The sequence below is a fragment of the Sminthopsis crassicaudata genome, chromosome X (genome assembly GCF_048593235.1).
Source record: "Sminthopsis crassicaudata isolate SCR6 chromosome X, ASM4859323v1, whole genome shotgun sequence".
NCBI classification, from domain to species: Eukaryota; Metazoa; Chordata; class Mammalia; order Dasyuromorphia; family Dasyuridae; genus Sminthopsis; species Sminthopsis crassicaudata.
Genome location: NC_133623.1, coordinates 14,773,209 through 14,845,297, shown reverse-complemented (window position 1 = coordinate 14,845,297; position 72,089 = coordinate 14,773,209).

Here is a 72,089-nt window from a genome sequence, read left to right as displayed (position 1 = left end):
GCAGGAACAATTTTTAAATTTTTTATTTATTTATTATGGTGAAGTGATTGGGGTTACATGACTTGCCCAAGATCACACAGGTAGTAAGTGTTAAGTGTATGAATTTACATTTGAACTCAGGTCCTCCCTGACTTCAGAGCCAGTGCTCTATCCACTGGACCAACTAGCTGCCTCCACCATTTTGTTTTTTGACTTTGTCTCCATAGTGCCTGAAAAATGCCTAACACATAATAGATGTTCAATAAATGCTCATTGAATTGAATTACAGATAGTTCTCACTTCAAATTCACATTAAGCAAGTTTGACTAATCTGGCAGCAGGAGCAGTGCTGGTCCACCTCTGGGCTCCAGCTCCTGCAGTGGTGGTATAGCCCACTGTCAGAGGTCTTCTGTTCCAGGCATTGAAGTCTATTTAGCTGCTGGGGGCAGAACTGCAGAAGAGTAGGAGCTAGACAGAGCCCCTCTACCTTCCAAAGACAGGTCTGTGGAAAAGGCCCACGCACATGAAGAGAAAACTGGCTGAATAATTTGTTTGAGTTAACCCACTCCCAGCCAATATCCAAAAGGGAGCTTTCTTGAGAGCTTGAGGTGAGCTTTATATATGGTCAGCACCAGTGTCCCAGAGAACCAAACAGATGTCTGTGATTTTAGGCTGTAGCAGCAGAAGCATAGCATGCACAACAATAGAAGGGAGAGCCCCAGTGTACTCTGAATTTGAACCAAACTCTGGGAGTATTGTGCCCGAGTATTTTAAGAACAATTCAGCAACATGTTCAGAGATGGTGAGGGGGTTTGAAACCATGCTGCACGATAAGTGGTTGAAATACATGGGACTCAATATGAGAGAAACATAAATCTACCAAGGACAAAAGTATTTATAGGAGATTAGACTCATCTATGTGGCTCTCCAGAGCAGAAATGGGAAGAACAAGCAAAATAACAGGAATACAGAAGTAGTTCTCCGTAAGAATGCCTTAAAGTTAGAACTCTCCAACAGTAGATAGGGCAATCTAACTAAAATAGTGAGTACTTGAAAACTAAAAGTCTTCAAAGAGGTTTGATGATAATCACCAAGGATATAATAGAAAAGATTCTAGCCTTCAACAGTGAGTCAACTAGATGTGTTCTAAGGTTTTGTTCTAATTCTGTGATTTTATTACTAAAACACAAACTGAGCAAGTATTGCCCATTTTGTTTTCTTCTCTGTTGTGCAATGAAGGCAATGGATGCCAAAAAGAAAACTTAATTTGGGAATTGAATATCTGGCTAAGAATAAGATGTCAGAGAATAAAATTTGGACTTCTGAACCACGGCTAAAAATGTAGGGGATGACAAATGCCTAGCCATACATAGAGTATATGTAAAAAAGCTGGTAAAAATGCATTTGTCACGTGTCTTTCAGATCTAATCAAAAAGCTTTTATCCAAAAATGATCAGTGAGGGAGAAGACCTCCTCTGCATATCACCCAAACTAGACATCACAAAGAATAGGTAAAAAGAAGGGGAAATCTCATCAATTATTTTACCTCAAAGTTCACATGACCCAGAATCCAAAAAGAAGAACCAGTAGTAAAACCCACAGTCACAAAGATTGTACATAAATGCCCAAAGTAGACAACTAACAAGAGGAATGAGAGATCCTAATGCAAGGATGAAAGTTTGACTTCATGAGTATCACTGAGATTTGCTGTGATAAAATGCAACTGGACTATGGATAAATATGGATATAAGTTATTCAAAAGAATTCTGGTAGGTAAAGGGAATAGCATGCATTACTTTTGTCCATTTGGATTATGGGTAGCCACAGAGTTCTGCCTAGATGTAACTCATAGGAGGATACAAACATCCCTAGAGTTTATTCCACATACACTTCTCAAAGGGAGATTCTGATTCCTTCCAGGAGAGGAAGTAGGAAGTTCTACTCTCCAAAGAGAAAAGGTACCAGGTTAGAATTATATCCATCTAATCCTTTAAATACAGTTAGTCTTTGGGAAATAATTTATAGGTGTAAATTGAGCTCCTGATCTAGTACTATACCTTAACAGTGTTGTTGTTTTTTCTTCATTCTAGAATAGGACTATGACATCATCGAGGTTAATATCATGACTTGCAAATGAATTGGATTTTAAGTGATGAAGGGCAGTGCACTGTCACCAGTCTCACTCCCTACTCTAGAACTATCTGGGTCAAATGTCAAGATAATAGATCAAGATGGTTAAAGATGTAGAGAAAGCCCAGAAAGCTTGCCCTTTTGAGCTAAGGTGTTACCCATGTCTCAGTTTGTCTAAGGCAATGCCTATTCAGTGCTCAAGGCTAGGTAAAAATGAGGCAAAGAATGACCACGTGTAGCTAGTCAAAAATTCCTTAACAGAAAATGACCAGCAGGAGGAATACAGAGAGGCTTGGAGAGACTTAAATCAACTGATGCTGAGTGAAATGAGCAGAACCAGAAGATCACTGTACACTTCAACAACAATACTGTATGAGGATGTATTCTGATGGAAGTGGAAATCTTCAACATAAAGAAGATCCAACTCACTTCCAGCTGATTAATGATGGACAGAAACAGCTACACCCAGAGAAGAAACACTGGGAAGTGAATGTAAATTGTTAGCACTAATATCTGTCTGCCCAGGTTACATGTACCTTCGGATTCTAATGTTTATTGTGCAACAAGAAAATGATATTTACACACATATATTGTATCTAGGTTTTACTGTAACACATGTAAAATGTATGGGATTGCCTGTCATCGGGGGGAGGGAATAGAGGGAGGGGGTAATTTGGAAAAATGAATACAAGGGATAATATTATAAAATATATATATAATAAAAAATTTAAAAAAAAAATCCTTAACAGAGAAGGATTCTCCAAGTTACATATCCAAGGCTTGACTCTCCCCACAAAAAACTGGTTCCACAGTGAACAGAAGTAGCAAATAAATCTCAACAGAAACAAGTGAAACCATAAATATGAGAGAATGCATACCAGACAATACAGAGACTGAATGAACCCTCCCAATCGAGTTAAATTATCTTAGCTCAAACAAAAGAGAGAAAAAAGAGAGTCCCACATCTCATCCAAGGGGGAATTCCCTCAAATTTTTTAGTGTAGTAAGCTAGAGACAGGCCATGATCAAGGCTCCAGCTATTTTACACCCCAGTTTCCTCCTAGATTCTTTCTCGCCATTCAGGAACCTGCCACCTAGAACTACATATATTCTCTCTCAAAGTTGGAAGACACAAAACATATCTCTCTTCTCTCAAGCTCTCTCTAGCTCCACTTCTTATGGAGGTAGAAAGCACTGAACAATCAGTTCTCTTAAGAGGATCTTATGCAAATAGACTTGGAACCATAAGTTACATACTCTTGTGAGTAAATCTAAGAACTGGAGGGGGAAACATGATAGGAAATATCTATTCTAAAAGCATATTCTAAAAGGAATCATTAATGGTTCATAAGATCACAGATTAGGAGATTTTTGAAGTGAAAAAGACCTTATCAGCCATCTCATCTAATCTCTTTATTTTATTGATGAGGACAGTGAAGTTCAGAGAAGTTTAGAAATTGCCCTGTAAGTGTCAGAAGTAAGATCTGAGAGTAGGTCTTCCCAACACTCAGTCAACTCCACCCCAATGCTTTGTGTCCATTGCAGTAAAGGATATCCTCTAGTAGAGTGCTCAAAGTCTATATGTTTGTAATAAACTGCCTTGGGAGGAAAGACCCATCACCAGAGGTCATCAACATAGGTGGGCTGGGCACTAGTTGGTTGGTTGAGGATATTCTTTTTAAGACCTAAGTCATATTAAATGACCTTGAAGGAAGGCACTATGAGATTTCCTCCATCTCTAAGATTGTGTAATTCCATGTAAAAACAACTATGATTCAGTTGTGCATCTTAATCACTTTTTATTAATGATAACAGCATCTGAATACGTTTGAAAATTGTAGGCTTATAATGTGTGATAAATTATTTATTCATTTTGAGGAAGGTATATTTGCTTATTCATTAAACTCATACATCTAATGAGATACATCCCTCTGAAATAACTCTGTGATTCCCCCAGGAACCAGCAGTGCCTAGGTTAGGAAACACTCATCTAAAGATAGCTTTGGGGCACTGGTGACTCCCAAGTCCACATCAGAAAAAATGAACAGACAAAAAAGGAGCTCTGACAAGAAATCAACTCTCCTTGAAAACTATAGAGTCCATGGCTAAAGAAAAGAAATAGCAAAAACTTTCTATTGAAAATTATTCTCCTGGATATTATGTGCTCATTAGGGCGCTTTAGAGGCCTAAGCCAGTCTTACCTATAATATCCATTTGCTACACTCCTCTAAGGATTTGTAACATTTAAAGGTTTTTTTAAGAAACAAAAATCCCATTCTGGCAGCTTTCTCTGGCCATCAGTAGACATTAAGGGCTAGCAGAAACTGGAGGAAGTATACCGGAAGTAACCTATGAAGATGGAGTAAAAAGCACAGTAGGGAAGCTGAGTACTCTCTAGCTGAGGGATCCCTAACATGTGTGTGTTTGTGTGCACACTCGTATACATGCATATGTGTGTGCATAATGGACCCTTTTAACAATCTGAAAAAGCATTTGGATCTCTTTTTTTCTCTAAATGCATAAGATACATGGCATTACAAAAGAAATCAATTACAAAGAAATAGAACCATACATTTTTAAAAGCAGGTTCATATACTCCAAGGTAAGAACCTTAAGAACCTTAATCTAGAGAAATGACTTAAGACTGCCAACTTAGTGCGGCTGTCCCACTGTGTATGTTATGTGTGTATATGTGTATGCATGTTCTACCAGGGCAAGGTCACAGAAGAAAGAGGAGTTAGCATGTTGAGAATGTCTTTTTGTTATCAATTTTATTTCTTTTATGATTTTCAACTTAATATTTTTAAGATTTTTTTCCCAAGATCTTTGTTTTCATTTGTTAGGTATCAGGTTGTTTCTTAATCTGACAGTCAATTCATTAGTCCACCCCTTTTCCTCTCTTCAGCAAAACTATGTATACAAAGATATAATTGTTCTCTCAGCACTGCTTTATATACTTTGGTTTATTGTTGCACTATCACTCTCTTCACCACACATTTATTCTGTTCATGATGTGCTGCATGACCCACTCATTATTTTATGTATTGCCAATTGGTATTCATTGTTGCCTGCATTTTTATTTTTCCTTATTGAGTGAACTATTTTATTATTTTTTTTCATTTTCCTTTGAATTTTCCTATTGGTGACACTTTTCATTACATCAGAGTATTTAAAAGATACATGTAATACTTTTGCTTTTCTGCCAAGTAAAATGTAGAATCATGACATACATATCCATCAACTATTTATATTTTCAAATTCCTCTTGCTTATTGTCTTCCTTCATGAGATTATAGATTCCTTGAGGGTAGGAACTACCTCTCTTTTTCTAATCTGTATCCCCAGTGCTTAGCACAGGGCATAGCACTGATACTTAATAAATGTGTATTGTATTGCATTGTACCTACTCTGTGACAAGCACTGTACTAGCTGTTAGGGATATAAGTACAAACATGAGCTCATATTTGAATAAATGAGACAAATACATATAAAAATGCATATAGCAAAAATAGTTAAAAAACAAATGTATACTAAGTTGTTAAGGACTGAGGATCTTGGAAAGGAAGAAGCTGTCAGTTTACTGTCTTTTGGGGGAGGGGAGATAGGAAAGTTTTCATGCAAAAACGGTGCCTGAACTGCATCTGTGAGCAGGAGATAAATAAGTACTATGTTACAAGCGTGGCAGATGGCCAGTGTAAACACAGGGAGATGGGAGATTGTCGTGTGTGAGGAACAGAGAGAAAGACTAGAAAACCAAAGAGCACTTTTCAGAATGTAAAAATCACAAACTTCAATACTGGAAGAAAGTCTACACACTAGTGTATTCAACTGATATGTACCTAGGTATTTCCTCAGTGAAAGGATACATTCATATCTTTGGGCATCTAATTTGTCTTCTTCCAGCAAAAGACATCTGCTTAGAGGAAGACAAGGATACAAGCATGCTAAAAGAATAGTTATAAGAGGGAGAAATGTAACTCTGGGGGGAAAAGCAAAAGAAAATCAGAGCAGGGATCAGTATGTAGCTTAATTGACTATAGTAGAAAGGTCGGAAGTTGGTTAAGATTTTCACCATTTGAAAGTCTGTTTCATCTTTTCATAAACAATCCCTTAATACTTATGTGAAAGTCTGTATGTTTATTAAAAACCAATGGAAATAATGTATGGTAATTAATGCAAATATGCTGCCTTTATGTAAAGAAAAACATCAGCTATAAAAATCTAGCACTCTATTTTTTTCTTTTATGTTTTCTTCTAATTTAATGAAATGTCAGTCTCACCTCAAATAAGATCAAGGAAAACCTTTGAGAATTCTTATCAAATATTTAGAGATTAATTTGGATATTTCTGTGAAATTCAACTTGCATAAATTATTTGTTTAAGATGTTCTAAGTGCTGAGTTTTACCTATTTGTTCCTTTTTTTACTGTGATTTTTAACTTCTGGAATTATAAAAAGGTTATATAAATGTTCTTCTAATAGGGTAATTGTTTGGATATCAAGGTTTAATCACTGTACATACTTTATTTTCCCATATAGCACATTATTCTCAGTGTCTGCCATTCTAGCTGACAAATTAAGGACAGACATCTTTGGAAATATGACAAACACTATACAAGAAGAAGGAAAATAGGAAACATTTCACAAGACTTTATGAAAATACCAAAAGGTCTGTATATAGAATTCTAACAGCTTAGTCCCAAGGTAAAAACAAATCCCAAAGTAGAAACTTTTATTTTTTCCATTCGTTTTCAGATATAGAAACAAAACTCACAATGTGTCTTTTGCCTAGTGAAAGTAGTTGAGACAAAGAATGGTCTACGGAAAGATGTCTGAAAGAGAAGAAAATAAAATAATGAGCTACAGGAAATTGTCTGAAAGAGAAGAAAACATTAGCAATTCGGTAGAGGGCATTTATAATTTATAATATAAGGTATTTATAATATATACTATCTTTGTTATACATTATCATAGCCTTGTACATATCCATGCCAAGCACTGGGGAATAAAATATACCTGTATTTGATTAATGGCATTATTGCATAAACATAAAAGAACAAGAGCTATTTCCCAATGGATATATAATCAAAAGATATAAACAGACTGTTTTCAAAGGAAAAGTTGCAAACTACTAACAACAATGAGAAAAACTGTCACAATTTACTAATTGTCTAAATCAAAATAACTTTGAAGATTCAACTCATACCCAGAAAATTTGTAAAGAAGACAAGATATGAGTATAGGATTATGGAAAAGCAAGTACTCTAGTGTACTGTTGGTAAGAGCAGAGAATTGCTCTAACTTCCCTGAAAAGCAAATTGGAATTCTAATAAAAAGAGAGATTAAATAATAATCTGCTGGTTATATATATAAATATAACTGCTGGTTATAAACCTCAAAGGGGTCAAAGATGAAAACAAATGTGCCATATACACCAAAATATTTATGGTAGCACTTCTTATAGTAATAAAGAACTGGAAGGAAGATAGATACCCATAGATTGGGGAATGGCTAAACAAACTGAATAAAATGAATATTTCTGTACTATAAAAAACAATAAATAGAAAGAAGACAGAGAAGCATGTGAAGATTTATATTATATGATGCAAAGTGAAAAAGGAGAACCAGGAAAACAGTATGTTCCATGATTACAACAATGTGAACTGAAAGAACAGCCAAAAGTAAAGTCTATCAAACATTTAAAGAATAGTTAAATTCAATATGCATAAACTATCTGGAAAAAATAGTGAAAAAACCACATTGTATTATAAACTTCTTCTATGAAATAAATATGATATAGTCTTGATACCTGAATTAGGAAGAGATAAAAAAGACATAAAAAACCTAAAACATCCCTAATTAATATTGATGAGATAATATTGAAAAATATTAATAAAGAACCTTAAGAGACATATGAAAAAGTTTATTGACTGTGTCTAGTTGAGATTTATACCAGCAATGCAGACATGATTCAATGTAAAAAAAACTATAAACATAACACAAACATCATTTAATCAACAGATGCAAAGAAAATGTGACAAAATATACTACTCATTTATTTTTAAAACATCGAAACACAAAGCAATAGACTTTTATTTAATGAAGTAAATAGTATATCTCTAAAAGAATTAGAATTATGTGAAATGGAAACCTCTTAGGGGCCTTTCTAATAAGATCAGAGATAAAGCAAAGATGCCCATTGTCATCACTATTATTTGAAAGGGATTCTAGAAATGCTAGCTATAGCAATTATACCAGATAACAAGACCAAGGCAATAAGCAAAGGTAAAGGAGGAACAAAATTATCACTTTCTACAGATAATATGGTAGTTTACTTAAAATCCCAGAGATTCAGCTAAAAATAAGTGAAATAACTATTAGCTTTAGTAAAGTAGAACAGAAAATAAACCCATATCAGCTTTTCTTTATATCATGAACAGAACCCTAAAGGAAGAGAAATAGAAATTCCATTCAAAATAACTACTAAATAAATAAAATATATGGGGATCCACATACAAAGACACATAACAGGAATTATATGAATGCAACTACAAAACACTCTTTATAGGAATAAAACTTCCCCTCAGGTTTCACTTGCCCAACTTGCCCTTACACTAACAGGCTGGGTCTGCAGGGGAAATCTGCTACTACTCTCAGAATTCTAGCATACTAAGACTAGACTGCTAACCCCATAACACTAGCTCATGAGCCTACATTGGTTTGCTTTCCCTTAACAGTCAGCTAGTGGAATTATAAAAAGGTTATATAAATGTTCTTCTAATAGGAACTAGAAAGATTTCTCTTCCTGAGCTGCTTATTAGCTGTGTGACCCTGGGCAAGTCATTTAATGCCTCAGTTCCTCAGCTGTAAAGAAGGTAATGACAAATTATTCCTGTATCTTGCCAAGAAAACCTGCAAATGGGGTTGGACTCAATTCCCTTTCTCCCCACAAAGCACTCCTTCTTGCCCTAAGAATAACTGATTTCAATTTAGTCAGTTCTGAAGCCCAAAGAGTGCCTAGGAACAAAAGTATAAATGCCAATTGGACTCTAAAGGCAAGTTCACTGACTGGCAACCAGAACTGTATTCAAGAAGCTTTTTACCAAGTCTTGGAAAGGTCTATATTACATTTGAAGACCTTCTCTTTACATCTCAATGCTACTGTCCTTTAGCCCTGCAGACCTTAAGCTTAGCAGAAGTATCACTGAGGTATCTCTCTTACAAAACATGTAATTATTGTTGTTTAGCCCTGCCTGAACCCTGTTGTGGTTTTCTTGGCAAAGATATTGGAGTGGTTTACTATTTCCTTCTCCAGCTCATTATACAAATGAGGAAACAGAGGCATACAGTTAAATGATTTACCCAGGATTACACAGCTAGTAAGTGTCTTAGGCCAAATCAGGAAGATGAGTCTTCCTGACTCTGGCCCTAACTCTCTATTCATTGTGCTAGATAGCTGTCCTGTAAAAGACTCCAAAGATATTAATTACTCATTGTCATGGGCCAGAACTCTTACACTTGAAACAAGGATTCTTACAAGGTGTTAAGTCAGTGGAATTGATAAGACAATGGTTATCTAGTTTAGCATGGTGGTTAATAGTTCCATGACCCAGAAATTAGGGTAAGTACAAAAATAGAAAGTAAGGAAACTGTTAAGGGCTAAAGTAGTGTTTCAGCTGAAATGGGACAAATGTTTAGAAAACAACCTTCTTTTCCACCTCAAGGAAAATGTGTCGAAAGCTTAAACTCATAAAAAACCAAGGTGTGATTGTAACTTGGGAGCAGATCATTGGACTTTTAGAAATATTACAATACACATCTCCTTAGTTCTCAAAGGAAAAAGAATTAGATCCAGATGAGTGGAAATTAGTATGAAAGCAACTAAGTGAATATTACAATGATAATGGCCCTGATTCAATTCCTAAAGAAACACTTTATACATATAACTTAATACAATTGACTTTAGGAAATTATATAAGTTATAGAATAAGGAAAAAGAAGAAAATGCAGGAGGGGGAGGACACTAACAAACTAGGTGAAAAGCATGAAGAATTAGACAAGAATGGAGTTAAGTACAATGCTAATGAAATTAAGGAGTGTGGTGCTTCATAGCAGGAGCCATTAGGGCATTCTCCATCTCATGACCCTCCCCCCTCTATTAATCCTTCATGGGTGGAGGGAGAAGGAGAAGGGGGAGGGGCAGTGACACAATCAGCACCACCTATGAAGCAGCCTATGACAAGATTACAAAAGGCACTAGTTAAAGCTAAAAAAGGAGACAATATATCTGATTTGATAAATGCATGCCCTGTAATTGAAGAAATTGATTCTTCAGGTCAACAAAAGAGAAAATACGCTCCTTTTGATCTGAAAAAAAAAATCAAGGATTTGAAAAAGGGTTGCACTCTTTATGGGGCTACATGGTCTTATGTTAAGATGGATGGCCAGATTATATGATTAATAATAGGAACCAGATGGGGTTTTTTTAAGCAGTTCCTGAGAATAAGCTAATTTAGGATTCATAACACCAAAATAATAAAAACATCTAAATTCATTTCTTGACTCAGTACTATACCAGTAAAATTAGTAAGAGGTTTACTTATAGAACTAGACAAAATCATAAAATTCATCCAGAGGAAAAGGTCAAGAATCACAAGAAAAATAATTTTGAAAAGCAGGAAGGAAGGGAACCTAGCAGAACCTGATTTCCAACTACAAAGTCCCAATCACTGAAAATTTTAGTATGGGTTAAACAAAGAGATGATCAGTAGAGATGACTGGTGAGATAGGACCCAAAAGCAACCAAGGACAAGATTGTTATGAGCAAGGATTGTTTCAATTATTGAATTTGTATCTTCAGTATGTAGTACAGTGCATCAGAATGAAGTGCCTGGGAAATTGTGAGAACTTTGTAAATTCATTGTGACACCAAAATGTGGGATAAGGACTTGCTCTTGGATAAAACCTGCTAGGAAAAGTGGAAAGCAGTCTGACAGAAATTAGGTTTAGACATACAATGCACACCACTATATCACAACAAACTCCAAAAGGAAATGTAAACTCAGAGGGCATATCATAAGCACATTAGAGGAAAATGGAAGGGAACATCTTTCACAATTATCAATATGGTGAGAATTCTTGATAAAGCAAGGGGAAAAAATGATAATAAAATATAAAATGGGCAATTTTGATGGCTAAAAGTGAAGATAATGAGAGAGATGCAAATCAAAACAACTTTGAGGATCTACTTCATGCCACTTAGATTGGCAAGGAAGGAGAATGGGAATTTTTGGAAGGAATATAGGAAAATATGGGAAAAAAATTAAAGGTATCATTGACAAAACTCTGAAGTAGTCTAACCATTTGAAAACCATTTTGAATGAAAACCATTTGAAACCGTAGCAAAAAAAAAAAAAAAAATCACTAAACTGTGCGGTATGCACAAAAGGTATGTCAAAGGGTACCTTTGACCATAGATACAGCTCCCAGCCATATATGCTAAAGAGCTGAAAGACAGAGGGGAAGGACCCGTAGGTACAAAAATATTTATGATACATTTTTGTCATAGCAAAGAACTGGAAATAAAGTGGGTGTCCTTCATTTGAGGAATAGATGAACAAATTTGGTTATCAATCAGCTTATCAATTTTAAAATTAACTTATCCTTTTAAAAATGTGTCCTTACAAATGAATATAATATTCCAGATATGGTCTGGATAGGACTACGTATAGCAAGACTACCATGTGCTTGTCCTGGACCCTTTGTATCTCTTATTGTAGCCTAAAATCCCATTGGCATTTTTGGCTGCCGTGTTATAAGTTAACTCCTATTCAACTTGCATTCCTCTAAAATCCTATGTCTTTTACTTAAATCAACTGTTGCTGAGTGAAATGAGCAGAACCAGAAGATCACTATACACTTCAACAACAATACTGTATGAGGATGTATTCTGATGGAAGTGGAAATCTTCAACATAAAGAAGAGCCAACTCACTTCCAGTTGATCAGTGATGGACAGAGGTAGCTACACCCAGAGAAGGAACACTGGGAAGCGAATGTAAATTGTTAGCACTACTGTCTATCTACCCAGGTTACTTATACCTTCGGAAGCTAATAATTAATGTGCAACAAGAAAAAGGTATTTACACACATATATTGTATCTAGGTTATATTGTAACACATGTAAAATGTATGGGATTACCTGCCATCGTGGGGAGGGAGTGGAGGGAGGGAGGGGATAATTTGGAAAAATGAATTTAAAATAAATAAATAAATAAATAAATAAAATAAAAGTGCTATACTTCAAAAATAAAATAAAATAAAATAAAATAAAATCCTATGTCTTTTGCAGACCAATTGCTATCCAGGCACATCTCCCCAATCTTGTACTTGTGAGTCAATTTAAAAAAAAAAAGACAAGTCTAAGTCTTTACATTTACCCCTATTGAATTTCATCTTATTGGATTCCTCTAGGGTTCCCATGGGAACAGAGGAGAGCTGGGTTAACTATCACATAGCACTTCTGACTGCCATTCAACAGACCAATCCGGCATTATACCAGGCAGATTGAGAACCTGAGGGAGAAGACTGTTATAGCTGCCATACTAAGCACTCATAAACAATTTGGATAAAAAATAAAATTCCCTTAATAGAGTAGAGCATGAGCTCCCCCAAAACAAGAGAATCAGAGGTTTCTTAACTAGATACAGTTTTCAAAACATTTTTCTAAGAGTCACTTATATAATTTTAATCCCTCTAAAAAGAATTCTTTTCCCAGGGAAGGGGTCACCATAGTTTTAAGCTGCTCAGTCACAACAAAAGAAAGTTGCTTCTTAAAATATCTGTTTTATTCCAGCAGCATAGATGTAGCCTCAGGTAAAATCATCAAATATGTAGTGCTAAGAAGTCACTTTTGGTAGGGAAACCATATGCCCGTGATCCTCCTAAGACCATTTCAGCTTAGTTGCCCTTGAGGGTCTTTTCTTAAATGCATTTTGATTCCCTTAATGCTACCTGGAATGCTTTTCCTCAGATACAAAAAGCAAAAACAAAACAAAACAAAAAAACTGAGGCAAAAATTCTTACTTCCCTACTTGCTATAATGGTCTTGCTTACCTTATTAAAATGTCTTAAGGAGAGCTCTGGCAGATTTCTGCTTGGGTATCAATGTTTGGGGAAAGAGAGGATAGTGGGAGGAGATGAAAGCAAACTAATGGAACAAACTGGCCAATTTAGACTATTTCCCAAAGCAGCATTTTATCTGACTGGGTACCACTTAACAAGTCATTAACAAGAAAATGTACTTCAATCTTTAACAAAATAACAGTACTGTGTCCTCCAGGGACTAAAAACCTTTGTGTTTTCGGCACACTGTCTGGGATCTGAAAGGTTCAAATTCGGACAAAATAAGAGAAGCAAGGGACTTCTGCAAACCTGGGTTTGGTTTTAATCAGTAACGTTCCTAGGAGAGCCTCAATAATGAACTTCCAAGAGCTACAAAGCAGACATAGTTGCTTTTTTTTTTTTAAACAAAATTTAAGTTGCCTTCATCCTTTTTTTTCCCCCTTCATCCTTTTCTCCTTCATCCTATTTGCCATGACCCCCAATTTTCCTATTTTGATTTGATTTCGAATGGAAAAATGGAAACACATAGGCAAGAATGATGAGGTCGAGGTAGCAAAGACTTTTTCAGAATAAACAAGTGACAAATTCACAGGGGCCATTCTCTTTGCCAAAAGGAAGGTTTACTTAGGAGAAGAGATTGCAGATAAAATAGGTAAAACAGGCACATCAGGACTGGCAGATATGAAAGAGTTGGAAGAGCTTATAGTTACCAAAGAAAAAGACAAGTTCCCCTGGGGAGCTCACAATTAATGAGGAGAAAGGAAGTACTCCATGAGGTGGGAGAAAGCCATTGACTGGCAGGTTAGACTGACATGAGTTAGCTGGAGTAAGGAGAAAGACATGATTAAAGGGAAGGCACTATGAGAGAGACAAGGAAAGTACTTCATGGTGGGCTTATTCCAGAAAAGAACTTAGCAAAGACCTTCATCATAAGCAGATCTTTTATGGGGGAAAGAAGGCCTTGGGAGTTGCAAAGACCCAAACTGAAATGGGACACAGACCAGGTTCCAGACCTGCCTAAAGTTATGCTCATCAAAATAGTCCAGGAAAGCTTAACTTCTTAACTTATGATAATAAGACAGTCTAGGAAAGGTAAGTTCCAATCATGGTTGCGTCAAAGGTTGCTGTAACTGTCTTTAAAGATGCTAACTAGATTGGAGACAGGATGGATGAATTAACAGACTAACGTCATATTTTTATATATGACAAGATTTGGCAGTTCACATCAAGAATAAGATTGTGTATAAATGGAACATATAAATGGAAAATGAAAATACTAACCAATCAGGGTACTTACAAGCATCACATCACAAAGAAGTTTATTTTATTGCAGAGACACAAGCAGTATATTTTTTCTTTTTAATTTGGTACTTGAACATAAAATGCCTCACTTGAGCTTCACAGGTTGGTATTAAAAAAAACCCTACAGAGCTTCAGTGATATACCCAAAGTGAATCAACTGAGAAATGGTCGAATTGGGACTCCTAATAAGGAGTCTGATAATAAGTCTTCTGATTGCAAAATGTCCAGCACTCTAATACATTGTGGAACCATGGCTTCAAATGGAAAGTCATCAGAGTCAAAATGGTAGAGTGAAAGTCACCATCTTTGCCAAGTTTACCTAATACATTTCCTCTACAACTTAAAAAATGGACCTGATTGAATTCTTATCGAGAAAGACAAGAAAAAGTCACAGTGAGTGATTTTTTTCAGCCCATAGCAACTTAGGAAGATAGAGAGGCCAGTGAACATTAGAGCCGGGGTTGGTTAGGAGTGCATCACAGTGACAGAGGAAGCAACAGCAATGATGGTGGACATTCCAGAGCTCAGGTATGGTAAGAGAGCTGGAAATGAACACCAGGGCTGGAAACATCAGGGCAGAAAGAGATTCCAGGGGACCCATGGACCAGAACTAGCAACAAGAACAGGTTCCAGCTGGCAGCATTATCGTCATTACCCAGTTCTAAGTCCCACTTAAGGATAGAGAAGAGCAATTTCAGTCATGAGTGAGCAAGCATATACAGCTGCATATAGAGCAAGGAACAAGTTCCAAAAACTCAGACCAAAATCATCCAAAAATCTAAGCCCAAAAGCATGGGGGACTCAATTTTAACCTTTGGCCTCACAACTGGGCCTGCAGTGGAATAAATAACCAGACAGAAAACCAAGACAAAAGGAGAATCAATTAGTTCAATACTTCTGAACCCACAGAGCGCTCCATCAGGCTGAAAGTAACTGACTCCAGCAGCCATGTACTGAAATTGAACCATGTAAAATCCAATGGATCTAAATCAGGGTCAGGAACTTGCACAGCTCCTATCTGGAGGACAGTGAACTAATGTCTCCCTGGATCACATCACTTTTGAGATACCAAAAACATTCAGACCCTTGATCTAAGTTTTGAAAACAACAGAAGGACATAAAAAGACAGAAGTTCAGGATAGACATCTTCCTCAGAAGTGAACAATATAAAAACCAAAGTCAAAAAGTATTCTGGAAAAATGAGCAAGCAAAAAAGGGCTTGAAACAGCTATTATGGTAAGAAGGAAGTTCAGAATACAAACCCAAAAGAAGACAATAGTTTGAAGTAAAGTTTCAAAGAAAAATGCAAATTGGACACAAGTCCAAAAAGCAGGAGTTAAAAGAAGGTTAAAAAAAGAACAAAAAAAATTTAATCAAATATGAGTTATAGAAGAAAAAATGATAGTTATACAAAAAAGTTATGAAAAAAGAATCGACAGCTTTATTTTAAAAAACTACAAAACATTACTGAAGAAAATAATTTCTCAAAATTAGAATTAGTCAAAAGATAAAAACAAGAAAAAATTACTGAAGAAAATAATTTCTTAAGATTTAGAATTGGCTGAATGGAAGTTAATGACTACATAAGAAATAAATAAAACATAGTCAAAAGTCAAAGAACAATTAATGTGAAATATTTCATAAGAAAAACAAATTACCTGAAAAATGGATCAAGGAGATATAATTTTTAAATCATTGAAATACCTGAAAAAGCATGAACAAAAAGGAGTCTAGATATCCCATTTCAAGAAATTATAAACTTCCAAAATCTGTTAGAAACAGAGAGCAAAGCAGAAATCAGAAAATCTATTTGTCAGTTACTAAAAGAATTCTCAAAATGAAATTCCAAGAAATATTGCAGCCCAAATCAAAAACACCCAGGTGAAGGAGAAAATATTGCAAAGCAGCAAGATAGAGAAATCAGCATCACACAAGATTAGGTCTTTAGAGAAACCAAGGGCTTAGAATACACTATTTCAGAAAGTTAAGAACAATATCAACCTATCCAATAAAATAATACTACAAAATGTGTGTGTGTTGGGGATGAGGGGATGGATATTTAATAAAACAGAAGACTTTCAATCATTCTTGATGAAAAAAAAACAGAATTAGAAATTTTGACATTCAAACACAGGTATCAAGAGAAGTATTAAAAATTAAACATGAGGGGGAAATTATAAGTGATTAAATAAGAATAAACTGCTTATATTCTTATATGAGAAGAGGATATATCTAACCCCTTGGAACTTTACCATCCCTGAAGGGAATCTAATTTTACAGAGGGTCTAGGTATGATTCAATTATGATGGGCAGCTCTCCAAAGAAGAATGGAAGGGGGAAGAGGAACACAATGGGAAATGTGGGGGGTAAAGGAGAGGGAAAATTGCCTCACATAAATGGAATATGCAAGAAGGAATTTATACTATGAAGAAGATAGTAGGGAAGAAGACATTTGAACTTCAGTCTCATCTGAACTAGCTCAAGGAGGGAAGAATAAAGCTACATATGGTTGGTTAAAGAAATTTATCTAATACAATAAGGAAGTAGGGAAGAAATGGGTTAAGAAAAAGGGGAGGAGGAGGAACCATGATGGTGGAGTAAAGTCAGGAAGCTGCTTGAGCTCTACCAGTTTCCCTCAAAAACCACATGAAACCAAGCCTATGAACAGAATGAAATCACTTCCCCACTCCAGATGAAACTGAAAAAACTTCAAGAACGGTCAGTCTTATTGGGGTGAAAAAGGTGTTCAGAAAGACTCTGGGAAAGCTAGTGAGAGGGACTTAATCATAATAAATCAGCCACTAAGCTTCTCAGTCCTGGCTCAATAGAGGAGCAAATCAGTAGGGCAGCTTCCAGTTCCAAATCAGAAGGCAAGCTCTGAGAAATTAGGCTTTTCCTGAACAGAGCAGACAAAGCTATCCCCTTTAACAACAAGGAGCTCATATACTCAAAGCCAAGGCTCAGAGCCGTGCACAAGAAGACTGGAACAGCACCCTCTTTATCCCAGGAGCAGAGTTCCACCTTAAAAGAAAAAAGAGGAAATACCAAAAGAAAAGGAAAGAAAATGAGCAAGAAACAGAAAAGAACCTTGACTATAGAAAGCTACTATGATGACAGGTCAGACCAAAACACAAACTCAGATAAAGACAAAATATCCACAGAAGAAATCTCCAAGAGTGGATATGAAGTGATCTCAAGCCCAAAGAGGGTTCTTGGAAATGCTGATAAAAGACTTCAAAAGGCAAATAAGAGAGGTAGAAGAAAAAATGAGAAGAAATGAGAGGTAGAATAAACCCAATGGAAAAAAAAAAAGATAACAAAAGATTACTGAAGAAAATCACACAATAAAAACAAGAACAGTGCGAATTTTTGATCCAGAAGAGACAATTTAAAAATCATTGGCCTACCTGAAGGCCATGACCAAAAAAAGAACCTGCATAGCATTCTACAAGATGTCATTAAGGAAAACTGCCCTGGTATTCTAGAAACAGAGGGGGGAATATTCATTGAAAGAATCTATAGATCTCCTCTGGAAAAAAAGATCCCATAAGGAAAACCCCAAGGAACATTGTTTTGAAACTCCAAAACTCTCATCTCAAGGAAAAAAAAATACTGTAAGCTACCAGATAAAAATAATTCAAATATCAAGGAGCAACAGTAGGGATTACTCAAGATCTGGCAGCACAATAATTGGAAGCTACTTTGCCTAACTCTATGGTTTGACAATCTAATCAAAATGGATGAATATTTACAAAAATATGAATTGCTAAAGTTAACAGAAAAGGAAATAGAATACTTAAATAGTTCCATTTTAGAAAAAGAAATGGAACAAGTCATTCATTAATGAATTCCCTAATAAAAAATCTCCACTGCCAGATGGATTCACAATTGAATTCCACCAAACGCTTAAATAAAAATTTAAACAATTGGAAAAATATCAATTGTTCATGGCTAGGCCAAGCTAAAATAATAAAAATGACAAATCCACTTAAATTGATCTACTTATTCAGTGCCATGCCAATCAAACTACCAAAACATCATTTTATGGAACTAGGAAAAATAATAACAAAATTCATCTGGAAGAACAAAAGATCAATAATATCAAGGGAATTAATGAAAAAATATATATAGTGAATAATGGCTTAGCAATACCAAACTTAAAACTACATTATGAAGCAGCAGTAATCAAAACCATTTGGTATTGACTAAGAAACAGAGTGGTGGATCATTGGAATAAATTAGATACACATGAGACAATAATCAAGGCATATAGCACTCTAATATCTGATTTCAGCTTCTGGAATAAGAATTCACTATTTGACAAAAAAAATTATAAAATAATATTTCAGGAACCCATCAGAGACCTACATCTCACACCCCATACCAAAATACAATCAAAATGGATCCATGATTTGGGCATAAAGGAGGATACCATAAACAAATTAAGAAAACAAGGGAAAATTTATCTATCAGATCTTTGGAGAAGAGAGGAATTTATGAGCAAAGAAGAACTAGAGAACATTATGAAAGGCAAAATTGACAACTTTGATTATACCAAATAAAAAGTTTTTGCAAAACAAAACCAATAGAAACAATATCAAAAGGGAAGTTCTAATCTGGGAAAAATCTTTACAGCCTTTATCTCTGATAAAGGTTTAATTTCCAAAATATAGAAAGAACAGTGTCATATTTATAAGTATACAAATCATTCCCCAATTGTTAAATGATCAAAAGATATGAACAATTTTCAAATGACAAAATTAAAGCCATCTATGAAAAGCATATATGAAAAAAATGATCTAAATCACTATGAATTAGAGAAATGCAAATTAAAACAATTCTGAGGTATCGCCCACCCTTTCAGATGGCTAAGATGACAGCAAAAGATAATGATAAATGTTGGAGGGAATGTGGGAAAAGTGGGACATTAATGCATTGTTGGTGGAGCTGTGAAATGGCCCAACCATTCTGGAGAGCAATCTGAAACTCTACCCAAAGGGCTATAAAAATATATACCCTTTGATCCAGCACTGCCATTACTGGATCTGTATTTCAAGGAAATCATAAAGGAGTGAAAAGAACTCACATGTGCAAAAATGTTTGTAACAGCTCTCTTTGTGCTAGCAAAGAACTGGAAAAGGAATGGATGCCCATCAATTGGATATGGAGAATGGCTGAACAAGTTGTGGTACATAAAAGTAATGGAATTATTGTTCTTTTTAAAATGATGAACAAGTTGATTATAGAAAAGCCTGGAAAGATTTACATGAACTGATTCTGAGTGAAACAAGCTGAACTAGGAATGCCTGTACACAATAACAGCAAGAATGTATGATGATCAACTATGAAAGGCTTGGTTCTTTTCAGCACTTCAGTGACACAAAGCATTCTTCTTTAAGATCCCCCTTAAAGATACATCAGTAAGCAGATTAAGACATTGACTAAAATGTCCTAAGAAAATGAATTCATTCCTTCAAAACATAATTGAATGGATCTGTGAATTCATGTCACTCCATTTATACATTCTGACTTCTAGCTATAGACTTTAATAAATCCCTTGTAGAGTATCTACTCAAGGTATTACTGGTCTTATCATAAATCTTCTGACATCACGTAGTTGCCAACAGAATATACCCACTAATTAGACCTTTCTCTTGCTACATGACTAACTCCCCTTTTTTCTGTTTAAGCATTTCTCTGATACTATCCTTTACACTACTTTTCCTATTCAACTCTTGGTCTACTGTTATGATTATGATGAAATCATATAAGCAAGAAGCTCTCAGGGTCAAAGGGCACTCTGGGAGATTGAGAAGCCAGGATTCAGTTGGGCAGAACTGAGGAAGACAGAGAAATGGTGGCAGGCTGTCCTATAGAGAACACTGAAACCAAGATCCAGAATGCCTCCAGAAAACTAGCCAAGCCCCAAGTGAAGGAAAGAGAAAATAAAGGATTTAGACTTTAACTCCTAGCTGCATTTGAGATGATTATTACACTGAATTGAAACTAAGTCTGCCTCCAGAAGCTCCCCAAGAAACCTGCTCCCAGAGAACATTATATTTTAGAGAAGAACATTACAGTCTACTGAACCAAATGTCCCATTATAATTAAAAAACAATAAGACTAGTGAGACCTTGGATTCCTTGCATCTGTTAGCCAAATGTGTGACTCTAAAGATACAATTGATTACAGAATATAATTTATAAAAATCTGATGATTCCCTTTTCATATCCCAATCAGGAATGTCCTTGAAACATATGTACAGACTATTCCCAGAAGTACTTTGTAGAAATGGAATGGTAGTTATTTATACTTTCTTGGCCACCTTTTTTAGGTAATGAGAAATGTCTGGGACTTTTCCTGAAATCCAAACATTTAGTATCCTTTCTCATATGTCCAGAGCAGGAGTTCTTGGCCTTTGCTATGTAGTGGACCCCTTTAGCAATCTGGTAAAACCTATGAACTCCTCGGACTAATGTTTTAAATACATAAAATAAAATTTGTAGGATTACAAAGGAAACCACTAATAATAATAATAATAATAGTAATAATAATAAATAATAATAACCAGATGCATTTATATAGCACTTTAAAATTTACAAAATGTTTTACAAATATGATCTAACGTATCATTTTTATTATATTGAAACACAACTATGAAATACGTTTTTTAAAAGGAGTCCATAGATCCCCTTAAAGAAACCTTAATTTAGAAAATTGATATATCAGTGCCCTCCACTACTATATATCCTCCAGGACATATTTCCTTTGTGTTTATTCTCTCTAGTTCACCTGCTTTTGTTTAGTGGCTTTTATTCTTTAATGTCATATAGCAAATCAAGAAAAATATTAGTTCCCAAATGTAGTAGTTCTTCTGCTACAGAGAGATGAAATGAGGTTATTGCAAAAATCTTTATAGATATTTTCCATGTTTCATTTGTGTGCTATTCTCCTTCCAGTTTTACCCTAAAATGTCCTCAAGATTGATATGGCTTAGTTGGGTCTCTCACCAAGCTTTCTATAAACTAATTTTACCTCTATTTCTTCACTCTGTTTTATGATATAATTCTGGTCATAACTTCCCACCATTTTCCATCATAGTTTTTACAAACAATTTATATTCTAGAAAAATGTTGTAATTAGCTGCACATCTCTCCCTTTGGCAGAGAGATCAAACGTTTGTAGGTTGATTTGATTTCTATACTTTCTGTTCTCCCTATTTTGGCATTGATCAGATTTACTTAGGAAATCATCATAGTCTGTGCCAATGTCCATTTTTATGCCTTTTTCTCATTTTTTCAGTATCAATAGTTTATTTAAATCCCGAAGGTTGGAATTGTCTCAATGATATAATTTATCTTCTAATTTTTCCTTTCCCAAACTGATTGTATCAACAAGATTAAACATATAGATATATCTCTACATGAAGTAAAATATACATGGAGTTCACTATCATAATGATATAAAAGCAACAGAAGTGAATTTGTTAGTTCATTTTAGGAAATACCTTTTTGATGACTTCATCTGGCATAGATATTAAGTGCATGAGGTTCTACTTGTTGTTTACTATAGCATTTTTAGTGCCATTACAAGGATACCCTTTTCTAGGCTAAACAAAGAGTTAGATACTCCACAAGTATTTATTTAATGTCCAAATACTGTTATGGACCAGAACTCTGCACTTGAAACAAAGGATTCTTACAAGGTACTAAGTCAGTGGAATTGATATAGACAATGGTTGTTTAGCAGGGTGCTTAACAGTTCTCTAGTTCAGTACATGTACTTAGTACTTAATATAGTTCCACAAGATTCACACCTATGATAAGAGATATAAAAGCTGGGACAAACTCAGACAGAATTAGAACTGGAAGACAGAGACCCTGGTGGCGGTCCTCCTGCCTCCCCCTCAGAAACCAAGATACATTCATGAGGATCTCAAGAAGCTGGCAGAGGCAAAGAACACAAAGGACTGGTGGCAGGAGCTCAAGCTCTTAGAACCAAGGAGAGAGGTAGGCCTCTAAGAAAACTAGCCAAGCCCCAAGAGAAGGAGACAAGACCGAAGGAGACAATAAAGGATTTGGACTTTAACCCCTGGCTACTCATGTGGTGATTAGTGAAGGAAGGCTGCTCCCAGAGACCCCAAGAAAACCTCAACAGAGAACATTATGTTTTAAAGAGAATATTACAAAAGACCATCTAACAATTAACTGACTGGCTTGAGCAAAACCTGTAATTGAGGAAATTAGGACTGGGAGGAACTTCAAGTTTAGCTATCTTTAGGGGGCAGCTAGGTGGTGCAGTGGGTAGAGCACCAGCCTTGAATTCAGGAGGACCAGAGTTCAAATCTGGTCTCAGACACTTAACACTTCCTAGCTGTGTGACCCTGGGCAAGTCAAATAATTTGAATAGTAAAGATAGCTAAACTTTTTTTTTTTCCCCTGAGGCTGGGGTTAAGTGACTTGCCTTCTAGTGTTATGGAGATAAAGACTTGTTGTTGTACCACTGGGGTCCAGAAAGTTCCCAGTCCCCAAAAACCATTCAGCTCTTTCAGCATATCATTTTCAAAGTTGCTTCCATCTACATTTCAATCTGTCCCTTGTTGAGAACAATGATCAGATTCTATTAGCATTTTCATATCCATATGGGATTTCATTCACTGTGATTTCTGCATTTCTGTCAAGCACTTGGAGTATTTTCTATTTTCAGTGCCACAGAGATGCTATTACTGCATGCATTTTCCTTTAATGATACTTACAACCTTAAATTATTTCCACATTAGCAGACACCACGTTGTAATGATTACATTAACATTCTCAGCATTTGATAAGCTTAACTATAGTTGCAAAGTACAACAAGGTATATGATATGGAAGATGGAAGCAAGCTACAGTGATCATGTACTTTTGCTCTAGAGTTTCAATTTCTTGCTTTAATATTTGTTGTTGTTCGGTCATTTCAGTCATGTCTGATTCTTCATGATCCCATCTGGAGTCTTCTTGACAAGTATATTAGAGTAGTTTCCTTCTCTAGCTCATTTTACAGATGAAGAAACCGAAGCAAACGAGGTGAAGTGCCTTTTCCAGTGTCACACATCTAGTAAGTCTGAGGTCACATTTGAACTCAGGAAGATGAATCTTCCTGACTCCAGGTCTGACACTTTATCCACTGCACCAGCTAGCTGACCAATATGCCATAGTTAAAAGCAGAAGAGGAAGTTGCTTAAAAACATTAAACTGTTAAGCCATACCAAATATATACAAAGTATTTATTAAGTATAAACGTATCAGATGAACACAATCACAGGTTTACTCTCCATTTTCAAAATTCATGCTTTAATGTCTAAAGAATTTGTCATTTTAAGAGTGTTAGTACTGCTTCTATCAATATAGACCACAAGGCTTTTAGAATTTAGTGGTCAATCCTTGACAGTTGCTTATCATCATACAGATAAGCTAATGTTGACAACAAGCCTTTCTAAACTTAGCTAGACTATTCCCTAGAAACACAGCTAATTACTGAGCTTTCATGAGAAGTCTTCTTAGCTTGATAAGACCTATGTTAGGGAAGGTCTTTGAGAACCTACAAGGCCACCTTCATGTTATGAGTAGACATGAAAGTAGAACTTTAGTAGAAACTGCTACCATATAAGTTCCTAAAATTAAATGCCACATTTGTAGTATACCTGAGGTGATGGGAAGCTCAATGATTCTAATTTATCTTTGTCTCTCTCACTAAGTCAAGCCCAGAGCCCTGTTATAATCAATATCATAGGTTGGTAAATTTCATTTTGCAGAATAAAAATGGAAATAACATTAGGGACTTCCTGGAATATGTCTAAGTGGCCATGACTAAAGTTTTCTCTTCTTAATCACCTTAAAAGAACAATGAATATGCTAAAGTAAAAAGACATCAAGAACAAAAAGAAAGAGGAGAAAAATTCCAACCAGGAAAAACACTCATATGATCAGCAGAAATACTGACAGAACTAATAACAACGACAGAAAAGGTCCTAACACAGTGAATGAATGAAAGAAAACCCTTTCTTCTATGGGAAAAAAGTGAGGAGAAATATGCACAAAAAAGACATAATACCTATTCAAAGCTACATAATCAACAAGATGGCAGTACAGTTGTTTTCAACATAAGTTGCCCACACTAACAATCTCAAAACAAGAAGAAATGCTACAAATATATGGTAACTAAAAGTATAGCATTATAAGATGAAAATGCTCCCATATCATGTGAGATCTTCTTAAATTACACTTAAATCACAGACCCAGTGATTTGGGTCTGAATGTACCCACATCCTATATTAAAGAGAAAACATTTTGCTACCTAGTAACAAGAAGGAAAGAAGAAAGTCATTTTGAGTGTGAATGGGGGCTGATGAAGGAGTTAAGTGGTAGAGAAAAGTCAGGTGGAAAGTAAAGAAGACAGCTACAAGGGAAGATGTTTTCTCACCTGAGAGAAAGAAGTCTATAAACTTAGTTTAAGATACGTGTCTGCAGGGAATCTGAGACATGACAGGGACACATCTTACATCATTCCGCTTGGAGGTGAGGAGACAATTATAATGCAGCAGTCTGTACAACAGTACATCAGGCAATAGAGGAATGAGGGGCTAAACAATGAAAAGTCAATTCTGGCAAATACTATAAGGAATAGGTGGGAGAGGCCAAAATAACAAAAAAGAAAAAAGGTAATTGAAATATGACTATCAAGCAGATAATCCAGCAGTGAAACTGTTTATGAAAAAAGAATAAATGAACAAGTATTCCTTCTGTACAATATCTACTATAGGGAATAAGTAGTATTCTTAGAAGGAAAGAAAACCAAAAACTCCAAAGAAAACAAAAGGTAGAAAATAAATTCTTTGAAAACCCTCAAGATAATGAAACAAAGCAAAAAAGACCAGAATTATTAAAAAATGAAACACAGCTTTTAAGAGAAGACACTACAATGGAACTAGAAAACATGATAAAAAATTCATTTGGGATGAACAAAAGGTCAAGTATTTCAGGGGAAATACTTTTTTAAAACATAGAAACAGTATGCCTAACATAAACACAAAAACTACTTGGTACGGGTTTAAAAAATGGAACAGATTAGATAAGCAAGACCTAAAACCAAAAGAACATAGCAGCCTAGTGCTCAATAAACTTCAAAATACAAAATTACAGAAGGAAGAAGTTTCCTTATTTGACATACTGTTTACAAAATTGGAAAGCATTTTGGCAGAAAAAAAGATTGATACTAGCATTTTGTCCCATGATCCACAACAAATTCCAAACTAATACAAAACCTAAATGTAAAAATTCATAGCAAAAATGAGTATGGCAAATTATGCCTTTCACAACTATGCTTAGAAGGAAAATTTATAAGCCAATAAAAGATACTAGAGTTTATGAAATATAGAATGTTTTGATTCTATTAAACTAAAAAGCTTTTGTAGCAATAAATATTGATGCAGACAGAATGTAAAGATATAGTTCAAGGGAAAAGTAATCATTATACCAAATACCTCTAATAAAAATCTGACATCTAGGTTTGTAGGGAATACATCCAACTATACAACACTAAGAATCATTCCCCAATATAAAAGTAGTCAGAAGATTTAAACAAGCCATTTTCTTTTTAAAAAAATGGATTCCAAGATGGGATTTGCTTGAAAAAAAATTCCACATGTATACATATTCACATCCATTTTTTAAATTATTGGAATTTTTTGTTTTTTAAATATACATTTCCATATCCTTCACATATAAATATAGTCCTTCCTCTAACTCAGAAAGCCATTTTTATTACAATTTTTTTTTTCAAAAAAGGAAAAAGCAGTTCAACAAAATTCTGTTCCACACCCATAGTACTTTACTTCTGCAGAGAGGGAAAAAGTCACATTTGGGCACTATAATTACACAGCTTTCATTTTCTTTTACATTGTTGTAGCCACTGTGTAAATTGTTTTCCAGGTTCTCTTTTACTTCATTTCAATTCATATAAATATGTTCATGCTTCTACATAATCTTTGTAATCTTCATATTCACCATTTCTTATGACAGAATAATACTCAACTACACTCTTGCGGCACATTTTATCCAGCCATTATCCAACAGATGAGTGTTTATAATATTTCCAGTTCTTTGCTACATAAAAAGTGTCACTATCACTATTATGTTCTGGAGTCCCTTTCTTTCTATTTTTGCTGACCTTCTTGGGTTATGAGACTAAAAGAAGAATGTCAAAGTCTAAAGCTGTGCATATTTTAGTTACTCTTTTAGCATAATTCCAAGTGCTTGTGACATTGTACAGTCTTACTTTATATCTGTTTTTTAAACTGGATATTTCTATGTTTCTTAATTGTATATTATCTTGATTTTTTATTAATGTAGGTAATTTTACCATACTGAGAAAAAATTTACACACATATAATTGAATATTTTTATCATGAATGAATATTGACTTTATCAAAGACTTTTGCTATGTTCATTGATATACGTGAATCACTAGGTGATATTCTTGGCTTTTTAGATTTTGGGTTTCTATTTTTATTAGTTTTATTGTCTTTCTAATATTAAACCAGGCTTACAATCCTTGTCTAAATCTTGCCTCTTAATAATTAATATTTTTCTTAATGTACTGTTTGTTCTATTTACTGCTCAATACTTTATTTAGTAATTTAGTAATCTATAGTCATCATCATTATTGGTCTATAAATGTCTTTCTGTGTTACCCTTAACTGATTTTTAAAAATAAATATTTTATGAAAAATGTATTTAATTATGTCTCATTTATTTTATTTGTAAATAATTCATGCAATATAGAGATTATTTATCTTTGGACACATTGAAGAAAAATCATTTGTAACTCTGTCTGGGCCAGATATCTTATTTTGAGAGAAGTCAGAGTAATTTTTGATGACTTTTAATTTATATATTTCTGTGAGAATGGCCAATTTAAAGTATTCAATTCAAGGTAAGTTAGTTAGAATAACTGATATTTTCAAAGAAAGGCACCTATTTTACAATATTAAATTCTATAATCTGTTAAAATATAGCTATACATAATATTCCTCTAAAATATTTTATTTTTATTTTCTGTAATCATCCTTTTTCAATTATAATTTTGTGATTTTGTATTTTCTATCTCTTTTTTTGGCTAGAATTCTGTCAATCTTATTGGTTGTTTCCTGATTCTATTTATCAGTTGCACTATTATTTTGTTTCAGTCTTCTTATTTTCATTATTACCTTTATAGTAGCTTTAAAAATTCCTTTGGATTATCGATTTCTTCATCTTATAATGTGTTTAATTTGTTCATTTTCTTCCTTTTTCCACTTAATCTAGGTACTGTATGATATAAATTTGCCTCTAACAGAAGTTTTGGCTTCATCCTACATATTTTGATATGTAATATGATTGCTATCATCTTTTAAATAATGTCATTTTTTGATTTTTCCTATAATTTAATAAATGTCAAGTAATTTTCAATTTTCTAATATTGAATAATATTTACCCATCTATTAATTAATACTAATACGATTTCATGGTGATCTAAAATATATAAGATTTCTGCCTATTTGTATTCATGTAAGGCTTCTCTATCATCTACTACATGGTCAGTCTATACAAAGAATTCCTTTGTTCTTAAAGAGAATACATATCCTCTGTTTCTCCCATTTAGTACTCCATCAACATCTTTTAATTTCAAGTTATTAAGTAAAAAAAATGATCTCTTCAAAGTATTTATTAGACTTTTTATTTGTCACACTTAGATAATAAAGAGCAATTCCCTACTATTGTTTTTGTCTGTTTTTCTTGTATCAAGATTAATATTCCTCTTATGAACTGAACTATTTGAGCATTAGTGTAAGATGACAATTTATACTTGTTCATTTTTCTTTTCATTATTATAAAATGCCCTTTTTTTATTACCTTTAATTTTTTTCTAATTTAATTCCATTTCATCAGATATCATTACTGCTACTCTTACTTTTGGGGAACTTGGAGTTACATAGTCTATTTCATACAAATCTTTGAATATTACTCTAATTATATCTTTTTGCATGAAGTATAGTATGTGTAAGCAAAATATTGATGGGTTCTTGATTTTTCCATTCCTTAACTCTTTTACTTTTAACGAAAGGATTCAAGCCATTCCTACTAATTATTACAAGCAATAAATTGCTTGGATAGATATTGCCTGGACAGAGTAAAGTAATATATACATATATATATATATATATATATATATAAATGTTTTAAATAAATAAAATAACATTTTTATGCTTTAGACTATTCTTTTACATCCTTCAAGTATAACTTCTTTTTATTATAGATAGCAGAATTGTGCTTTTTCCTCCAGTTTCTCCTTTTTCTCATCTATGTTCAATGTCAAGATTAGAATATATGAGTGCATTTCTATATTCTTAATCATTTTGTGATAGTTATAATCTAAATTGACCCCAACTTCTAGTTTTTCTATTACAATAAGAAAATATTAATATCATATATTAATAGATATGATACATATCATAGTTTATAGTCTTTTATTTGAAGTCAAAAAGACCTAAGCTGGACTCTTACTTACATTTACTAGCTGTAAGAATATTAATGTGTCGCTTAACCTCTTTAGTTATCAATTTCCAAGTCTATATAATAGGGATAAAAATAGCTCCTAATTCACCAGATTGTTATAAGAATCAAATGAAATAACATATGTACATTTTGAAAATATTAAAGTAATATATAAATAATATTCTACAGGTAGCTAGGTGATACAGTGTATAGAGTGCAGGACCTTGTATTAGGAAAACTCTTCTTCCTGAGTTCAAATCCAGGCTCAGAACTTACTATCTATGTGACTCTGGCCAAGTCACTTAAACTTGGTTTCCTCAGTTCCAAACTACTCCAGTATCTATGACAAGAAAACCTTAAATAGACTCATGAAGTATTGGACATGACTAAACAACAACAAATATATTTGTTAAGAAATGTTAAGAAAAGGAAAGTGAAGTTTATATAGGGCTACTTGATAATCTAATATATGGTCAATTTTTATAAAGAATTAGACTCAGGATCAAAATGATAGGTTCAAATCCTATTTCTGACAGACAAAACCTGACTCTGTGAACCTTGGCAAGTCACTAACTTCTCAGTCTACAAGGCCATTCTCTAAGACTATAAGGTGCAATGAAATCACAGGTCCAGACCCATCTGCACAAATATATAGATGTGTGCATGCACACACACACACACACACACACACACACACACACACACACACACACACACACATATGTGACTTCAAAATATCCAAGAAACAAGAAAAAAGAACTCACACAAAAAAGCAGAATAATGTCAAACTTTTCAAAAACAACAAAGGGAAAACATCAAAGATGAACAAAAATATATACACATCTCCAAGAAACTGTCTGACCCAAAAAACGGAGGAAAAATATGACTGTAGTGTTTAAAATAGAATTTAATGCAAAGAAAAACAAGATAGAAGAATTTATCAGCAATCATTCGTAACTAAAGAGATCTACAATCAAGAAAAGAGGTAATACAAACTAAGTGATTAACAGAAATCATGGCATATTTAATTTCTCTAAGTCTTTATGTTTAAACTTAAAGGTGTAAATATACATACATCTATACATACATGAGTATTGATCTATTAAACTTGATCTGCCCTCTGGTGGTCAGGGTGAATACTGCAGCCCTTTAGGTAGCTCCTGCCAAACAGGAGTTAAAAGTAACTGGTGACCACCCTGTTTCTGGTGATTTACATATTATACCATTTGTAGGGAAAATGACATCTTCCCCTTTGTTGTTAGTTAATTGGCAAATTGCCATTCTATCTTCCTGTAGACTTGTGACCCTAGAGCAAATGTGGGCTATTTACATACCACAACAATACAAATTTCACATTCAATAATTATCTACTCAAGTGTATGTGGGCATACACACAGTGACCAATGTCACATGAAAATTTCAAAGAAACATGGGAAGAGTTGTATAGTATAATAAAGAGAAATTAGGATTAAACAGGGTAGGATTAAACAGGGTAGAGTCAAGATGGCAGAATAAAGACAGGGATTCACTTGAAAACTCTTAAATTCCCTTCAAATGACATTAAAATAACATTTTAAAATAAATTCTGATGGAGCAGAATCAACAAAATGGTAAAGAAGTTTTCAAGCCAAGACAAGTTGATGGGTTGAGTAGAACACAGTCCTGTGTAAGCAGTACTAACATAGACCTTGATCAGCAAACCAACAACAGGTCTTCAGGGAAATGACTGAATCTGAAGCTATGATAGCAGCTTCCAAAGTTGTTAGTCCATAGATGGTAAAGGAGTTAAACAACTTGTCAGAAAGAGATTCCAAGAGGTAATTTGCTAGAACTGGGAGCAGAACTCTGTTGCATTGACCATATATGATTCTAGGTCATGGTTCCAGTATTGGAGGAGCACTACCAGAAGTGGGGACTGTAGTCAAGGCTCTTGAGGGAAAAGAGTACTTGAGGTAACACACAAATCATAACACAGGCCAGAAGAGAAGTGACTACACTTCTCCTTAGATCAAACCACTTTGGAAGCACCAAAATCATAGACTTCCGGTACTAGCTCTGAGGATAGAAGAATGGAAAATCTGAAGCTTGACACAATGACACCTCCAGCCCAGGAACAGAACCCAAGTTTAACACAAAGTTAAAAGTCAAGAAATATATTAGAAAATGAGCAAACAATAAAAAAGAACATAACCATAGAAAGTTACTATAATGATAGGAAAGATCAAAACATAAACTCAGAAGGAAAAAATACAATCAAAGAATACATGAAAAGCTTCAAAGAAAAATGTCCATTGGTCTCAGTCCCAGAAGAACACAAAAGGATTCTTATAAAATCAAATAAGCAAAAAAGAGAAGAAAAATAGGAAAGGAAATGAGAGCAGTTCATGAAAATCATGAGAAAAGCAAGAGTCAACAGCTTGGTTAAAGAGCTACACTAAAAAAATACTTAAGACAATAACACTTTAAAAAACAGAATAGGTCAAATGGTAAAAGAACCACAGACGTCGACTGAAGAGAATTCATTGAAAAAGTAGAATAATTCTTTCAATTTCAGCTCCTTCCCTGAAATTGATTGTCTTCTATTCAAGAAAGAATAGATTAGAGAATCAGATTCAAGTGAGATTAAGGACTTGAGAGTAGGACATTCTCCAGAAATTATTTCTTAATATCTGTAACATAGGCATACATGCATATATATGTATGTGTATGTATAATAATTATAAGATTAGTACTATATGCTGCCATAATAAGTATCTATATTTTAAATGTGTTTCTGTGCTCAAAAGATTATTTGGTTTTGTTTTCTTATCCCTTCTTTCATTCTTTTGTTTTATTGAGTAGTTTTAATTCACTGACATTTAGTGTCATAATTGGCAGACTGGTATTTTTTTTTTCAATTCAATCATTAGTATTGATTTCTCTCCCATTCTTATATTAGTACTTGGTTCTTGCAATTAGTTTTATTCAGAGTAATTTGATTCCCAACTCCTCTCATAGATTCCCACCCTTTTACCTTACCCTAATTAAGATTCCTTGTATTTACTTTGTTATTCTTAATTATTTTGTCTTTTACCTCATCCTTGTTCCTTTAGCCCTCTAGGCTATTTTGAAATTTAATTCTAAATGATGGCCTTTTTGCTTACATACAGAGGGAGAAAGGGAAGAAATAAGCATGTACATATTTCCTACTACATACTAGTATGTGCTAAGCACTTTACAAATACTCACATGTGGCTCCAAGATGTCACAGCATGCACAGTGGCCACATCCCCAGTAAAATCACTTAGCAGATGTTAGGATTCTTACAAGGTACTTATGTACTTAGTTCACACTTTTAAAGGAGTTCATACCTTTAAAGGAGTTCACTCATTGGTTCACACATTATACTTCATACCTTTAGAGAGCATATAAAAGGACAAGCCACTCTCTGAAAGAACATTCAGAGCCAGGATTCAGTGGGGAGATTCGCAAGTCCAGGAGATTCACAAGTCTTAAGGAAAAGCCAGCTCATGGACTTCCAGGAGATTTAGAACTAGGATTGACTTCCGGGAGATTCACAAGGCAGAAACCCATAATCCCACACTCTTGGAGGTGGAGTCTGATTCATTCCATTTTTTCCAACTTTGTGCTGGCTGTAGGTTGAAGGAAAAATCTTTGGATTTGGAGACATTTGGAGGGAGCTCTTGGAACCAAAGAGAGAGGATAGGCCTCTAAGAAAGCTAACCGGGCTATTTTGAAAGAGACAATAAAGGATCTGGACTTTAATTTCTGGCTGCATTTTGGGATTATTGAACTGAACTGAAAGGAAGGCTGCCTCCAGAAGCTGTCCAAGAAATCTGCTCCAAGAGAATGATTATAATTTAAAGAAAAAGAACATCACAATCAGATGGGTTAACCTAGGTTGAGAGTTAACCTATAGGTCTCACACTCATCACTGACTTAGGGGGATGTCTTTCTCAAACATGTGAAGACTTTACCAGATATAAGGGATGGATGAGAACAATTTGTTCCAAAAGCTATAAAGGAGGCTAAAACAGGCACAGCAAAACACTTAAGCATGATCAAACATCTAAGATGCCAAATCATTCACTTCAACCTAGGCCATAAACAACTGTCTTTACTTTTGACTTGCCACTAGATTTCAATGATTCTGGAAGAGAGAGTGAAGCTAATGAATTTGTGCAAGTCTGCTTCACTTAATACAACTGACACGCAAGTCAAGACATCACTTTGTAATATCCTTGGCTCTTTTCACAAATGAGGAATGAACAAAACAACATAAGGAGGTACAAAAACTCACTGAAGAAAAGAGTCCCTTAAAAATTATAGTTGGCTAAGAAGAAGCTAATGACTTGATGAACTATCAAGAAAGAACAAAACAAATCTCAAGTTTGAGAAATCCAAAGAGCTAATTTTTTGAGACAAGAATTCAGAATTTGACAAAAACTGGTGAGAAAACTGGAAAACAGTATGGCAGAAACTAGGTAAAGACTAACATTTTATAAAGTCAAAATGGGTACATGATTTGATGTGATTTAGGATGTTGCTATAAGCAAATTATTGAAGCATTGAACAGTTTATCTGTCAGATTTACAAATAAGGGAATAAATTGGGAACAAACAAGAGAAATAGAGTGTTATGTGATATAAAATAAATTATTTTAATTACATTAAATGAAAAATGGCTTTATACAAACAAAACTAATGTAGCCAAGATTAAAATGAAAACAGAAAACTCTGGGAAATATTTTATAGCAAATTCCTCAGACAAAGGCCTCTCAAATATTGAGAAAATGAAGTCAAATTTATAAGAATACAAGTCATTCATACTTTCAGGTGAAGTATTTGCACATTAAAACAACTCTGAGAAACCACCTCATACCTAACAAAATGGCTAATACAACAAAAAAAGAAAATGACAAATGTTGGAGAGAATATGGAAAAATAAGAATATTTAGACACTGTTGGTAGAATTGTGAACTGATGTAATCATTCTGAAAAGCAATTTGGAACTATGCTGGAACAATATATCCTTTGTCTAAAGGGTGTACAACTGCATATATAGTATTTGACCTAGCAATACCACAATTAGGTCTTATTTTCCAAGAGATCTAAAAAAAGGAAAAGGACCTGTATGTACAAAAATATTCATAGCAGCTCTTTTTGTGGTAGCAAAGAATTGGAAATGGAGGAGATGTATATCAATTGAGGAATGGCTAAACAACTTGTGGTATATGATTGTGATGGGATAACTATTGTGCTAGAAGAAATGATGAGCAGGATGCTTTCAGATAAACCTTGAAGGACTTATATAAACAGATGCAAAGTGTAGTGAGAAGAACTGGAAGAACACTGTGTGTGTATATATATATATATATATATACACACATATACAGCTATTCTCAGTAATACAAAGATCCAAGACAATTCCAAAGGACTAATGATGAAAAATGGTATCCATCTCCTGTGAAAGAACTGATGAAGTCTGAATGAAGGAATGAAGATTGAAACATACCTTTTTTTCACTTTCTTGATTTTTTCATGGTTTTCCTTTTGATCTGTTTTCTTTCAAAACATGACTAATATAGAAATATGTTCCATATGAATGAACACATAAAACTTATATCAAATTGCTTGCTTTCTCAATGAAAGAGGAAGGAGGGAAAGAAGAGAAAATGATTACAATGTCTTTGTACAATTTGAAAAAATAAAATATTACAGAGTTTAAAAAAATCCTCAACATAATATATGTATTGCCATAATATATAAACTATGATAATGTTAAAAGGCAAAAAAAATTGGGTAAAAGTATAATTATTGGTTCTATGTTTATTAAAAATCAATGTGCTTATCTGTTCCTTCTACTGGCAATCAGTTAATAAGAAAAGTAGAAATTGACATGTATATAACACTGACAATCACTTTATTAGGCAGCTTATTTTTGCTATAAAGACTATACTTTTTGGGTTGTGGGATTTGCTGATCTGCTGTGACAATATCAAATATATATATATACATATGTATGATTGTGTATATACACATATACACATGTATATGCATAAATATATACACACATATAGACATACTTTATTTTGACACAACAAATATTATATACATCTTCACATATATCATATATGTAATTGTGTATGTGTATAAATGTTACAGACTGAACACAATAAAATTTACAGACTGCAACCTAAAGACAAAATTAGATAATATTGGGAAAACAAGAAAAAATAGCACAAAGAGCACTAGCAAAGAAACTAAGGTAAATTATTGCTAGTTTTAGTAAATTAGCCATATATAACATAAATCCACAAGAACTATGCTGAACCCTAGAGATAAAAAAACAAACAAAAAAGACAATGTTTGTCCTCAGGGAGCTTCCATTCTAAGGAGATAAGGCAACCTATAAAAGGCAGTTGAAAAGGATGTGGTCCAGCCTTATCCCCCGCAAAACAGACCAATTGTTTCTCTTGTCAGTTTGTTTTCTTTGATTCCTACTCTGACAAAATGAACAAAAAATTCAAAAGGGCTCTAACCATTGACAGCTTCTGTGTGGAGAGGGAGCAGACTTCAAATGCTGAGGAGACTAGGAACAGAACGTCCCCAGATGTATCCCCTGGGAGGGATATAAGCTGCTCCTCAATACAAAAGAACCTCATAGAGGAAATCAAAAGGGCTCTCACAAGAGAGCTGGAAGAGAGATGGGAAAAAGAAAGGGAAGCTTGGCAAGAGAGCCTGGAGAAGTCATCCCATGCATTCAAAGACAGAATGGATAAAGAAATCAAATCATTGAGAAACAAGATTAGTGAGCTGGAAAAGGTAAACAACTCCAAGGAAAACAGGATTAGTGAGCTGGAAAAGGTAAACAACTCCAAGGAAAACAGGATTAGAGAGCTGGAAAAAGAAATCAGCTCTCTAAAAAATAAAATGGATACAATGGAAAAAAATTCCATAGAAGATAAAAACTCAATTGGACAATTACAAAGAGATATAAAAAAAGTGAGTGAAGAAAATACATCATTGAAAATTAGACTGGAACAAGTAGAAATGAATGACTCAAGGAGAAACCAAGAGGGAGTCAAGCAAAACCAGAGAAATGAAACAATTGAAAAGACTGTCAAGTACCTTACCAGAAAGACAACAGACCTGGAAAACAGATCCAGGAGAGACAATTTGAGAATAATCGGACTCCCTGAAAAATGGGAGGAAAAAAAGAGCTTGGACACCATTTTCGAGGAAATTATCAAAGAGAACTGCCCAGACGTTTTGGAAACAGAGGGTAAAATAGACATTGAGAAAATTCATCGATCACCTACTGAAAGGGACCCTAAAATCAAAACGCCAAGAAATATAGTGGCCAAGTTCAAGAACCATCAGACAAAGGAAAAGATATTGGAAGCTGCTAGAAAAAAACAATTCAGATATGGAGGATCCACAATAAGGATAACACAGGATCTAGCAGCATCCACATTAAAAGAACGCAGGGCCTGGAACATGATATTCCGAAAGGCTAAGGAACTTGGTATGCAGCCAAGAATAACTTACCCAGCAAGAATGAGCATCGTTTTCCAGGGAAGAAGATGGACATTTAACGAAATAAATGAATTCCATCTATTTTTGATGAAAAAACCAGACCTACATAAGAGGTTTGATCTTCAAATACAGAACTCAAGAGACTTCTAAAAAAGGTAAAAAGAAATCTTGAGAACTATACTTCTGTCAAAAAAATATGTAAAGAACATATGTACAATTTGTCTTAGAAAATAGAGGTGGAAAGGAGATTATATCATAAAAAAGTATAAAGTGGTGGTACTACATCTCATGAAGAGGCAAAGGTAACCTATTATATCTGAGAGAAAGAAAGGAGGGAGATGAACATAGCGTGTATCAATAGACATATTCGATTTATGGTGAAACTTCTTCCACTTCATTGAAAAGTGAAAGGGAAGGAGTAAGCTAGGGGGAAGGGAATACAGTAATTTCGAGGAAAAGGGGTAAAATAAGGGGAGGATCTTTAAGGTGGGGGAGGGATCCTAAAAAGGGAGGGCTGTGAAAAGCAAGTGGTGTTTACCAGTTTAATACTGGATAGGAGGGTAAAAGGGAAGGAAAGGGGAAAAGCATAAGCAGGGGTTAATAGGATGGCAAGCAATATAGAATTAGTCCTTCTAACCATAAATGTGAATGGGGCAAACTGCTTCATAAAGAGGAAGCAGTTAGCAGACTGGATTAAAAGTCAGAATCCTACTATATGTTGTTTACAGGAAACACACCTGAAACAGGATGAGACATTCAAACTAAAAGTAAAAGGGTGGAGCAGAATCTATTATGCTTCAGGCAAAACCAAAAAAGCAGGAGTAGCCATCCTCATCTCAGATCAAGCAAAAACAAAAATTGATCTAATTAAAAGAGATAAGGAAGGGCATTATATCCTGCTAAAGGGAAGCATCAATAGTGAAGCGGTATCAATTTTAAACATGTATGCACCAAGTGGTGCAGCATCTAAATTCTTAAAAGAGAAATTAAGAGAGCTGCAAGAGGAAATAGATAGCAAAACTATAATAGCGGGAGATCTCAACCTTGCACTCTCAGAATTAGATAAATCAAACCACAAAATAAATAAGAAAGAAGTCAAAGAGGTAAATAGAATACTAGAAAAGTTTGATATGATAGATCTTTGGCGAAAGCTAAATGGAGACAGAAAGGAATATACTTTCTTCTCAGCAGTTCATGGAACCTATACAAAAATTGATCATATACTAGGGCATAAAAACCTCAAAATCAAATGCAGTAAGGCAGAAATAGTAAATGCACCCTTTTCAGACCATAATGCAATCAAAATAACATTTAATAAAAAGCCAGGGGAAAATAGACCAAAAAATAATTGGAAACTAAATAATCTTATACTAAAGAATGATTGGGTAAAACAACAAATCATAGACATAATTAATAACTTCACCCAAGAAAATGACAATAATGAGACATCATACCAAAATGTGTGGGATACAGCCAAAGCAGTAATTAGGGGAAGTTTTATATCTCTACAGGCCTACCTGCATAAAATAGAGAAAGAGAGGGCCAACGAATTGGGTTTACAACTAAAATTGCTAGAAAAGGAACAAATTAAAAACCCCCAGACAAACACAAAACTTGAAATTCAAAAAATAAAAGGTGAGATTAATAAAATTGAAAGTAAAAAAACTATTGAATTAATTAATAAAACTAAGAGTTGGTTTTATGAAAAAACCAACAAAATAGACAAACCCTTAGTAAACCTGATTAAAAAAAGGAAAGAGAAAAAGCAAATTGATAGTCTTGAAAATGAAAAGGGTGAACTCACCACTAATGAAGAGGAAATTAGAACAATAGTTAGGAGCTACTTTGCTCAACTTTATGCCGATAAATTCGATAACTTAAATGAAATGGAAGAATACCTTCAAAAATATAGCTTGCCCAGATTAACAGAAGAAGAAGTAAGTAGTCTAAATAGTCCCATCTCAGAAAAAGAAATAGACCAAGCTATTAACCAACTTCCTAAGAAAAAGTCCCCAGGACCAGATGGATTTACAGGTGAATTCTACCAAACATTTAAAGAACAACTAACTCCAATGCTATGTAAACTATTTGAAAAAATAGGGATTGAAGGAGTCCTACCAAATTCCTTCTATGACACAGACATGGTACTGATACCTAAACCAGGCAGATCGAAAACTGAGAAAGAAAACTATAGACCAATTTCCTTAATGAATATTGATGCTAAAATCTTAAATAAGATATTAGCAAATAGACTTCAGAAAATCATCCCTAGGATAATACACTATGACCAAGTGGGATTTATACCAGGAATGCAGGGATGGTTTAATATTAGGAAAACTATTAGTATAATTGACCATATTAATAATCAAATTAATAAAAACCATATGATCATCTCAATAGATGCAGAAAAGGCATTTGATAAAATCCAACATCCATTCCTACTAAAAACGCTTGAGAGTATAGGAATAAATGGACTATTCCTTAAAATAATAAGGAGCATATATTTAAAACCTTCAGTAAACATCATATGTAATGGTGATAAACTAGAACCTTTCCCTGTAAGATCAGGAGTGAAACAAGGTTGCCCACTATCACCATTACTATTCAATATAGTACTAGAAACTCTAGCCTTGGCAATAAGAGCCGAGAAAGAGATCCAAGGAATTAGAGTAGGAAATGAAGAAATCAAATTGTCACTTTTCGCAGATGACATGATGGTATACTTAGAGAACCCCAAAGACTCTGCTAAAAAGCTATTAGAAATAATTCAGAATTTTAGTAAAGTCGCAGGATACAAAATAAATCCACATAAATCCTCAGGATTTTTATACATTACCAACACAATCCAACAGCAAGAGATACAAAGAGAAATTCCATTCAAAATAACAGTCGACAGTATCAAATATTTGGGAATATATCTACCAAAGGAGAGTCAGGAATTATATGAGCAAAATTACAAAACGCTTGCCACAAAAATAAAGTCAGATTTAAATCATTGGAAAGACATTCAATGTTCTTGGATAGGCCGAGCGAATATAATAAAGATGACAATACTCCCCAAACTAATCTATTTATTTAGTGCTATACCAATCAGACTCCCAAGAAACTATCTTAATGACCTAGAAAAAATAACAACAAAATTCATATGGAAGAATAAAAGGTCAAGAATTGCAAGGGAACTAATGAAAAAAAAGTCAGAGGAAGGTGGTCTAAGTGTACCTGATTTAAAGCTATATTATAAAGCAACAGTCACCAAAACCATTTGGTATTGGCTAAGAAATAGACTAGTTGATCAGTGGCATAGGTTAGGTTCACAGGACAAGATAGTGAATAAAAATAGCAATCTAATCTTTGACAAACCCAAAGATCCCAAATTTTGGGATAAGAATTCATTATTTGACAAAAACTGCTGGGAAAACTGGAAATTAGTATGGCAGAAACTAGGCATGGACCCACATTTAACACCACATACTAAGATTAGATCAAAATGGGTCCAAGATTTAGGCATAAAGAACGAAATCATAAATAAATTGGAGGAACATGGGATGGTTTACCTCTCAGACTTGTGGAGGAGGAAGGAGTTTGTGTCCAAGGGAGAACTAGAGACCATTATTGATCACAAAATAGAACATTTTGATTACACCAAATTAAAAAGTTTCTGCACAAACAAAACTAATGCAAACAAGATTAGAAGGGAAGTAACAAATTGGGAAAAAATTTTTACAGTTAAAGGTTCTGATAAAGGCCTCATCTCCAAAATATTCAGAGAATTGACTTTAATTTATAAGAAATCAAGCCATTCTCCAATTGATAAATGGTCAAAGGATATGAACAGACAATTTTCAGATGATGAAATTAAAACTATTTCCACTCATATGAAAGAGTGTTCCAAATCACTATTGATCAGAGAAATGCAAATTAAGACAACTCTGAGGTATCATTACACACCTGTCAGATTGGCTAAGATGACAGGAACAAATAACGATGAATGTTGGAGGGGCTGTGGGAAAACTGGGACACTGATGCATTGTTGGTGGAGTTGTGAAAGAATCCAACCATTCTGGAGAGCAATCTGGAATTATGCCCAAAAAGTTATCAAAATGTGCATACCCTTTGACCCAGCCATACTACTACTGGGCTTATACCCCAAGGAACTACTAGAGAAGGGAAAGGGTCCTGTATGTGCCAAAATGTTTGTGGCAGCCCTTTTCATAGTGGCTAGAAGCTGGAAGATGAATGGATGTCCATCAATTGGAGAATGGTTGGGTAAACTATGGTATATGAATGTTATGGAATATTATTGTTCTATAAGAAATGACCAACAGGAGAAATACAGAGAGGCTTGGAGAGACTTACATCAACTGATGCTGAGTGAAACGAGCAGAACCAGAAGATCATTATACACTTCAACAATGATACTGTACGAGGATGTATGCTGATGGAAGTGGATTTCTTCAACATAGAGAAGAACTAATCCAATTCCAATTGATTAATGATGGACAGAACCAGCTACATCCAGAAAAGGAACACTGGGAAATGAATGTAAACTGTTATTTTTACCTTCTGAATCCAATTCTTCCTGTGCAACAAAAAAATTCGGTTCTACACACATATATTGTATCTAAATTATACTGTAATATATTTAACATATATAAGACTGCTTGCCATCTGGGGGAGGGGGTTGGGGGAGGAAGGGAAAAAATCTGAATAGAAGTAAGTGCAAGGGATAATGTGGTAAAAAATTACCCATGCATATGTACTGTTAAAAAATGTTATAATTATAAAATAAAATAAAAAATTTTAAAAAAAAAAAAAAAAAAAAAAAAAAAAAAAAAAAAAAAAAAAAAAAAAAAAAAAAGAAAAGGATGTGGGAGGGTAAAGAGAAGGTACCCACATAGAAGCATCTTAGTGCAGTCAGAGGGATAGAAGTAAGGCCAAAAAAGGAAAGAACAATGGGCCTTTCCTTAAAATGCAGGATGTGAGAGGAAGTCACCAGTGGGGCCAGGAGACATCAGAGCTGGAAGGAAGTACCAGGATAAGAAGGTAGCCGGGGTATGGCAGCTAAGTCAGGCATTTTATAAACAAAGATGCTAACAATAATGACTGCTATTATTATTATAGGTTATATTTACAATGCTTAAGGTTTACAAAAGACTATAGAAAAGTTATCTCACAATCATCACAAGAATTTTTGTAGGTGCTATTACTGTCTCCAGTTTATTGAAGAGTAAACTCTAGCTAAGAAGTTCAATGACTTAGGCCTTCTAGACTCCACTGTACCACTTAACTTGGAATAACAAAGAAGCAGGAACAAATGACCACAAACTATATAAAATATTCGGGAGTTGAACTACTAACTATAAACAGACACAATTAAGAAACAGTTTTTATAGGAAAAGAGAAAGACTTAAATAGCTAGATGGATAACCAATGTTTTTGATTGGATGGCACAAATATAATAAAAACGAAGCTAATACCTAAATGCATTTTTAGATATAGGTCTATAGCAAATTGAATAAGCACACTGCTGCTTTACAGTTCTGGACAAAATAAGAACCAAAATTATTTAGAGTAGCAAAAGGTCCCAAAGCAGCTGGCATTCTAACATGTAAATGAATAAGTACATAGTTGCTAGACAAAGTAAGTGAATGGAGTCTCAAAGGGGAAGACATTAGAAGCTGAAGGGGCTAGGTGCTTACCCTAGCAGGGGGTAACGTTTGAGAAGAGCTTCTAAGGAAGTCTGGGAAACAAAGAAGAGGAGGGAAAGGGCCAGAGTATTTGAGGCATGGGGGACAGGCAGCAAGGCAAAGGCATGAAATGGTTGTGTTGGGAAACCACAAGGAGGTTAATGTAGTTGAATTGCAGAGTGAGAAGATAGCAGTAAAATGTGAGAAACTGGAAATGTTGGAAAGGAGTAAGTTAGAAAGGATCTGAAATGCTACAAAAGGCCTTTACATCTGGTCCTGGAAGTGACAGGGAGTCACTGGTGTTCATTTTGCAGGCGTGGGGTGTGAGGGTGAAAAGGTAAGAGCTAAGCTTTAGAAAAAGTCACAGTGGCAGCTGAGTGGAGGAAGGACTAGAATGAGACAAGACTTAAGGCAGGGAGAGCAATTAAAATGTTATTATAGTGGTCCAAGCAAGAGATGATAACAGCCCAGGGTTGTGGCTATTTAAGTAAACAGAAGGAGAACTATACATGATATATTGGGAAGGTAGAAATGACAAGATTTGGCATTCAACTGAATATACGGGGGTGAATAAGATTGAAGAATTGAGAATGGCTGAATTTTCAAGCAGGAGAAGTTTAGAAGATAGTGGTAGCTTCCACAATAATGGAATACACTGAGGGAAAGATAGTGAGTTCTGTTTTTGACATATTGAGCTTAAGTTACCTACAGGATATTCAGTTCAAAATGTCTAAGAGGCAGTTAAAGATATATGATGGTAATTCACCAGAGATTAGAAGGATATAGGTATAGAAAGAAATGTGAAAAACTGGGAATCATCTGCATAAAGATGACAATTGAATATAAACTGCTAACTGAGTCTTCAAGTTATATTATAAAAATAACCAACAAAGCCATTTAGTACTGGCTACAAAAGAGGAAAAAAGACATCAGTAAGGCAGGGTAGATACAGAAGAATCAGAAACAATTGAATTCAGTACTCCAGTCTTTGATAAGTACAAGAACATAAAGTACCAGGGGACAGACTCACATAATCACTCTTCAAGAAAAACTGCTGGGAAAACTAGCAGGCCAGCAAAAAAAAAAAAAAATAGTTACACATTAGCATCCCGCATGATACACCAGAATTGACATATTCCAAATGATTCTGAACGTGTAAAGATCACATAATACAAAAGTGAAGTGATGATGGAAAGAGGTAACTTTCAAAGCCACAAGGGAGGAAGACTTATTAAATAAGCAAAGACAAAAAAGAACATCAATGAAAAATAATGGTCATTAAGACTACATAAAACTTTTACATACATAAAAAGTTCATATACAAAATCAATGCAGTCGGAATAAAAAAGGGAAAGTTATTGTATGGGAAACCATAATGGCATAATATTTCTATAGCAGTGGTTCTCAAACTACGGCCTGTAGGCCACATGTGGCCCACTGAGGACGTTTATGTGGCCTGCCGGGTTAAGGCAAATGGGCTGAGGGGCAGAGACAGAGTGTGAGTTTTTGTTTTTACTATAGTCCAGCCCTCCCACAGTCTGAGGGACAGTGACCTGGCCCCCTATTTAAAAAGTTTGAGGACCACTGTAGGATTACTGAACCAAAAGAAAAGACAAATGGGAGGAGAAACCCAAAGCAAAGAGGAGACTAATATAGTCTATATAATATATATATATATATGTATATATATATATATATATATATATATATATATATATATATATATATATATATATATATATATATAATATAGTCTATATAATATAGACTAATTTAAACTTTACCAAGATAACAACTTCAATACAGCAGCGGCTCCGTAATGGGATTTCCTTTAGCTGTACAAGTTGTTTAGGGGCTGTACAAGTAGGAGTGTAGGAGGTAGATGGGTGGGAGTATTCCAAGTCTGAGGTTTCATAAGATAAGTATGGCAAGAGGACAAGAAGACTAGAGATCTGAGAACAAAGGACAGCATAGACTTGAAACTGGCCTGATTTTGGAGAGGGAAGAACATGATGTCAGAGCAGGGGGAAATATCCATAGAAAGTACTAAAGAGTAGAAGAAACAGAGGTTTCAGTTTGAGCAAAGTACTAATAGGAAGTTATGATCAGATAGAGAAATGTCAAAATTTCTAATTAGGGAGGTAGAACACTCGTGAATTTTGTGACTATTTCTAGATGTGGCTGAGGTGGAATGAAGGAGTAGGTCATGGTACTTAATGAGTTCAAGGAAATAAGAGGTCAGAAATCTACACAGACATCAAAGCTCCCTATTAAAAAGGCAGAAGTTGAGAATTGAGAGGATGATAGTGAGCCAGGTATTGAATTCCTTGAGAAAGGAGAAAGAATGACTTAGAAGGTCTGTACCCGACAGCTATCATAATTTGGTAAAACAGGTAAAGGGAGAATTTGGAAGTGGCATCAGAGAACAAGGAGTAGTCTGATTCCCTTTCCAAAACGAGTGTGATATGGGGTTGAAGGGAGGAGTGTGAGAGAAGGTACAGCCTGTGTTGGAGAAGACATCTGGGGATGCAGTGTCAGCAGAAGGGAAACGGTTTTCACAGAGTATCAATAGATGGAAAAAGTGTGAAAGAAAGAGTTCTAGGGTGAAGGCTAGGGAAATTTCTACCAAGATATCAATAGCAATATCTCAACAAATCTGTGATCTCATCAATCTACATATTTCTCTCCAAAGATACAGATCTCAATCCATATATGCCTGCCAATCCCTTGGAACTCTCATCTATTATGTTCTCCAGATTTACCACATGCAATCCATCTAAAATGCTGGGGCCCTTCCTTACTTCTACAACATTATAAAAATTCCAGTGGAGCATCTGAGTTATCTACTGTCTCTTGTTCTCAGTTTATGACATGTACATTTTCTTTTTCAATTATACATTCTTTGACATCATCCTTTACAGCACATCTCATAATGCCTTGTTTATAGTGTGTTGCAGTCTACTGATGTCTGCCATGTGCCTGTCCGATGTCCCATGGGTGATCCTCAGCATCTCTTTTAAATGAATTGAATGCAATAGACTTGTGTAAAGAGAAAACGAATGAAAATTATTATGCAAAATTCCTAACCCTGGGTCTTTATTGTATTCTTCACTCTACCACTAAGAAAGTTACGAAGTGTCTTTCTCATATGCTTACCTAGTTATAAGCACAGGCAAATGTGTTACCATAACAGAGGTATCAAAGGAATTAATACACAAAGACAACATTAACTGTAACAACATTACTAATTCTGAATTCGTAATTACTCAAATCTGTTATTAATTATCCTCAATGAGCCAAAGGTTTGAAATAAGTTACGTAACTCAGATCTATTACTGACACTATTATATAATTTGGGGCTATTCTTAGCTGTGACATTTTTAATTAACTTCATACCTATCAGTCTCCATTTCTCTTTTTACTATGCACTCTACTTTAAAAGAATACAATATTTCTTTACTGATTGTAGATTATAGAACTCAGAATTTCACTCATCTTAAGATCCATTCCAGGTCTTATAGAGTGCTTCCAGAGACGAGTCTTCCTTAATGCAAATTAACAAAGTTTTATTCTACTTCTAATTTTTCTACAGAGCTTTTTTTTTCACCTAGAAAAGGCCATGGGCCATCCATACTCGATACCATTTCTTACATTCTGCCAAAATTCCATATTTTAAAAATGTTTTCTATTTCATTAACTAAAATTGCCTAGAACAAAAAACTTGAATGCACTCGCTGTATTTCTAAACCTCCACGAAACCATGAATAATAATGAGAAATCCTTTTTCTTTACCCATATTTTAAAATCAGTACTTCATCAACTTGAATGATTTCTTCTTAAATATAGTAAATGATTAGGCCTAGAGTCCATTAGGATGTTCATATCTCCCTTATTAACCTAGAAGATCATTTTCATGATAAACTCCTTTCTCTTTACCTCATCAGCCTTCTTGTACTTCCAGGAAAATTGTCCACTTAACAGCCTTCCAAGTAATTTGACCTCTTTACCCCTTTAACTAAACAGAGGTTCTTTTCATAATCTCTATCCTTCAAGGGCTTCATAAAAATATTGTTGTCAGGTCTTCTTGGGATTAGCTGCAATCTCTTGGCTGTTGCATCTCTCACTTATAAGTGGATGTGAAAATGCCCTGGAGTTAACTATTTCTCTTTGGTTCATTGTGGTTTATATACCTTAGGGAAGCTGATTGAATTAATGTTTCTTTTTAGAACAAGAAATCTATTCACAACAAAATAAGAATCACTAAAAGTAGACACATCCATGCTGCAGCAGCAGATCCCACAGACCTTAGACAGTTGTGAGAATCTACAAAATTTAATGGTGGAAAGTAACTCACTTTCTTAAATGTTGCCTAATATTTGACTAAGGCCTATTACATGTCAAATATATGCTAAACAGCAGCAAAAAAAAATTGGAATTGCTTATTTGGGTTGTTCAATAGCAAAGGACAGACGAGATACTGAGTGGGACGATGGAACTATGAGTTTCCATTAATGAAGGAACTAATTACTACATGTTTCAGTCCCTACTTTACTGCTGGTTTTACATTTAAAAAGGAAGGGGTTATTTTAAGCCATGCTAATGACTCCTTTCTGAAAACTCTAGGATGTGAAATTAAGACAGAAAGTATGCAAATCTGCCTTTTAAATGTTTAAGCATTGTTCTATTTTTTCTGTTTTTTTTTTTTTTGTGAAACAGCCACAAGATTTGTTTTTGTTTTTGTTTTTTTTTTGTAAAGAAGCACCCTCTTTCTTTTTCCATAGCTATAACTTGTTCATTTTAAAGCAATAAAGATTTATAATATTCTGACTTTGAATGCTTTCACCTATGGATCTGACTTGCAAATGTGTTTATGGAACAAATATGGAAAAATAGGAGAGATTTTTAATTTCGTTATAATTTTTCTTTCCATTTTGTGGCAACTGAAGTGAGTGGTCACCACTAAAAGTCCATTCTGATGCCATATTGTATCTTGAAGGTAATCATTGGCTCTCCAAAGGTGTTCCAGGACTGTGTCAAGTTTGGCAAGTTCTAACAAGTGGGATCACCAGGTGAGGAGTTCTTAATAACTTATGAAGACCACTAAGCCACAAAAGAGTGGCAATCTGTATGAATGAGGAATATACTTGTATCAAAGAATTAATAAATGCTTAAAGTAAGAAGCAAAATGAGCAGAAGAAAATTAAGCTTATCAATGGCTGATTTTACAATTATCCCACAGTGACAGATGAATAGTTTGGCTAAAAGCACAAGCATTTCTAATAGAGTTCAAAGAAATCTTCCACACTAGTACTGCTTGAAAAGCATAAGTTTATGGAAGGAGGTAAGTATTCACTCTCATTTCTGCTGTATCCTGGATTAAAAGGAATGCCCATACAAATGACAGGACAGTGGGTTGAACTGGATCTACAAAAATAATCCCTTGTTCTCCATTGATCTCTGTCTCTTGGCAGAAATCTGACTGCTCTTATGCTGATGCTATGGAACAGCTTCACTGTAGGTCAGACTCTTTCAGTGGACCTTCCCTGACACAGGTTTCCCCTCTGCAGAAGTCAAAAAATATGGCAGCATGCTCTTTCTTATATTCTGGCAAGTCTCTGGTACATGGTAGGCACTTAATAAATGTTTATTGCTTGAATTACCCTTAAAAATGTAGATATAAAAAATCATTGTAGCTAAGATCACTCCTCAAGAGAAGTATCACTTATATGTGATGAAGTTAAAGTCAGTTTAGGATAGTGAAGTATTAAAGTTAAAGTGAAGTATTAAAATGTATGAGAACCAGAGACAGAAAAGTTCCTAGGACAAAATCCTCATTCTCTTTTCTTCATGATGCTCTGATCAAGATTTCAAGTACCTTTAATGTCAAGCAAAACATTGATCTCTATCCTCTTTTTCTTCTCAATGTACACATTTATATTATATACAAATTAATATTTTTGTGTAATAGTCTTATTGCAGGAAGAAAAATACCTTCACTTTATTGTTCTTTACAGAAGATTCCTTTAATTGTCTTTCCAAACATTATCATTCTTCCTTCGTTCAAGAAACATGTTAAGTGTCTACTATGTACAAGACAGTATATATGCTGTGATCTGGAGGGGGAAGAAATAAGTAACACAGAGTTACTTCCTTTTTCTGTTTTCCTTTTTGCTGTTAAACTGGACATCTAGATAACTTAATTCTGCCATGTTTAATTAACACATCAGAGATATACTTCCTCCTAAAGGAACAAAACCAAAACAAAGCAAAGAAAATATGACAAGGAAATGAACAATGAAAAAACTATTAACTTATTCCGAGCAAAGCAAACTGGACACTCACCAGTGATTAAATTAGTATTCACCTGTGATTCTGAGGCAATTATAAATGTGATTATATTATTGTAATAGCAGTTTCTTTGGGTAATGAATTTGTAATTAGACCTTAGGTTATAGTTGAAATGGAGGTGATGATAGTGTTATCTAGGAGTGAAGTATTCACCCATGAGAAATAAATGAACCAGGAGCTCACCCTCTATAAAGAGGGGCAAGAAGAAAGAGTGAGAAATAGAAATTTTAATGAATAAGTAAAATCTTCAATAAACCTCCAGTGGCATTTTAATCATCTCATTTTGTTTTAAATGTCCAAAAGAGCTAAAATACAAAAGGTTTAAGAATAGAAATGAAAATTCTTGTGTTCAAAGTACTGACATGGAGAGACTGACATAAACTTCAGTTGATAAGCATAAAATGAATTTCCAGTTTTTTCCTCACCTGGGATTCAAATTTAAAATATAATGGTGGTGTTTCAGTAGGAATTATGTGGAAAGCATTATTACTCAGACTATTATCATTATTCTCTCAAGAAGTGGGACCATTTCTTTAGGAAATAAGGGAGTACTGCATTAAAAAGAAGTTTGCATCAAAAATCATCCTCTAAAGGGGGTCACCCCATATGACTGGGGCAAATCTGCTCCTAAGGTGATCCCTCAAAATGCATGGTTTTGTCCTTCCAAAATCAGGATTCCTAGCTTCAGAAGAAAAGATTGCAAAATGTCAAACCAATCTACTACAAGGTAAGTACATGATTGACTATCAAAATTTCTACGATACATGCTATATTTTCTAGTTTTGTTATGACCACTTAAATTAGAGCTTTTTTATATATTGCAAAGGATCTGTGATTTTATTAGAGTAAGGAAACTTCTAACATAGGAACATAGTCCAGCAATAGAGATCACCATCTGCCCATGACCTAGGAGAACTTTTAGCTTCCTGAGACCTAGAGGACTCAAATGATTTTCTCTGGGTCTGAGAACTAGTGTCAGAAGCAGGATTGCAATCTTCTTGATTCCCAGATCAGCAATCTACCTATTATGCTTTGCTGCCTCTTATTTTATTTGGTGGAAATAAAATGAAGAATATAGATTTCACTGGACATGAGAGATTTCATCATATGAATGATGAAAATTTTTGTTTTCTATTACATGTCACTGCAATAGAAACTGCATATGACAACTGCTCAGCATGAGACAAAGTACTAGATTAATAAAAGAGTTATATGATAGATTGGCTGTTTTCTACCCAAATCAACTTTTTTCCATGGGTAACTGACTCCAACCAGGATAGCAAGTAGACCTAGAAAAAATCTTTGAGTTATTATACAGTAACCCAATATATTTCATCCTTAACATTATCTAAAAGGGACAGATACAAGTAATTTGTAGTATTTTCCTATCTTGCCACTGGACCTTTTCTATTGTTATCTGCAATAAAAAAGGGATCTACTTGCCAAGGTGGCAGGTACATGCTTATGAGGAACTTATCTTACACCTCTATCTGATCACAAATATGGAAACTGAGGGCTTGCCTAAAATTGCTGGGAAATATTGCGTATAGTTTTCAGAAAAGAGAGGGGCTATAGAAGTTGGAAGGTAAAATAAGGATGAAATTCAAAACAGATATAATGAATTTGGTGACTAACCCACTTCTTGAATGTTACCTCCCTTACTTATTTAACTTTGCTAAAATATATGATTTGCTTTCATGAGATAGTTGACCTTATCATTTATGAGTTCTACTTCCACAAGTAGATAATTGAGACCTGCTTTATTAACTGTGAATAAAGTTCATATCTTCAGCATACTGATTATATGATCAAATTATTCTTCTCTATCTTTCACACATTCGCTTGATTTAAAATGCCTTACTTGTTAGTTGATCATCTGTACTAGGAAGACTTTTTAAATTTTTGAGATGAGATGTGAAAGAATTTGAGACAACAGTTTGTAAAATGGGTTCAGCTTGTACCATATTGGAAATAATTCTCAAAGCAGCATATATAATATATGATGCAACATCTATATGTATAGAGAAAGAACAATATTACATATTCACTAAAGGGTTTTTAATGTCTGTATAAAGAGATATTTTGCTTTTACATTGTTCATTGTCATTTATCATGATTGATACCCTAGCATTATTTATTAATGGTATTCAAGATAGATAGCATATAGTAGCAAAAGAAAGATGAAGTTGAAAGCATCTGGCTAATATTTCTTTCTCAAAGGTAGAGGGAGATGAGTAATAAAGGTTGAAATCAGTCTGACAACATATTAAAAAGCTGTATCTTTCTACAAGAAATAATTTCACTTGAGTATTCATTTTTAAACATAATCTTAAATGTGAGAAAATAAGAACAAAATGTACATTTTAAATCAAGTTAAAATCAAAGGTTTCAAAAAGCAAAATCCCAAATAGTAAAGGAATACACAGCAATATCTTATTTTTGAGTATGCATCTCAGTGAAAATATCTAGTTCTAAAAATGGTTCTGAGTACAATTTAAAAGTAATCTGGAAATGAAAAATGCTTAAGCTAAAATAATTATATATTACAGATCAGTGAAAAATGCAAAACCATGTATTAGCTTTTAAACATGGGACATAAATGAACTCTGTTTAGATACTTCAATTAGAACCCTAGACAGTTGCTATATCTCACCTAAATAATGTACCAGGTCATCATTACTACTTCCACTATTATTATTAAGTATGTAATACAACAAATGGAAATGATTGGTGCAAAATGAAAACTCATTTAACCTTTGAGTGAAGCATTCCTTTAATTACATGGACAGGAAGAATGTCTGGTAAAGGTTGAAATTTAATTGGGAAAATGGAGGTGGAAGGGAGAGAGTCTACAAAACTTGCTATCATGAAAATATACTGAAGTTATGAGGCATCCTTTTATTGAGGCTGGTGAGCTCTCTTCAAGGTTATTGCCTACAACTACTATCAGGACTGCCCAGGCATTGGAAGATTACCCTAACTACCACCTATGACTTGTGATTTACCTTCAACTTAAGTTATTAGTGTGCTCTTTCTCATTTTTTGCCAACCTAAATTCTCCAGAATTATTCATGCTCAGACACAGCCAAGCTCACTCCTGTTTTCTGGTCTGGGTGCTTTCTCCACTTTGAGATTTAAAGTAGAAGTTGGAATGTAGGTGTTTATCCGAGATTCTTTATTCCTTCTCAGAATTGTTCTTAGTACTTTCTCTCTGGAGGCCTCAGCTCTTCTCTTTGTTGTCACAGCAGAAGCAAAGCCCCTTCTTAGCCTCGCTTCTGGTGCAGCTGCTCTGGGCTGAGCACTACAGCCTGTTCCCAAAAATGATCATTGAGCAGCATCAGACATGCCCCGATAGCCCCCAATTATCGGAATCAACTATTACCTGTCAGTTACCCCATATTCAGGTTACGGCTTCTCCTTTGCCACCTAATGGAGTCTTGGCAGGCCTGCACTGGAAGAAGTGCATTTTTTGTTTCCCTAACAAGTCTCTGAAGGGATATTTTGAGCACCGAGCAAAGCAACAAAGCACTGACTATCCCAAACAGTAGTTACTCACAGAGTCATTTTGATACCAATATTAAAGAGAAAAATAATTCCCTTTACAAAATTTCACAACTTGCTTCACAAAATAAAACTGGAAGTCTGCATGAGAACTCAAAATAAAAAATTCTATAGGGAACAAACAGATTGGAGATTTAAACAGATATAGTATACTGGAAAGAAAAGACAGATGAGAGGAGGGGAGAGGGAACAAAAGAACAGAGGAAGGAGGGAGAAAGATAAGGAGGGAGACAGAGAGACAGAGACAGAGAGAGAGAGACGAGAGAGAAACAGAGAAAGAGAGAGAGAGAGAATGTCTATACACTGTAATTTCCAGGAAGCTTTTGGAAAAGTTCCTTATGAAAGGTTAATGCTCAAGATGTGAGGTTCATCACTTAAGTAAAAATTTGGCTACCTAATAGCTGTGTTAAAAATGACATCCTTCCCCCCAAAAAAATTTATAATACATTGTTGTCATTGCAAATGCTTGACATCTGGAGTACATCTAAATGGGAACATATGACCAACATGAAGACATTTAGGGGCAATTTGCTTCATATGGTTCTTCCGACATTCATATTAAGTTCATGGAACTAGCTTTATAAGTAAGTAGATTAATCAAGCAACCACTTATGGAATACATTTATTTTTAAAAGTTTCACTGATACTATCTTTACATCCCTCATTTCTCAATAATTTACATTCTTTTAAAACAAACAAAAACATTTCAACCAAAGCAGCCAGTACTGGCCAGTTTTTTTATCTACTAATGGCACGAGCTACTTTCCACCTACTTAGGCCCCCCCACGTCCTTTAATGAGACTTGAGAAGTGGGTTTCACTCACTTCTTCTTGTCTTCTGGAGACAAGATTGGTCATTGCCTTTAATCTGAATGTTAATGTCCTTTAGGATTATTTTAATTAACAATATTGCAGTCCTTGTGTCTTCCCCTAAGTTCTTCCCTGATGTCTCATTGTGACAGAGAGGTGATCCATGGTCTTAAAGGCTAGCTCACAGAAAACCAACAATGGCAGATTTCATGATACTCTCTGAGATGAGAAATAGCCTAATCTTTGGAAAACTAATCTTTTAGTAATGAATTTTTTGGCCAAAGTAATCCTTAATATAAAGGTGCAAAACGGCCGTCAGTTGTATGTGGCCACCTTCTGTTTCTGCAATGATAACAATGGTACAGAAGAAATTTTCCGATTGTACTAAAATCAGTTTTTAGACCATCTCTAAACTTTAACTTAGCCTATCCATTTTAAGTGTGTAAACCTAGTCCAAAAACCAATAAGGTAATTGGAGAAAGATTGGGGTAGGGAAGGGAAAAGAATAGACATTTATATAGTACCTACTGTGTGCCAAACACCATGTGAAGCACTTTACAAATATTAAATCATTTGATGCTCATAATAACTCTGGGAAATAGGCGCTATTATTATTATTCCCATCTTACAGTCCAAGGTCCTAAAGCTGGTATGGATATCTAGCTGTTTCTAATTCTGGCAATAAGTAGACATTATGAAGATATAGAGCTTCATTCTTAGCATTCTTTCCATGAACAAAAACAGGGAAAAAGAATGAAATGAATGGATGGGTCACAAGTTATTCTTGAAGAAGCAAATAAAGGAGTTAGCAGAGTTTATTTCACTGTATTCCCTAAGGCAATAAGAATGCCATTTTATAAGACATGGTGATTTTTATTTCATCTTTGATGTTTGGTAAATTTACTGTGAAGGTAAAAATAGGTGGGTGAAGGTAAAATCTATTAGAAAATATTAGTAAGGTTAAAGAATTAGAGAAGCCAAAGATATGTAGACCATACCTGTATATAAAATGAAAACTTTCTTTGAGAAAAGAATTAGAAGATTTCAGACATGACAAGCACTAAATATCATCACAAAAATTAAAGTTATTTTACATATAAGAACAGAATCATTATTTATGATAGGAGTCATTGTTGAATCAGTTGTCTATGCAGTCAAACCATCAACTTACCAAGAGCAAAGACCAAAATTAATACTTAAATGACAGAATAAAATAAAAAAGATACCATAAGCAATTTTTAAAAATTAATTTATTTGTACCAGTCATTTTTTTATCTTGATTTCCAAATTGTCTTCCTCCCTCCAACCCCTCATCATCCTTTGAGAAGGCAAACAATATGATATTAACTATACATGTGGAGAAATGCAGAAGTTATTTCTACATTAGTCAGGTTACAAAAAAGCACGAACAATAAAGTAAAAAGCAATGTGCTTCAAACTGCACTCAGAATTCATCAGTTTTTTTTCTCTGGAAATGTATAGCATTTTTTTGAGTCACAAGACCATTGAAATTGTCTGTGTTTATTGTATTGATTAGAGTAGCTAATTCTTTCACAGTTGGTCATTGCTGTGACATTGCTGTTACTGTGTATAATGTTCTGCTGGTTGTGCTCACTTCACTTTGTCATATTTTTTCTGAAACCATAACCTCTTGTGATTTCTCATAGTACAACAGTATTCCATCACAATTATATACTACTACATATTCAGCCATTCCCCAATTGATGCTAATCTCCTCAATTTACAATTCTTTGCCACCATAAAAAGAGGTATTATTAAATATATATATATATATATATATATATATATATATATATATGTGTGAATGTATGTATATATGAATGTATGTATTTACTTTTCCTTATTTTCATCTCTTTGGGACACAGATCTAGGAGTAGTATTATCATACCCAATTTAAACAACCCAATCCTAGCCTAAGGACAAATAGGTAGCACAGTGGATAAATCTCAAGGACTGAAATCAGAAAGACTCATCCTTCATGAGTTCAAATCTGCCTCAGACACCTCCTAGCTGGGTGATCGTAGGCAAGTCACAACCCTATCTGTCTCAGTTCCTCATTTGTAAAAATGAGTTGGAGAAGGAAATGGCATATCTCTCCAGTATCTTTGCCAAGAAAACCCCAAATGGGGTCACAAAGAGTCAGACATGAGAGAACACACAATTCTGAACCATTTAACCAAGTTATCAATGATGAAATATGAGATATGGACAGAAGAAAAGAAATAAGTACAAGCTATAATTTCATGCTGTCATTTAATTGATTTAAAGCAATTACCATAACAAGGAGACCAAAAGAATCTAAAAACTGCCTCAGCTGTCAAATATTTGATTTATATGCCAAATGGAGAGAGACTGGGGCCAAGGAAAACAGCAATTTATAATATAAGCTCATTTGTAACATTTTACCAAGAAGGATAGTGAAAGATTGCAAAGCACTACTGCCTCATAAAAACAAAGAGAAATAATAAAGATTAAAACCAGGTTAAAGAAAGTTTGACACAAAACTCAACTAAGCAATGCATTTAAGGACAAAAGAAGAAAGTGGATAATAAATGGGGAGGATGGAAAAGTCCTGCAAAAAATTTCAATAATAAATTTTTCATCATCAAGAATAATAGAGTTGTTACAGTCCCTGATATAGAGAGGAGGTAAAGATCGTACTAATGAAAACAATGTCAGGAAAATTAACAAATTAACTATGTCAAAAGAGAGGTGATCCATGCTAAAGGCAACCTAATAGCCAGGCATAAATACAACTATGTCCTGAGTAATGCCATAATGAATTCTCTGCAGTGATCGCATTATTAGATTTTGTACTGCATATTTCTATTGGGCTGGAACCAATGACCATGTTTTAGATAATTATCACTTCAAAAAGTACAAATTTGAATACATGTAACTACTTTGGAGTATTCATTCATTATTCACAGTAAACAGAACCTAACTGTATTCCAGTTCATATCTGAAGATAGCTAAAATATAAGAAGAATCCAAAGGCATGGAAAAAATATCTCAGATAATGAAAACAAAAAAACCCATAAATATGACCACACCAACAACTACCTCCCTATATGTATAGCTCTCTATCTGTATAAAAATTTTGTGAGATAATCTATATCTGTATCTATCTATCTATCTATCTATCTATCTATCTATCTATCTGCATACTGCGGACATTCAGAATGAATGTTCTGGTAGGGATCAAATAGGCAGATTGTCATAAGCATTATTCTCTAATAGCTAACATCTTTACCATTATATAGTTAATTGAAAAATGTAGAGTACAAAGATTGCACTGCACTGATTACTTAGTAGATTATTTTTAAATGATTCAATAGAGCAAAGCACCACCTTAAAAGCAATCTTTCAATACAGTGACCCCTATCCCTACAATTAAATCATTCAAGATTCCTTGAAAGATGACAACATGGATAACTGTTCAATAATCTTCTAATACTCTGCTTCTTATTCTGTGGGTTATGACCACACATGGAGTCTCATAACTGAATTGGGGGGGTCACAAATTATGATTTATTATCAGTAAGTGTTTGACTTGTATACCTAATTTATATAATAAATATATTATATATTTCTGGAGTGATATAAATATTTCTCAAGCAAAAAGGGGATACAAATGGAAAAAAGTTTAAGAAGCCCTGCTCTAATATTAACATCAAGAGAGTGGGAAAATGGAGATAGGTTTGCAAAAAATGTTCACCATCTTCATGGAAAATATCCACTGTTTTGTTTCCAATTTCTCTTCCTCCCTCCAAGTTGAAGAGGTTCTGCAGATGTTCCTGTCTGCCCACGATATTGTATTATTGGTATCATCCCTGCAAATATTTCACAACTTCTTAAAAGACATCTGTAGCCACTCAAAAGAGTTGACTTGATCATCCACATAGGAAGCATCAAGTAGAAGAAAAATGTTCACTATTCCATTCATGACATGTTGAGAAATAAATTGATTACATGGTGATAGTGAGAAATTGCTCATAGACGGTCAAGCTTCAATGATATGATATCCTCAAATAACAAAAGAAAGCAAGGAAGCCCCTAATTGGTTGGAATGATTACCTTAAGTGAATTTATAGTCGGTCATACATGAGAGTTGAAGACGGTCAGACATTATTAGATTTTGATCTGCATCATGAGAGGGAATAGACATTTTTTTTTGGGGGGGGGAATAGACATCTTGATAAAATCACAGATCCAATTGAGTCATTGTATGTCCTGTTCTCATGTTTCAGTTTTATTGAACCTGTATCAGTTCATCTAAGTCTTTTCATATTTTTCTAGTCTAATAATATACATAATTCCTCACTGTACAATAATTCAATTTAATTTAGTTCGACAAACATTTATTAAGTGTCTATGTCCACTGCATTCACATACCTATGCAGACTAATTTGATAAGTCCCCAAATGTTTCAACTACCCATTCATCATTGCCTCCTGCTGCTGTAGTTGCTGTTGTTGTTGTTCAGTCATTCAATCCTTTGTGAACATATGGATCATAGCACATCAGGCCCTTCTATTCTCCACTATTTCCAGAACTCTGTCCAAGCTCATGATCATTGTCTAAATTGCCACTATTAAAGAGTCATTCATTTTACTTAAGGTTTCAGTCTCTGTTGATATGCAAAACGTCCCTGCCAAAGTCACAAGCACAAGAGTAGGTATTCAACTACTACAGAGGAGTTAAAAAACAGAAAAGAATTTTAAAGGCAAGGATTTATTCTTAAATACACAAACTTAACTAAATTGCTGGGAAGATTGGATATACATGTAAGCCAAGTTAATCTTCTCTCTGTATGTCTAATATCTAAAAAAGCAAAGTTTTCACCAATATGAGTGCATTGGAAACTTATGGAAAGGTTTCAATCAGGGCACATTTGAGCATAAAATATATAAAAATACATTTGCATAAAATAGAAAAATAATGTCAATTACCAGATGGCTCACATCACAAAATCTTTATAGAGTTTATAAATGCATCTTAATATAGTTAATACAGTCAATGAACAATGTTGCTATTCACTTTGGGAAAAATAGGGAAACCTGTATTTTTATAAAAAAGCATGTACAAAACAATTTCCCCCATATGCTGCTTATTTAATCATTAAACAGTCTAACAACACTGAGTGCCTAAGTAACTAACTGAAGTAAACTGAGTTAAGCAAGAATCAGTTTAGATTGTTCCACAGTTCCTGAAGCTTTTATAGTCACATGCTTTGTCTTAACTATTTAGAAAGTGGACCCAACTTCCATATGCTGATGTCTATACAATGCCAAGACTACTGGGGGTGGGGTGGGAAAGGAGGTTCCAAAACCTGGCCAAAAATGAAAATTTGATGTCATTTTCTGGCCTTCGTGATGATGCCCCATTGCTATTTCATGTTTAAGAAAATCATAATCACTAATCACATTCTTGACATTAGGATTTAAGAGATAGAAGGCTGAACTAGAAGTCAGATAGACCTGGAATTGCTTCCCATCTTAGACACTTATTAGCTGAGAGACCTGAGTGGTCCAGAGGTTAAGGCACTTAATCCCTTCAAGCCTTGGCTTCCAATAAGTAACAGGAGGATAGCAAATAACATCTACTTCATACAGTTGTCACCTGGAATAAATGTCAATGTATGCATGTTGAGACCTTTTCAAACATTAAAGAACCATATAAATATGAGTCCATATGCACAAATGTGGAAGTCCTTATGAAGATCACAGACAGAGATGAAGGAGACTTCTTTTGGTCTAATTCCTTTCTTTTACAAAAGAAGTTCTGGAAGGAGGAGAAGCTTGTTCAAGATCACAAAGGTAGTGACAGAGCTGAGAGTTGAACCCAGGACCTGTGAGTCCCCATTCCAGTCCCATTTCACTGCATCATGCTGCCTTGGAGATACGCTCAGGGCTGCCCAAGGGAACAGCCACATTAGGATAAAGTCTGGATTTCAAAGTGTCTCAATCCAACCTATGCCAGTTGCAGACAACAGTGCTGACTAGCAGAGCATGCATGCTTCTTAGAATGGTGCTGAACTGATAGAAGGCACTCAACAAGTACTTCTAAATTGAAGGATTGACTACCAAAGGACATATGTACACTGACTGGATCAAAAGTCAACTTCAAAGAAAGCACATAATATCAGATGTAAGCTTTAGTCATTATATACCATGTGGAAGCCTAATTGGAGATCTTACCATATGGAGGCTTTTACACACCAGATATAATCTGTCTTACACCTTTGGTTTATTTCAGTAGGTATTTTATACCAGAGTCTAATTGGCATAGTGGCCCATTATAATTTGTCAGTGGATATCATTTTTAAGACTTGGAAACGAAGAGGTTAAATGATGTACCCAAGGTCACCCAGAAAGTTAGGATGAGTCCTTGTAACAGAAGCCAGTACCCATAATGCCAGTGGGTCTGAACTCTTACTGCCTTGAGATTTATTCAGAGATGCAGCAGTCTGTCGAAAATGTTTATGTTCCAAAATAATATTGCAGCACTTTACCTCCACAGTTAGTTTGAGTGTTGATATTTCATTAAAAACGACCACAGGCAACTTGTAAACCTCTGAAAATATAAATCCCTAGTGTATGGAGATGCAACAACAACAAAAAAAAGACTCTTTCAAGGAGAACCTTTAATCGTACCTTCTCCCAATATGGTTTTGAATAGTTCTTTCATTTTAAGTTATAACCAACCCACCCACCAAAACCTAAGACATTTCCCTTTAGCTCTTAGATTTTTCAACAAAGAATTTTCTTAAAACACACACACACACATTTTGTAATCCTGTAAAAACACTCCTCATGTTTTTTTTAAACAGATATAATAATGCAAATAGATAATAATTCTTGTATCAGGACATTCGACTATTATTACAATTTAAGTCTTCTAACCATCAAGAAAGTACGTTTTAATGAAAAGACAATCTCCTCTGTCTCTAACTGCAGTACAAAAATTAGTAAGCACAGAACAGCTGTGCTCATACAAGAGCCTTTAATGGACTGCTGGGTCAACAATTCACAAATTTAAATGCCCCGAACAAAGAGCTCAGACTAGTCCTTTCTGTACATGTTTTAAACATTAGGGAATGTCTAATATGACCTGCATTACAAACTATAATAGTCCAGTGTGTCAATAGCCTCCAGGATGAAATACAATACCTGCTGAAATAAACCAAAGGCAAAAGACAGTGAGAGTCTGTTATATCAGTAATCTGCATACTATGGAGTCTCCAATTAGGTTTTGACAAAGTCCATAAGGGCTAAAGATTAAGGCAACATGCTATAGCGATTCAGCCCTTATGAAGTCAGCAATAGAAAGGAAAAAAGAACAAACCTAATGTTTAAGATATCATTTTGCTTTAAAGAATGTTTTAAAAACTTTTTCCAGATGAGAATAGTTTAACACTAGAAAAACTTTTTAAAAGGTTATGAAAGTTAAGTAAGTAAATGTTTGACGGTTTAATTAGTGATAGCAAATACCCCAAAGTTTGAAAGGTCAGTGACATTTCAATTATGGACATTTCTATTCATTTTAGTCAAATAGAGTAATTCTCTATTTCATTATATTTTCTCAGCTTCCAAATGAGAGACATTCTCAATTAATTTTCTCAACCAAAGAAACCTTTGGATTTTAAAATAATTCATTCAACAAATTTATCCTTTTGTACCTTTACCTTACTGACTACTGACTTTGTGGAGGTTAGGGACTTGGGCTCTGCGGGGGAATAAAAACTAATATAAAACACAATGTCATGTCAAAGAGTTTGTTCTTCTTTCTGGAACTATGGAATTTCAGCTAAATTCTCAAGTTGGAAAACATCAGCATATCTGCTTCTCATAGAGATCGTACAGTATAATTCAACACTAAAGTTCTTTTTAGAGTTCATAACATCCAAGCGACAATAATTAACATCCGAACCAGGAGTCTTCACACATTCACTTTTTATAACCCCAGTAATACCAAACTGGAACATCTAGATGGCAGAGTGGGTGGAGTGCTGGCCCTGAAGTCAAAAAGACTCTTCTTAGTGAATTCAAATCTAGCATCAGATACTCACTACCTGTGTGACCCTGGGAAAGTCACTTAATCCTATTTACCTCAGTTTCCTCATCTATAAAACAAGCTAGAGAAAGAAATGGGAAACCACTCCAATATCTCTGCTAAGAAAATCTCAGATAGGGTCACAGAGAGTTGGGCATGACTGAGAAAAAAACTCAACTCTTAACAACAAGAAGCCCAAATCATTGAAAGTGGCCTAGTTTCCCATAAGCCTTCCCAAAACACCAAAATCCTATTATGGTCCATACTAAACTGTTAGATTCTTACTAAGTGCTAATGAGATAATGAGATATTAGGTTCTTACTAAATGCTAAGTCACTACTTAACAATTCTCTAGTTCTGGCCTTTACTGGGAGGAGCTTGCATGCTTAGGAGGAGCAAGTTCACTGGTTGAAGTAATTTTTCCCAAAAACCCTTGCATTATCCCACACCCATTCTCTGGGAGGATAAAAAGAGGGCAGCACTCCAGAGATAATCTCTGTTCTAGGTCAGAGTTAGAGCGGCTCTCTGGAGGAGAGAGAGTCTCTTGTCTGGGCCAGACTTGAGGCGGCTCTCTGGAGGAAGAAGTCTCTCCTCTAGACCAGAGAGCAATCGGCAGTTTCTGGAGACAACAGCACGTTACACTAAACCATCTTAAGAAAACTCCATATCTGATGAGATTCCAATCATCACTCTCTAGATTTCTAGTGTCGTCTGTATGAGTAGACTCATACAAACACAAACACAGTATTTTATGGATGGAAAGTCCAGCTTGTCATCAAAGGCCTAGAATATATCACATTAACTTCCTACCAAAGTGATCAATTATCACAGGATAACAGACTTAAAGTGAGAAATGACATCAGAGATTATTCCAATCTACTCATTTTACATGAAACCTATAGCTTAGGGTGTCACAAGACCCTGGAATCTCACAGACTGATGCTAATAGTTTTACTTAAGTCTTTCTTTGGTATGCTGCTCCCTCCCCAGAGTTTCCTTCTAGGGAGACATCTCCAAAAATAAAGCTTAGCTATAAATTGTGTCTTCTGTCTCCTCATATGTAAATAACAGGGTATACAAGGCATATACAATCCCTTGATACACAAAATGGGCATTAAACATAAGACAGCCTTTATTTCACTCAACACAGGAAATGCAGAAGACACAAAGGACTCATTGAATTTCATGAACAAATACAGAAATAATGAGCCCTCAAATACTCCATTAAAGTTAAGGGCACTTTGGAATGTAAAGAGCAACCTTTCCTTAATTACACTGGTTCTATACTATCCGAGCAATTCCAAGCAATAGCATGGAAGAGATGCCAAGGTCCTGATTAACATCCTGATTAACTCCTTGCCATAACATAATTCCAGTCCTCCAGTTATAAGAAGGCTATGTTGGCCCTCTTAGTCCTTCTCCAAGAAGAGTAAGGTTGGAAAAAACAATCCTCTTTTTACAGCAGGCTGGAACTCTAATTCTCTATCTTGGAAACTCTTAAACTTGATGTTACCCCCCACCCAAGGCAATCTCCAAGGTTGAGAAGGTCTAAAATCAGGATGTCAAGAACATTTCTTGCCAGAACATTTCTGCCACTGCTATGTGCTTCAGTAACAGTTCTATCAGTGTTCCACCTACTGAAGTACCTTGGGCACAAAGTCCATTCTCAGGAACTATAATGAGAGTAATGACAGCCCCTTTTTTGACAGGATTATTGTAAGGATGAAGTGAGATGTTTGAAAAGTGCACAAATCTAACATTATATAAATACTTACTCACTTCTTCATCTCACCACCAAGCTGCTGAGACATGAATACGCAAGACCTTTCAAGTTTCCCCATCTCCTCTCTTCTCTGATTAGAGGCCTGGAATATGGGACTTCCAGCTCACTCCACTTTCCCTGCACTGGGCAGTCCTTGTTACTTCCCTCATCCCATTAGCCTGTGAGCTCTTTGGGGGCAGGGACTGTTTTTTAATTATCTCTATCCCAGTGTTTACCACAATGCCTGACAGATAGGAGGGTTTTTTATTTAAATTTTAATTTTTTTATTGTAGTAAGTTTATTTATTTTAATACACATTGTGACATTGGAACTTCTTAATAAATGTTTATTCAAGTCAATTCAACTGAATTATTCCTGCCTGCATGCCTCCTTCCCTCTCTCCCTTTCTTCCTTTCTTCTTTTCTTTCTTCCTTCTTATCAAAGACCACACAAGTATAATGTACCAGAACCAGGATCAGAACCCAAGTCCTCTGAATCTAACAGGATACAATGCTATATTTAATATGGTAGGTCTTTTAAGGCCCATCTGACACTAGTTTTCTTTATACCACCAATATTGTATAAGTTTAAAGACATTCGGTACTATTTAAGCAATATTTCTAATGGAAATTTTATAATGGCAAAAAGCACAGCAGACAAAGCTTTGGAGAGAGGTCACTTAAGCAAATCTAATTTTCTGTTCTAATTGCAGTTTCCAGGGAATCTTGAGAAGGCATACATTGCCTTTGGTTCCTACAAGATATTGAGTATGCCATATTAACTGGCAAGCCTCCACAACACTTTCAAGTAGAGGAACCAATAATCCCTAAAAGGAAGATTTTTGTGTTTTGAAAGGCATGGAGGGAGAGGCTCACTTCCTGTAATCAAGAGCAACTGTCCCCTTCCATAATTAATAAGGATGGTTTCAAACATGCAAACCACAATCCATGCTGACTTCTGTCTCAACATTTTCTGCAAGGCCCAGTTGAGAATTTATTCTGGCTGTGCCCATAATTGAATGGCCAGCATGCAACTGTTTGTCGCATAACAATGGCAACAACAACTTGATCTGGATTTTTAGAGGCCATTCAGTATCATAGACTCATCAACAATTCTAATAAATGACAAATTATTAAGATGCTAATCACATTCTGAAATCCTGGGAATCTTACCAAAGTGTGACTTGTTTGTTTGGCTGCTTTTTTTTTAAAGACTTGGCTCTGCAAAGAGAGGTTGTTGACACACTCACTGACTTTTGAGAGAACAGGAATGATTTCTAAAGCAAGTTGCATCTACATCTGTTGTGCCTGTAGCAATGAGAATACAACGGACTTGGGTTTGGCACCAGTGATCGCTTCTGAGTGCCAATCTAAGCTCCACACACCTGCATCTCAGACCTTGTAGGCAAGTATCTGTGTAGTTATTTAGGCCAATAAATCTCAGATGGGGGATGGGAACTATGAAGACAGTTGGGGAGGTAGTCAAACCTTGAATCTCAAAGGAGAAAGGGATTTAAAGTTAGGTTGTTGAAAATGAGGAAAAAAGTACTGGTAGTTCAGATGAAAAGCCCAATTACACTGCAATTCATAGACCTTACTTTTCTCAATGAGTTTTTGGAAGTTCCTTTTGATTTGAAATAACAAGTCTGGTTCTTTATTGATGAAAGCTGAAATTGTATAAAGATGAGAATGGATAAAAAGTTACTTTCCTGGGGAGGGCCCAGTTTTTGAAGACTGGTGACACATCTAGAAGGCCTTTTAAGTTTCCATTTCTTTAGAGGGATTCTTTTACTTGTAAGTAAGTAAGGCTCATCTTAATAGTGATGGGCAAACTAAGGACATACAAAACAAGTCCTTGGAAACTTTCCCAAGGTTTGAAACGGGATTTTTCCTGTGGTTTGAAAATGAGAATGCTGTGATACCATGGAGGGAAATCACTTAACTAGTCTGAGCTTTAGTTTCCTGGGGTTAACGCCACATGTACTATCTACTACTTCAGAGATTTGCAGTGGTGGCAGTCCTTTGTAAAACTCCCAGGGCTATAGAAACAGGAGTGATTATTATTTGAGTCATTATTCCAACTACTGTGGCCCTCATATCATTTATTTGACACTTGTTACTTCCCTGCTCAAGAACTGTGGGGCTAAGAAATACAGCAGTTGATCAGTGGAATAGGTTAGGTTCACAGAACAAAATAGTCAATGACTTTAGTAATCTAGTGTTTGACAAACCCAAAGATCCCAGGCTTTTGGGATAAGAATTCACTATTTGACAAAAACTGCTGGAAAAATTGGAAGCTGGTATGGCAGAAACTAGGCAGTGACTCACACCTAATACCTTATACCAGGGGTTCTCAAACTACGGCCAGATGCGGCCTGCTGAGGATGTTTATGCAGCCCACTGAGAACGTTTATGCGGCCCGCCGGGTTATGGCAAATGGGCTGAGGGGCGGTGACAGAGTGTGAGTTTTTGTTTTCACTATAGTCTGGCCCTCCAACAGTCTGAGGGACAGTGAAGTGGCCCCCTATTTAAAAAGTTTGAGGACCACTGCCTTATTCCAAGATAAGGTTGAAATGGGTTTATGATCTAGACATAAAGCATGCTATTATAAACAAATTAGAAGAATATAGGATTATTTACCTCTCAGATCCGTGGAGGAGGAAGGAATTTGACCAAAGAAGAACTAGAAATCAGTATTGATCACAAAATAGAAAATTTTGATTATATTAAGTTAAAAAGTTTTGGTACAAACAAAACTAATGCAGACAATATAGGAAGGAAAGCTATAAATTGGAAAAACATTTTTTATATTTAAGAGTTCTGATAAAGGCATCATTTCTAAAATACTCAAATTGAGAGTTGACTCAAATTTATAAGAATTCGAGCCATTCTCCAATTGATAAATGGTCAAAGGATATGAACAGACAATTTTCAGATGAAGAAGTTGAAACTATTTCTAATAATATAAAAAGATGCTCCAAATCACTATTGATCAAAGAAATTCAAATTAAGACAACTCTGAGATACCACTACATACCTCTCAGATTGCCTAAGATGACAGGAAAAGATAATGACAAATGTTGGAGGGGGTGTGGGAAAACTGGGACACTACTATATTGCTGGTGGAGTTGTGAACGGATCCAACCATTCTGGAGAGCAGTTTGGAACTATGCTCAAAAAGTTATCAAACAGTGCATACCCTTTGATCCAGCAGTGCTACTACTGGGCTTATATCCCAAAGAAATACTAAAGAGGGGGAAGGGACCTGCATGTACAAGAATGTTTGTGGCAACCTTCTTTGTAGTGGCCAGAAACTGGAAACTGAGTGGATGCCCATCCATTGGAGAATGGCTGAATAAATTATGGTATATGACTGTTATGGAATACTATTGTTCTGAGGAACGATCAGCAGGATGATTTCAGAGAAGCCTGGAGACTTACGTGAACTGATGCTGAGTGAAGTGAGCAGAACTAGGAGATCATTATACAAGGCAACAACAAGACTATATGATGATCAATTCTGATGCATGTGGTTCTCTTCAACAAGAGAGTCAAACCAGTTCCAATTGTTCAGTGATGAAGAGAGCCATCTACACCCAGAGAGAGGACTGTGGGAACTGAGTGTGGAACACAACATAGCATTTTTGTGCTTTCTGTTGTTGTTTGCTTGCATTTTGTTTTCTTTCTCAGGTTTTTTTTTTCCTTTTTTGATCTGATTTTTCTTGTGCAGCAAGATAACTGTATAAATCTATGTACATATATTGGATTTAACATATATTTAACATGTATTGGGCTACCTACCATCTAGGGGAGGGGGGAGGGAGAAGAAGGGGAAAATTTGGAACAGAAGATTTTGCAAGGGTCAATGTTGAAATATTACTCATGCATATGTTTTGTAAACAAAAAGTTTTAATAAAATTAAAAAATGGAAAGAGGGGGAAAAAGAACTATCAGTAGCTTCCTATGATCTCCAAGTTGTTCTTGCTGCTTCCAGTATCCATCCTGTCTGATCCATCCTTTGTGCAGGTTGGACCACATCACTAGCTAACTCAAAAGTCTTCCAGGCTCCTCTGTTGCCTCTAGGAGAAAACAGTAACCCCTCAACTCAGTCTCTAAAGTCTTTTACAATCTGCATTCAGCACACCGTTTCAGATTGCTTTCAGGTAAGTAACCATCGCATGTTATATGTTGAAATCAAACTGACTATTAGTTCTTAGCCAAATTCAATATGCCACATACCATTCCTGGGCCTTGACCCTGCCTGTCCATTATAGGCAAGAGGCCCTTCATCATCCCCTCTCAGAATTCCCCAACTTCCTACAACATTCTGTTCTGGTGCCACCTCCTACAAGAAATCTTTTGTGATTCTCTGCCTTTAGTGTTCTCTCTCCTTCTGCAAATGATCCCAGATATATTTATCTATATACAATGTATATATCCCCAGCAGAATAGAATCTAAAGAACTTTCATTTTGTCTCTGTATCCCCTAACATAGCGCCAGTCACATTGTGGCTAGCTCAATGAATGCTATGCTAACTGGACTGAATTCCATATGTATAAATATGTTCATTAAAAAACTGTTAGCATTAGATTTTCTAGATGAAAAGGTTTTGTGTGCATGTGTGTGCATGCATGCATGTGTTGGATAAGGGGGTATTCACACACACACACACACACACACACACACACACACACACACACACAAGCCCCTGTTTGCAAATCCCATCCATGCATTTCAAAACTTTAGACCAAACAACTCAAACTCTGGATGCAGATGCACTCTATCTACTACACATCTCAGCTTTCTTATGCTCTAAGAATCCTTCCTAGTAAAAGCCAGTCCAAAGATAACCCTTGGATATAGCAGAAGAGTTTCAACCTCTCATCGGAGTTGATAACTCTATAAGAAAAAAAGAAAATGGATCGATGATACTAACAATATGTTTTTCAGCTCCTAGGTGGTATGTACAATCTGCATTGTTATTCTAAGCCAAGTCTCACTCAGGTCAGTCCAGTGCTTCAGGCTCAGGGTTAGAATGCAGTGAAACACTGGTAGACTGTAAACTGCAATAAAAACAGCTTTACTAAAACCCAACTTTACTTGGTATATGAAGTCTTTTACAACTTGCATTCATTCCATCCTTTCAGATTTATTTCAAATTGCTATCCTCCACGGACACTGTCTGTTGAAATCAACCTGGCCTAGCAAAGGATAAAAAGGATGCAATTCCTAGGGTTCAAATACATAGCACTTTTGATTAAATGGTTAGTCAGTAAACAACATTGAAAAGGTGTTCTTTGAAGGACAGTGAAAATCCTACTAAAGCCCTGGACACTAAATCCTCACAGGCTGGGCCTTTTTAATGATAGAGATTTCTATCTCCATACCAATTAATGGAATCACAGAAAGGCAGGGATATATTAATTGAATCAATCAATTGATCAAATAGCAGAGTGGGTATTTCTTTATGTCTATTAGGAATGTTCTCATAACCTCTTTATAATGTGTGAATAATCCCTTAATCAATTTGGAAGGCCCATAAGACTTTTGGAGATAGGATGAAAGGCAGACAACTCCATGAAGAAAGTATCTTATGGCTGTTTAAGATCAGCTCATGGACCTTCCAGGTCATGTGAGAAACAAGACAGAAAACTGGACATTTTTTCTAATGTCTACAACCTCTCAAACATCTCCAAAACAAACATGTGAAAGATAGAAGCAATGTTATCCATGTTTACTACATCAAGAATCCAAAAGAAGGTTAAAAAAACAATCCATGAAATGATGATGCTCACTGATATTAAGCTTACTCAGCAACCCTCCCCCATTTCTTATGTTACCAACAGCAAAGATGCACTAGGAGACCTATTCTTAACCAAAAACAAGATGAAGAAAATTGCAAAAGATAAAACTGATAGCTTGAATACCTAAAACTGAAAAGCTTCTGCACAAACAAAATTCATGCACCTAGGATAAGAAGAGAATGAAAAAAAATCTTTGCATAAAATTTCTAAAAAGAATTTATATCTTTCTAATATATATACACACAATTGACAGAGATGGATAGACAGATATATGTGTGTGTATGACTAACAGTTGTCCATTCCCCAATAGAAAAAATAGTCAAAAGATATGAACATATGTTCTCAAAACTAGTCAAAAGAAGAATTGCAATGTTTTCACAATCACATGAAAGAATGTCCCAAATCACTAATAATAAAAGAAATGTAAATCAAGATTTCACCTCATACCCTGCAAAATGGCAAAGATGACAAAAAATGGTATGAGTCAATGCTGGAGGGGTTGTAGGAATAAAGGCACACAAATATGTTGTAGGTGGAGCTGTGAAATGGTACAACCATTTTAGAAAATAATTTGGAATCATACAACTAAAGTGACTGAAATGTCTATATCACTTTCGAATTAGAGCCCCTATTATGGGTATATACTCCATGGGAGACATCACTAAGAAGTTATTTTCCATATAATTAAAAAATATATGTAGCAGCATTTTTCTCATTAACTAAAAATTAAAAATAAAGCAGATGTCCATAAAGTGGAAATGATTAAACAAACTGTGGTATATGAATGTAATGGGGTAACATTGTGTTGTAAGAAATGATGAATGCGAAGAATACAAAGAACCATGGAAAGATTTATATGAGCTGATATGCAGTGAAGTAAGCAGACCTAAGAAAACAATATACTTTGTAACTAGAGCAATATAAACAGAAAGAACATACCAAAAAATCAAAAGTGAATCTAACAAAATTATAAAGATCAAATAGAACTCTTTTAAAGAGATGAGAAGACGCTATGAATCTACCCTTTCATAGAGGTAGAAGGTCCACAGATATTACACATTGTACCTATTTTTAGATTTTGTTCACTACTGATTTTTCCCTAAAATATTATTTGAAATATAGAATGGCTCTTTGACAGGAGGCTGGACATTTGAGATAGCTTTGAAACAGAATACACCAATAAAAACAAATATTAAATCATACCTCTTGATTTATGTATAAAAACTCTAGTCAGTTCAGCGGAGCTCCACCAAATAGTGGACCAGTCCAATAGTGAACTTGAGGTTAAGAAAAAAACATTATTCTTGGAGGGGAAAGGGAACAAAGAATTTTTATCATTCTCTTCTTCTCTCCCTCCTCCTTTCCCATTTCTACCTCCTCCCTAGCCCCCACCTTGGCTCTGTCATTGGAGATAAGGTACCAGTAGGAGACAAGGCAGAAAGATACATTGAGAACAGATGGTCATTTCAGAAAGGCCGTAAATCTGGAAGCAGAGAAACACATGCCAGTGACAAAATGGATAATATGGAGACCAAAAAAAGTCTTCTGAGGGAGGAAGCAGCTTCAAGGAATGTGATCTTCTGCACCAGAAAAGAATGCTTGTGACAAACTCAAGAAAATATTGCCACTAAACAGGAACTAATTTTGCCCTTTGACCATTTTTGCTCTCTACACATCTACACCACTCCCATCACTAAACCACTCTTCTTTCAGACTCTGCGTATACTTGTCTCACAGTGTGCTCTGGAACTTTGGGAGCAAATATTTTGTACCAACTATTTTAACTATACATCTTACTTTGCTAAAAGCTAATTTGGGAATCATACAGGTAGAGGCTTGTGAGTGACAGAACTAGAAATTTAGCCCCTCAGGGTTACTCCTCAAATCCTTAAAACAGCAGCTTCCTTCTGTGATAACCTGGTCTGCCAATGAGAGTAGAAGTAAAAGAAGTAACCCTAAGTGCTGTTATATATCAGAGTACAAGAATCCAACTGACCTCCATAAAGGATCAGCTTAGCCTATAAAAAACAGTTTACAACAACTGGATTTAGATTCACAAGAGGTAGATTCAAAAATTTGCTGTATTACTTCACACGACTGTTGTTGTAGCCTCAATTTGCTCATCTGTAAAATAAGAATAATAATAAGACCTGTGTAATCAACCTCATCAATGGAAATATTAAATGAGATAATAGCATCAATGTCAGTTATTGTTATTATTATTAAATGGAATCTGCCTGGGACTCATTACTCCCCTCCCTCTCCTTACCATGGAAATGTACCTGCCTAGTAGGCTTGTGAACACTAAAAAAATTTCCTATATCTGAAAATTTCCCATATCTGGTGGTTTTATTCTTGATCTAAGACAGAATTGTTCAAATGCTAGAGTGGCCACCCCAGGACAGCCATGTTGGAAAAACTAGGGATCTTGAGGAAACCCAGACAAGACTGTGTCCAGGAATGTCCAATGAGGGAGCTGAGTGATGGCCACTCATGGCGCATCTCAAGGACCTGAGGGGAAGTCATAGAGCAAAAGGTGAAGATCAGAAGAAATCAGATGCCCAGGAGAACAAGATGGTGACAGGCATAAACCAAAAGGTACTAGATATGGTGAGGGATACCAGTCTAAGCAGTGATACCTTTTTTCCCTCAACCCTTTTAGTGAAAAAGTCATCCATTCATTTCTTTACTTTCTGCATTTTTTTTTGAATCTTACAGTTCAAAGTGAAAAGGTGGGGGGGGCAGGGGGAGTCAATTCTCCTCCTTTTTAGGCAAGTTATTTCCCTAATGACTATTTCTGATGTTTATGTAAAACTTTTGTTATAAAAACTTGATGGCCATCAATGCAAACTGTTTGCTTATTGAATGTGTGGAAGGAAAGTGTGTGTGTGTGTGTGTGTGTGTGTGTGTGTGTGTGTGTGTGTGTGTGTGTATGTGTGTGTGTAGAAACCAAACCTTTAAGTGTGAACAAGCACTTTTTCTCCACATAGGCTGGATAGGGGTGTAGTCAAAAAAAGAAAAAGTTATTTCCATGACCTTTCAGAGTACATGGGTTCTGACTAGAACGCTCAACCTACTTCCTTTAGTGTGAAGAGGATATTATTAAAAGAGGCAAGCCTAGCAAAGTTGTACTGTGAGCAAGGCAGAAAACTTGCTTTTGCCTGAGGGCACATTAGAGCTGTCTTACTGAAAGAGAAACCTGGAGAGAAGCAAGATGGTCCACATCAATTGTGGTCAGATTCCTGGGCCAACTATCATTGCTTGAGGCCAAAGGGCTCAGGTCCTGCTTGTGGCCAAAGGTTCTTGATCTCCCTCAGGCATCCCTCCTAGGGTTAAAGTAGGAATATGGCCCTGTGAACAGTAAGTCAGATCTAGGCTTAAGGTCTGTTTCTGGTACAGA